At 32.0% G+C, this 72,089-nt stretch overlaps 2 protein-coding genes across 2 annotated transcripts; both read right to left on the bottom strand.

Annotated features, from left to right (window-relative positions):
• Nucleotides 1-14,881: 14,881 nt before the first annotated feature.
• Nucleotides 14,882-44,324, bottom strand: LOC114325764 (uncharacterized). The gene is made up of 3 exons (XM_050647010.1): nucleotides 44,033-44,324; nucleotides 41,808-42,007; nucleotides 14,882-15,296 (listed from the first exon to the last, which is right to left on the bottom strand). The coding sequence occupies exons 2-3, from the start codon at nucleotides 41,817-41,819 to the stop codon at nucleotides 14,943-14,945; spliced, it is 366 nt and encodes a 121-aa protein (XP_050502967.1). The 5' UTR covers nucleotides 41,820-42,007; nucleotides 44,033-44,324; the 3' UTR covers nucleotides 14,882-14,942.
• Nucleotides 44,325-58,104: 13,780 nt separating this feature from the next.
• On the bottom strand, nucleotides 58,105-61,478 carry LOC114325767 (uncharacterized). Its single transcript, XM_028273897.2, has one exon. It carries the CDS (start codon nucleotides 60,699-60,701, stop codon nucleotides 58,566-58,568), a length of 2,136 nt encoding a protein of 711 aa, XP_028129698.2. The 5' UTR covers nucleotides 60,702-61,478; the 3' UTR covers nucleotides 58,105-58,565.
• Nucleotides 61,479-72,089: the final 10,611 nt, after the last annotated feature.

Here is a 72,089-nt window from a genome sequence, read left to right as displayed (position 1 = left end):
AGGTCATCTAACAAATTAAGCAGGTTCTGAAAAAATAGTTCCACGGAAGAGTCAGGTGATCTATAAATGCAAATAATATAAAGATTAAAGTTCTTACTGTAAACTAAGGAAAACTCAAAGAATGCTTCGCTTGATAGAAAATCATATTTTGTTACCAGAGAAAAATCATTACTTGTAGAAAGAATCAGGGTGCCTCCATGCGGTGAACTTTGACGATTGTACCTAGCAATAGTGGAATATTTTTCTACAAAAAAGGCTCGTTGACTTCAAGCCAGTGCTCAGTAACCGCAACTATCGGAGGAAACCCTAATTCCTCTAGAAATAGAAATAATTCATCAGTTTTACATCTTATAGAACGAATATTAATCAGAACCATGCTAAAGTTGTTATCACTAAAATAATTTGAGGATTCTAGTCCCTCAGAACACGTCGTGATGTTTAAAAATTTCGTTTAGGAGAAACAACGGAATAGTAATTTTGGTGACATTCCCTTGATTTTTGTAAATGGATAATTCTTTCAGAAGCGAGAAAGGACCTAAAAGCAGCAAGATCAGCTTCCACCTCATCTGGACCAATTCCATAGACTTCGTTAAATTCTAGAAGAATTTTTCGTAGATCTTCCGTGTTGGTAGGAAGACCTTCGGAAGCCAAAAACAGTTTAACGCTTGTGTTGGTAAATCCATCGTAAAATACAGAAGCAGGTTGGTCGTGTAGATAAGCAAGATGAAGTTTAATGGCTTTTAAGATATCCGGTTCCCTTAATCTGGCTAGAAGATACCGACTATTAGAGTTATTGGTTAATCTAACTCTTGGTGGAGTCAAAGGATCCAGATTTATAGATGGTTCTAAAGTATCTTTCTTAACGAAATTAATTTGGGAATGGAAAGGATTCTTAGATTTACAAATTTCGATGGCCTGCTTGTCTGAACATATATTTGTGTTCTGTACTTCATCTTTGTTGTTGCATAAACTGGTAACTGGATTTTCCGGGATAACAGGGCTTCTGATATTCTTCGGATTCTTATGTGACTCGGATGGTTCGGAATATGAAGATTCAATGGACCATTTAATGATTACACCAGGTGGCCAAATTTCCTTATTAAATAGTAAGTTAATCGATGATCTAGATTTTATGCCTATTTTAAATGAAGAACCAGTTGATGTGTCGGCATCTTTAACGAGGGCGTAATATCTAATATATTCTTTGATACCTAGCTTCTCTTTAATGTAGTGTACCACTTGTATAGGGGTGTATATTGGGGTTAAGTTACTAATAATTACAAACTGACATTTATCTTCTGTGTTTTTTGACTTTTGCTCTGGACTTACTTCGCAACATTGAGGCTCTTCAGTTTGGGTACTTGTGGTGGCATAAAATGTTTTTTTGTTCAATACCTCTTTTTTTGTTGGTAAGGTAGGTACATTTTTGGAAATATTGCTTAATTGATTTGAGATTTCACTGACATTTGAAGAAAGCCTTTCTAATCCCACCTTAATTTCAGTAGACGTTGAGTCTTGGATTTGAACCTTTATAGTCTCATCTGAACCGCCGAAAAAAACTGACGATAAATTGAAAATATCATGTTCCATCTGCCTTACAGATTTTAAAACCTCTTCAGGATTCAGCAGGTTATTCAGTCTATAGTCCTGTCGCCAGGGGGGGTACAACGGCCTCCTTAATTCAGATGGACTTACCCAAGTTTTTTTTATATATTTTGACCCGCAGAATACGAATTTTTTGGGTAACAGTTGATCCGGATGTCGATAAGATTGTTATAGACAAAGAACTTGAGGAATTACATAACAGCGATTTCTCGCAAAACAAAACATCTTTTTGTATTTTTTGGGTCATTTTAAGCAAAAAATATTCCTACAAGTTTTTTCGTAGAATGCATAGTTTTCGAGATAACCGCGGTTAAACTTTCAAAAAATCGAAAAATTGTAAATTTTAAACCCGAATAACTTTTGATTAAAAAATAAAGTAGCAATTCTGCTTACCGCATTTGAAAGTTTAAGTCAAATTATATCGGTTTTGATTATTTGCATTGCTAAAAATTTATTATTTTATTGTTAAACAAAGCTGTAAACTGTAGTAAACACCTAGTATGTGAGTGATGTTTTCTATGATTTCTCATTTAAAATCGAACGAGTAGGTAGAGTAGCTACAAGTGCAAGCGAGGCAATTTCTACGTAGCATGCGGTAAAACGCATGTATTAGGCACGGGAAACCTATGTGTTTATAGATTAGTTTAACAATAAAAAATTAATTTTTAGCAATGCAAATAATCAAAACCGATATAATTTGACTTAAACTTTCAAATGCGGTAAGCAGAATTGCTACTTTATTTTTTAATCAAAAGTTATTCGGGTTCAAAAATTGCAATTTTTCGATTTTTTGAAAGTTCAACCGCGATTATCTCGAAAACTATGCATTCTACGAAAAAACTTGTAGGAATATTTTTTGCTTAAAATGACCCAAAAAATACAAAAATATGTTTTGTTTTGCGAGAAATCACTGTTATGTAATTCCTCAAGTTCTTTGTCTATAACAATCTTATCGACATCCGGATCAACTGTTACCCAAAAAATTCGTATTCTACGGGTCAAAATATATAAAAAAAACTTGGGTAAGTCCATCTGAATTAAGGAGGCCGTTGTACCCCCCCTGGCGACAGGACTACTATGGATCTCGTCAATTTTTTTAATAATATAGTCCAGTTTGTTGTCATTTTTTGTGAACAAATCGTAAGTCTCCATAAAAACTGGCAAATTATCAGTAAGCTTTTTAGTAACTTGTGTTAGGGCCTCAAAGTTTTCTAGAGGTATTTGATTTTTTGATAGTTATTTATTTTTATTACGTCAGATGCCCTTCGTTACTACGCAAAAATGAACAGTATTGGATACATATGGATACATACATGGATACATTAATGACATCTAATGTTTTACAACTTGTCACAGAAAACACTAGTTAAAATGATTTAAAAAGACAGTTTTATTCATGAAATAATCTCAGCGAATTACACTCGATCTCTAAAATTTTTATCGACTTGTTGTTTTCGTGACACTTTCACATAATTTCACTCCTCTTCAGGTCGTGAAATTAAAACTGTCAATGTGTCACTCGGGATACAAATCGATAATTTTAGAGCTCTCGTGTAATTACCATAGATATTATAATACGTAGATTAGGCAAGGTACGAAAAATGGCGTAACGCGGAGCAGTTCGGGTCGGTGGTCTATCTATCTCTCTCTCTACCGGCGCTTAGCTTTCTCTCTCCAGCATATGATGGCCGCTGCCGCTGAGTTGGTGTCCTTCCATTACTCTCACCTCTTGGTAGATACGCTCACACGCGTACGAGAGATAAAGATAGCTAGACCACTGTACTTGATATTAGCGTTACACCTCGATGCATTGAGCTGCATATAACTAGCCTGATCTATTGTTAATGTATCTATGGTAATTACTACTGATTATTTGATTCATACGAGATTCTGACCAATAGAAAGCTACAGAAATCTGAATTAAATCGATAATTTTTGATAATTGCCCGTCGTTAAGTATATTACGTCAGATGCCCTTCGTTGCTACGAAAAAATACATTCAGTGACATTAATGACCATTAGTTTTTAGTTTTAAAAATTATAAAAGTGATGACTTTCAATCGTCAAATATTTATAAAAACTTTGTGTTTAATTGTACTAATTTGTACTTACATAAATAAATTACAATAAAATTTTGGTTTTGAACAGTTTTATTCATGAAATAATCGCAACAAATTGCACTCTAACTCTGAAATTAATATAGAATTTTTGCCCTCGTGACACTTTGACATAATTTCACTCGCCTTTGGCTCGTGAAATTAAAACTGTCAAAGTGTCACTCGGGAAAAATTCAATAATTTTAGAGCTCTTGTGCAATTACTACTGATTATTTCATTCATAGGAGATTCTGACCAATAGAAAGCTACAGAAATCTAAATTAAATCGATAATTCTTGATAATTTCCCGTCGTCAAGTATATTACGTCAAATGCCCTTCGTTGCTACGAAAAAATACATTCAGTGACAATAATGACAATTAATGTTTTAAAAATTATAAAAGTGATGACTTTCAACCCTGAAATATTTATAACTACTGTGTGTTTAATTGTACTAATTTGTACATACATAAATAAATTACAATAAAATTTTGGTTTTGAACAGTTTTATTCATGAAATAATCGCAACAAATTGCACTCGATCTCTAAAATTAATATAGAATTTTTGCCCTCGTGACACTTTGAAATATTTTCACTCGCCTTCGGCTCGTGAAATTAAAACTGTCAAAGTAACACTCGGGAAAAATTCAATAATTTTAGAGCTCTTGTGCAATTACTACTGATTATTTCATTCATAGGAGATTCTGACCAATAGAAAGCTACATAAATCTGAATTAAATCGATAATTTTTGATAATCTCCCGTCGTTAAGTATATTACGTCAGATGCCCTTCGTTGCTACGAAAAAATACATTCAGTGATATTAGTGACAATTAATGTTTTAAAAATTATAAAAGTGATGACTTTCAATCGTCAAATATTTATAAAAACTGTGTGTTTAATGGTATTTCCATAAATAAATTACAATAAAATTTTGGTTTTGAACAGTTTTATTCATGAAATAATCGCAACAAATTGCACTCGACCTCTGAAATTAATATAGAATTTTTCCTCTCGTGACACTTTGACATAATTTCACTCGCCTTCGGCTCGTGAAATTAAAACTGTCAAAGTGTCACTCGGGAAAAATTCAATAATTTGAGAGCTCTTGTGCAATTACTACTGATTATTTCGTTCATAGAAGATTCTGACCAATAAAAAGCTACAGAAATCTGAATTAAATCGATAATTTTTGATAATCTCCCGTCGTTAAGTATATTACGTCAGATGCCCTTCGTTGCTACGAAAAAATACATTCAGTGACATTAATGACAATTAATGTTTTAAAAATTATAAAAGTGATGACTTTCAATCGTCAAATATTTATAAAAACTGTGTGTTTAATGGTACTTACATAAATAAATTACAATAAAATTTTGGTTTTGAACAGTTTTATTCATGAAATAATCGCAACAAATTGCACTCGACCTCTGAAATTAATATAGAATTTTTGCTCTCGTGACACTTTGACATAATTTCACTCGCCTTCGGCTCGTGAAATTAATAGTTCTTAGGCCCCCATATAAAATTATTATTTATGACCACACCGTTGAAACTTTTTGTACTTGTTATTTGGGTGGAGTCGGACAAATTTCGAGCTTAGCGCATCATGGCAGTGGGGCGTTTGTCTGTCAAGCGGTCACGAAGTTGTCAATTTTATGCAAGAAAAAAATTTATAACCACATTGGTCATTTTATTTTAATCAATGGTTTTTATCGTATAAACAGCGAAAATAATTTTGTCGGACAAAAATATTGGGGCATACGACGCGTCGGACACGCTAAATATGTCAAATTTATGAAAATAAAAAATTTATTACCACATTGCTAATTTTATCAGAATATACCATAAAACATTTTTACAATAATGTGGTAACCTTGTCGGACAATTTTCACGGGGCATATGCACAGTCGGACGCGCCGAAGATGTCAATTTCCTAAAAATTTTTTATTTATTACCATAGATGTCATTTTTATTTTGTGCTGTTCTTTTACATGTGTAATGTATATTGGATCACTTGTCGGACAAAAATAATGGGGCGTTTTGGAGATACAGGGTGTCAAAGTTAAACTTTTTTTTTATTTATTATCGAATATTTCCTGACAGGTATGAGATAACAACATGAAATTTGGTATGTGGGGGTCTCTTGGGTCGAGGAAACTAAATTCCCTACCAAAAATTATGCATTGCCCAGAGGGCGCCACATACGCCTTTCAGCACTCATTTATTACGTTCAATTTTTTTATCCCTCACTCTGTATAATTTTGACATTAAAATTTTTATTGTCCTATTAGTTTTACTTAAAAAAGGTATACTTCTTTCATCTCCCTAAACTCAACCGTTTTCGAGATAAACGCATTTTAAATCTGCGATACACCATCATTTTTAGCATAATATCATTGTAGTTACACCCGAAAAATAACTTAAAACCATAAAATTATCCAAAAATGTATCGCAAATTTCTTCAAATGGAATTTGCGATGCAATGACATAAATTTGAGAACTGCTATATATTATGCTAATATTATGCTAAAAATGATGGTGTATCGCAGATTTAAAATGCGTTTATCTCGAAAACGGTTGAGTTTAGGGAGATCAAAGAAGTATACCTTTTTTAATTAAAAATAATAGGAAAATAAAAATTTTAATGTCAAAATTATACAGAGTGAGGTATAAAAAAAATTGAACGTAATAAATGAGTGCTGAAAGGCGTATGTGGCGCCCTCTGGGCAATACATAATTTTTGGTAGGGAATTTAGTTTTCTCGATCCAAAAACCCCCACATACCAAATTTCATGTTGTTATCTCATACCTGTCAGGAAATATTCAATAATATATAAAAAAAAATTTAACTTTGATATCCTGTATCTCGGTTATTATAAAATTTGTACTAAGATAAGTTTAAATCTAAGCTAACTAACTAAGCTTAAATCGGTCTATTTTTACCTCAGGAACCTGATGTTAAGCTATGGCCCATTATTTACGAAATTTTACCTGTATATAAATTAAATGAAATTGAATGTATTGTTTCTCGATTCCACGTTAAGATATATATGGTCGCCTTCTATGATTATCTCTCAAATGATCTAGTGTCCATCGAATGTACACTAGAGTTTTTTTTTCTATTCGAAATAGAATAAAAAATTATTTTAATGGCCGGTAAATGAACTCGTATTGCTCTATTTTTATATAAATCTATCTAAATTTAGCGGCGCAACCACTACAACTACATAAACCATTTCGGCGATAATGATCAAATGGATTATACTTTTGGAACTAGATACCTTCTAATCGGTATTACCGAATTTGATCACTAAATATGAGTTTGAAACGTATTGAGAAGTAGTATCTGATGCATCCAAGGTCAAGTAGGATAACCGAAGGTATTATAGGACTATTGAGCTTGAAAAACCGGTTTTCCTATAGGAAATAGATTTGATCACACTTATGAAGGCTATAACTTAAAAATTCGAATTTTTCCAGATAGAGGTATACACCGATAGACGCATCTGGAGTCCTCCTTATTTGTTGGCGCAATTTGTAGGTTGAAATTTTGAGTAATTGTCTAAAAACCAAAATTTTCAAAGTTTAGTTTTTCGGTTTTTCAGCTGTACTGAGCCGTGTGTATCTCTGATCTTAACCACTTAAGCACTATTTGAAAGCTTAACTCAACGCTATTAATTTGGTGCACTTTTGGTTTTCCTGTCTCTTCTTGAACCTAAGATTTATACCCCCAAAAATATGCCGTTTTGTACCTACCAAGTCCTATAGCTGGCTTATGGGTGGTCGAAAGTCACAAGCTATACCGGTTCTGAATCGGCCCTGACCCCCTCTTAAAACATAGAAAAGAAATTCAGATCGGTATAACTTTTCCACAAACATACACACAAACATACAAAACATTTTCCCCTTTTTAAATAGAAATTGAGTAAAATTTCTGAGATCGGTAACTTTTGAATGATATATACAATTTTCAAAATGGCAATGGGATAAGACAGAGAGATTCCCTGAGTCCTCTGTTGTTCAACCTGATCATGGACGAAATAATAAAAAAAGTATTAAAAAAGTATATTATTAAAAGTATTATAAAATAACAAAAAAAGGATACCAAATGGGAGAAAAGCCACTTAAAATAATCTGCTATGCAGACGACGCAATACTAATCTCTCAAAGTGAAGATGATTTACAACGTATGCTGCACGAATTTAATATAACCGCTAGAAAATTTAACATTTTAATTTCCCCAAAAAAGACTAAATGCATGGTTACAACAGTAGATCTAATAAGGTGTAAATTAGAGCTGGAGGGTCAAATAATAGAACAAGTCATGGAGTTTAAATATCCAGGCATCAAACTATGCAACTACGGAAAGCTCGAAACAAAAGTGGAAGATCAGATGAATAAAGCAAACAGAGCCGCAGGTTGCCTGAATGAAACAATATGGAGAAATAAAAACATCAGAAAAGAAGTGAAAGGCAGAATTTACAAAAGAGTCATCAAACCAATAATGACATACGCGGCAGAAACACAACCTGATACAGAAAGGACAAAAAAAGCTATAGAAACAGCAGAGATGAAAACATTGCGAAAAATCAATGGTAAGACGCTGTGGGATATAGCTAGAAGTGTAGATATATGAAGGGGATGCAAGGTGGACAACATTAATAACTGGATGAAAAGCAGAAGGGTAGAATGGAACGACCACATAAGCCGAATGACAACAAATAGAGTAGTAAGAACGGACAGAGACGGTTCCCCAATAGGAAGACGATCAGGGGGAAGACCACGAAAAAGATGGAATGACAACTTACTGGAGGCACATTGAAAAACAGACAGAGTAATGTCTATATAAAAAGAAGAAGAAGAAGAGAAGAATTTTCAAAATTAAACATGCGTTGAAAATCGGACTCAAATTTTCGAAATTTTTGGGAGATTTGGGGACGAGAACGAAAAACAGACCCTAAATGGGAATGGCCGTAACATCCACACCCTTGTACCAAAATGGATGGTTGACATATTTCTCTCTTCCTATATTTTAAGATTGGATTTGGCCCAATTTTTTCAATTCAGTCACATTTAGAAAATCGAAAATTTCTTGTATAATATAGTGTCGCATGTACGGGAACAGCCGTTCTCTGGGATATAAAAAAATAATAAGCATCAAGGAGACCAAAGCGAACTATAAACTATTTTTCTCGGTTAGATCTACATAGATCAAACTGAAAATTTGTAGAAATACTCCTTATAATGTTTATAAGGACGTAACGTAGAGAACATTCCAAAATTTTAGAAAAATTTTCCGAAATTTTCCCTCTTGTCGGAAAATCTTTTTGGAAAATTTTGGGCAAAACTCACCGTCATGCCCTTTTAAGTGTTGTACATAGCGTATGTACCAATTTATAGCTAAATCGATTCAAAATAAACCGAGAAACACTGTTTTAAATTTTTTTTTGATAATACCTCCTCCTCGATAGCCTAAAAGACTTAAGCTTTCTGTTCGTTTGCCCCAACATTTTTGTCAGACAATTAGATTTTTTGTTCAAGAATATAATTACTTGTAACTTACTGCCTTTGGCGGAAAATTGGTTTTAAAGATAAGGGATGCACGAACCCAGCAGAGTTTAAAAGTATAATTTATTAATAAAAATTAAATTTTTTTGTCCGACTTTGGATTTGACCCAATATTTTTGTCGGACACTTAGATTTTTTTATTTAGAATATATGGGTACAGCTCTACGTCATACCCTTTTAAATGTTTTACTTAGTGTGTGTACCAATTTTCAGCTATATCGATTTAAAAATAACCGAGAAAAACTGTTTTAAATTTTTTTTTTTGATAATACCTCCTCGTCGATAGCATAAAAGAATTCAGTTTTCTGTTCGTTTGCCCCAACATTTTTGTCAGACAATTACATTTTTTGTTTAAGAATATAATTAATTGTAACTTACTACCTTCGTCGGAAATATGGTTGTAAAGATAAGGGATACACGAACCCAGCATAGTTTAAAAGTATAGTTTATCAATAAAAATTAAATTTTTTGTCCGACTTTGGATTTGCCCCAATATTTTTGTCGGGCACTTAGATTTTTTGATTTGGAATATAACTACTTATAACCTGATATATGAGTCGGAAATTTTTTTTTAATTCGAGAAAAAAAACTACAGAACGATGTTTGTCGTTGTTCAAGGAGTATGTAAGCAAATATCAGATCACAATTTTTCTAAAATTTTCCCTCTTGTCGGAAAATTTTTTAAGAAAATTTTGGGTACTGCTCTACGTCATACCCTTTTAAATATTTTACTTAGTGTGTGTACCAATTTTGAGCTAAATCGATTCAAAAATAACCGAGAAAACTCTTTTAAAATTTTTTGATATTACTTTCTCGTCGATAGCCTAAAACAATTAAGTTTTCTGTTCGTTTGCCCCAAGATTTTTGTCAAACAATTACATTTTTTGTTTAAGAATATAATTACTTGTAACTTACTACCTTTGTCGGAAAAATGGTTGTAAAGATAAGGGATACACGAACCCAGCATAATTTAAAAGTATAGTTTATCAATAAAAATTAAATTTTTTGTCTGACTTTGGATTTGCCCCAATATGTTTGTCGGACACATAGATTTTTTGATTTGGAATATAACTACTTATAACCTGATACATGTGCTGAAAATTTTTTTTAATTCGAGAAAAAAATACAGAACGATGTTTGTCGTTGTTCAAGGAGTATGTACACAAATTATCAGATCACAATTTTTCTAAAATTTTCCCTCTTGTCGGAAAATTTTTTAAGAAAATTTTGGGTTCCGATCTACGTCATACCCTTTTAAATGCTTTACTTAGCGTGTGTACCAATTTTCAGCTAAATCGATTCAAAAGTAACCGAGAAACACTGTTTTAAATTTTTTTTTTGATAATACCTCCTCGTCGATAGCCTAAAAGAATTAAGTTTTCTGTTCGTTTGCCCCAACATTTTTGTCAGACAATTACATTTTTTGTTTAAGAATATAATTACTTGTAACCTACTACTTTTGTCGGAAAAATGGTTGTAAAGATAAGGGATGCACGAACCCAGCATAATTTGAAAGTATACTTTACTAATAAAAATTAAATTTTTTGTCCGACTGTCGAGTTGCCCCAATATTTTTGTCCGACACTTTGATTTTTTGATTAAAAATATAATTACTTATAACCTACTAATGTTGTCGGAAAAATGTTTTTAAAGGTAAGGGTTGCACGAACCCAGTATTGTTTAAAAGACAGTTTATTAATAAAAATTAAATTTTTTGTCCGACTTTGGATTTGACCCAATATTTTTGTCGGACACTTAGATTTTTTGATTTAGAATATAACTACTTATAACCTGATACTTGTGTCGGAAATTTTTTTTAATTGGAAAAAAAACTACAGAACGATGTTTGTCGTTGTTCAAGGAGTATGTAAGCAAATATCACATCACAATTTTTCTAAAATTTTCCCTCTTGTCGGAAAATTTTTTTAAAAAATTTTGGGTACAGCTCTACGTCATACCCTTTTAAATATTTTACTTAGTGTGTGTACCAATTTTGAGCTAAATCGATTCAAAAATAACCGAGAAAACTCTTTTAAAATTTTTTGATATTACTTTCTCGTCGATAGCCTAAAAGAATTAAGTTTTCTGTTCGTTTGCCCCAAGATTTTTGTCAAACAATTACATTTTTTGTTTAAGAATATAATTACTTGTAACTTACTACCTTTGTCGGAAAAATGGTTGTAAAGATAAGGGATACACGAACCCAGCATACTTTAAAAGTATAGTTTATCAATAAAAATTAAATTTTTTGTCTGACTTTGGATTTGCCCCAATATTTTTGTCGGACACTTAGATTTTTTGATTTGGAATATAACTACTTATAACCTGATACATGTGCTGAAAACTTTTTTATTTCGAGAAAAAAATACAGAACGATGTTTGTCGTTGTTCAAGGAGTATGTACACAAATTATCAGATCACAATTTTTCTAAAATTTTCTCTCTTGTCGGAAAATTTTTTAAGATAATTTTGGGTTCCGATCTACATCATACCCTTTTAAATGCTTTACTTAGCGTGTGTACCAATTTTCAGCTAAATCGATTCAAAAGTAACCGAGAAACACTGTTTTAAATTTTTTTTTGATAATACCTCCTCGTCTATAGCCTAAAAGAATTAAGTTTTCTGTTCGTTTGCCCCAACATTTTTGTCAGACAATTACATTTTTTGTTTAAGAATATCATTACTTGTAACCTACTACTTTTGTCGGAAAAATGGTTGTAAAGATAAGGGATGCACGAACCCAGAATAATTTGAAAGTGTACTTTACTAATAAAAATTAAATTTTTTGTCCGACTGTCGAGTTGCCCCAATATTTTTGTCCGACACTTTGATTTTTTGATTAAGAATATAATTACTTATAACCTACTAATGTTGTCGGAAAATGGTTTTAAAGGTAAGGGTTGCACGAACCCCGTATTGTTTAAAAGACAGTTTATTAATAAAAATTAAATTTTTTGTCCGACTTTGGATTTGACCCAATATTTTTGTCGGACACTTAGATTTTTTGATTTAGAATATAACTACTTATAACCTGATACTTGTGTCGGAAATTTTTTTTAATTGGAAAAAAAAACTACAGAACGATGTTTGTCGTTGTTCAAGGAGTATGTACGCAAATATCAGATCACAATTTTTCTAAAATTTTCCCTCTTGTCCGAAATTTTTTTGGGAAAATTTTGGGTACAGCTCTACGTCATACCCTTTTAAATGTTTTACTTAGTGTGTGTACCAATATTCAGCTAAATCGATTCAAAAATAACCGAGAAAATCTGTTTTAAAATATTTTTGGATAGTACCTCCTCGTCCATAGCCTAAAAGAATTAAGTTTCCTGTTCGTTTGCCCCAACATTTTTGTCAGACAATTACATTTTTTGTTTAAGAGTATAATTACTTGTATCCTACTACTTTTGTCGGAAAAATGGTGGTAAAGATAAGGGATGCACGAACCCAGAATTGTTTAAAAGTATAGTTAATTAATAAAAATTAAATTTTTTGTCCGACTTTGGATGTGCCCCACTATTTATGTCGGGCACTTAGATTTTTTGATTTGGAATATAACTACTTATAACCTGATACATGTGCTGAAATATTTTTTTTAATTCAAGAAAAAATACAGAACGACGTTTGTCGTTGTTCAAGAAGTATGTACACAAATTATCAGATCACAATTTTTCTAAAATTTTCCCTCTTGTCGGAAAATTTTTTAAGAAAATTTTGGGTTCCGATCTACGTCATACCCTTTTAAATGCTTTACTTAGTGTGTGTACCAATTTTCAGCTAAATCGATTCAAAAGTAACCGAGAAACACTGTTTTAAAATTTTTTTTTGATAATACCTCCTCGTCGATAGCCTAAAAGAATTAAGTTTTCTGTTCGTTTGCCCCAACATTTTTGTCAGACAATTACATTTTTTGTTTAAGAATATAATTACTTGTAACCTACTACTTTTGTCGGAAAAATGGTTGTAAAGATAAGGGATGCACGAACCCAGCATAATTTGAAAGTATACTTTACTAATAAAAATTAAATTTTTTGTCCGACTGTCGAGTTGCCCCAATATTTTTGTCCGACACTTTGATTTTTTGATTAAGAATATAATTACTTATAACCTACTAATGTTGTCGGAAAAATGGTTGTAAATAAAAAAATTTCAGGAAATTGACATCTTCGGCGCGTCCGACTGCACATATGCCCCGTGAAAATTGTCCGACAAGGTTACCACATTATTGTAAAAATGTTTTATGGTAGATACCGTTAAAATTATCCATGTGGTAATAAATTTATTATTTTCATAAATTTGACATATTTAGCGTGTCCGACGCGTCATATGCCCCAATATTTTTGTCCGACAAAATTGTTTTCGTTGTTTATATGATAAAATCCATTGATTAAAATAGAATGACCAATGTGGTAATAAATTTTTTTCTTGCATAAAATTGACAACTTCGTCACCGCTTGACAGACAAACGCCCCACTACCATAATGCGCCAAGCTCAAAATTTGTCCGACTCCACAAAAATAACAAGTACAAAAAGTTTCAACGGTGTGGTCATAAATAATAATTGTATATGCGGGCCCAAGGCCTATAAAACTGTCAAATTGTCACTCGGGAAAAATTCAATAATTTCAGAGCTCTTGTGCAATTACTACTGATAATTTTTTTCGATAGTTTCCCATCGTCAAGTATTATGTCAGATGCCTGCGCTTCGTTGCTACGCAAAAATACATTTAGTGACATTAATGATAACTAATGTTTTACAACTTGTCACAGAGAACGCCAAGAAACAGGTTTGGCAAATATTCAGGTGAAGATACTTTGAATTAGGAGATAATTAGAGGCTATTCCCAATATTTCATTAAAATCCATGTAGTAGGATAAAATTGGGAGGTAATATCCTATTCCTGCTCCCATTGACTGGCGTAAAACTATAAATCAGAGAGACTTCTACCAAACGTCGTTTTAAAGAGGAAGGATGGAAGTTTTTTTCTGTGAAGCAATGCCTATATAAAAAAACAAGATTGCTATCTTTCGTGTTTTTTTCTTGCTTTCCTTTTGAATATGCATATTTTTGTAAAAAAAAAAAATTTGACTTTAAAATGTGATGTTTCGATAGTAAATTTAACCTGGAACAATTTTCCTGTAGACGTGTTTGTACCAAAAGTGCATAGAACTCACTCTAATTTGCCCTGGGCCTAGGGACTAATCACCCTTTCTCAAAAACGCACCCCTTTAAATAGCAGCATTCCGCGGGTTTTTCATATTTAGAGGTCCAGTGACTATGAAACAATAAAACCCCGTTATCGTTGTAGTTCCTTTCTAAAATACATATTCAATTGCCTATTATTTGATTTTAAGTTATTAACTATTGGTTTTCACTTTAATGTGTGCAGTATATATAACTGTTTGATCGAAATGACAAGCTAAATGTTTAAATTGGTTCTTCGTTCGGCTAATGTTTTGGTTGATTGTTAATCAGGGAGAATTAACTTGTCTATTTTTAATTGTAGTCTAAGCTGATTTTTCGATCCTAACTTTGTGTTTCCTCTTTTTTTATTTTTTACCATATTTATATGTTTTTGAATAATATACCAAATTAGATAATAAATTAACATTTAAACGAAATGAATATATTTTATTATATCACATCAATATATTATACATCGCTTTTTAGATCAACCATCACGACCCATTATTTGTAAAATGGCTTGGAAACATCTATCAAAATTAATAGCTTTAACTTCGGCAGGTAGGAGACCTTGAGGTGCGCCACATCTTCTAAATTCTGCCTGGCGGCCCTTGTCATCAGTAACAGCTGCAATGTGTAGCTCATACGGACCAGGGATAATGTCTCCATTCAGATCCATATATCCCAATCTACGATGAACACAAAGAACTTGCCTGCCAGTACCAGGGGTTATGATCCCAAGTTTAACGTTTGTGAGTTCATCTACTGTTGAACCTAATTCCCTTTTGCATTCACCGATGGCGTCCTGTACTCTATAATATTCAGGATAGCGAACTTGAGCCTATGGAAAAGAAAATAACTAAATAAAACTAGATTAAAATAACAAAAAAATAACAATAATATGATATGAATATAGTCTTCATTTTGATTGTTCTGTTACACATCGCTAACAATTTCTTTTATCAGTTGAAGCGATACCAACAGTTTAAACCACGGTTTAAAAGACAACGAGAGGACAAAACGAGAAAACAAGATAATGCAATGATGAAACATTTACTTAAACAACGTAGCTGCACAAGGCAAGGCTTTATTAAATGACACACCAATGTTGAGGTATCGGAAGAGATCTACGGCCGCTTACAGACAGAACCACTTTTTGAAGTCGAAGCCAACCGCAAAAAGTCGCTGGCTTGTCGCTAGTATCGGCGTTTGCTGTAGTTCTGATGGACTTCTTTTTGTAGCTAACAGCGGCGAAAAGTGTAGTCTGTACAGGCAGAATAATCATGAATTTTAGCGAAGAAACATTGCTTTTGTAGCTGTATCGGAGTTTAAAAGTGGTTTTGTGTGAAAAGAGAATCGCCACATTTTATTGAGAAGTCAGCCGTTTAAATCGGCGACAACCGACGACAGAAGCTGTAGTAGATACAGTCGACAAAACTCCTGTGTGAAAAGGAAATGCGTTTTTCATTGCTGTTAACCTTTAACTACACGCGCTGGCGTATTTTGTACGCCAGATATAAGAATTCTACTGCAAATTTATTTAAAAATTTAATTTTTGACCTTGTTTATCTCTCTAACCTATCACTGGAATGTGCTTTAAAATTTGGTTTTAGTTTCATTATAATCGGCGTTCTGGGAAGATCGTAATTTACAGTATAGTATTTGTTGTTTCCGGTGGTGGACAATATATGCCACGATTATATTAATATAAGTCGTAATATAAGTACATATTTCAATTGTTTTTTAGTTATTATTGCACAAAATATATTTTTCTTTATAAACAATACTTTTCTCCTGTAAAAAATCACATTTCAAAAACATTTGTATTAGTAATTTTATTTATCATGGAATCCAGTTATTCCATGATTCCAGTTATAAATCCCAATTGGCTTACTGGGAAGGAACTTCAAGTATTTACTGACGCCGAATAAGGTTTATAACAAACAACTACGTGTATTTTTTCAAAAAAAAAAAATAAACAAATCCGCTGTTTTTAAGTGCATTTTCTTGTGGCGTATAAAGTACGCCACGCGTGTAGTTATGTTATAACTTGATGCGCGGGTAGTTAAAGGTTAAATGAGATTTCAAGTAGCGACAGACAACCACAAACGCTCGAATTTTTGCTGCCCACTTATACTTCAAAAAGTGGTTCGTCTGTAGGCGGCCTAAGATACTAAGAGTACCTAGAGCAGAAATGCGTTTTGCATTGCTGTTAAATGACGACTTCAAGTAGCGACAGACAACCACAAACGCTCGACTCTTTGCTGCCTACTTATCCTTCAAAAGTGGTTCGTCTGCAAGCGGCCTAAGATACTAAGAATATCCAGAGCAGATTTAGGATAATAACTGGAATTAAACTAACTAACGGAATATGGAACCCAAAAATAGGAAAATAGTATAATGAAAAAGTATAGAAGAGTATCAAGGGTAAGACGATAAAAGAAATATTGGTAGAAAGGGAAAATATGAAATCAACAGCTTTTAAAACACAAAAATAAGTTAATAATAATGAAAAACATTAGTATAACGATGACTTTATATCCAATACATCGGTGCCGCCCAAAATCCCAACACCCAAAATCCCGACAGCCGAAATCCCGACGGCCAAAACACTGACACACCAGAATCCCGACAGGCCAGAATACCGACAGGCCAAAATACCGACAGGCCAAAATACCGACATGCAACATTCCTCGCATAAGTAAAAATTCCGACCACTACATTTTGTTTAGTAACAAAAATTAAAAAACAGATGGCCATAAACAAAAAAACAAGAACTAAATGTAATTATATGTTAAAAAAAACTTATTAAACCTGTCGGGATTCTGGCCTGTCGGGATTTTGGCCTGTCAGGATTGTGGCGTGTCGGGATTTTGGCCGTCGGGATTGTGGCTGTCGGGATTTTTGCTGTCGGGATTTTGGGGTAGACCCCCAATACATCAACTATCCCGCGAGAGAAAGAATATTTTGGTTCCAAAGCCAAAAAAAATCAAGCAGCAAAAAAGAACCCAACAGACCAAGTAATATATAAATACATTGAATATTAGTACTAATAATATGTAAATTGGATGAAATAAGAGTTAATGAGTCAAAATAGTAACAGTTCAGAGAAGCGCGGCATGCGGTAGCGACCACTATTTTTTTATTACGTTCGAAAAAATACTTTTCAGTCCAAAGACAATAAAGAGAAAAACGTAGGTATAGATATAAACAGAAAAAAAAAGTTAACCGAACGAATATACAACATCAAAAGCATAGTTGACGAAAGTACTTAACAATTATTCAAAAATAGATTAGATGAGAAACTAGAAATTCCTGTCCCTAAAAATATTGAACAATATACGAACTGCTAAAAAATGTTTACATGAAGCATTTGAAGCAGTGGGATACTAGGTAAAATCCAAAATAAATAGCTAAACAAACTATACTGTTGGAAGGGGCGCATACAATATTTCAGCTACAAAAGATCTGATATGAATATTACGTGGCGCGAAAATGTATTTTCATGTTGATACAAAACACAATTCTAGTTTTATTTTAAAATATTTTTTCATAATATTTGCCCAATTTGAAGTAAAACTCGCCACAAAAGAGTAACTTTGATACAGTTTGAATATTGAAACTCTTTTGTGGCGCGTTTACTTAAAATTTAGCAAATATTATGAAAAAATCTTTTAAAATAAAGCTAGAATTTTGTTTTGCATCAAAATGAAAATACATTTTCGCGCCACGTAATATTCATATCAGATCTTTTGTAGCTGGAATATTGTATGCGCCACTCATTTTTACGGCGTGTAGCGGTTTTTTATTCTTGTATCAGGAGTTTTTCAAAGTTATTTAAAACTAAATGTATGAAGTTGAATGCAATGTTTCTCGATTACACGTTAAGCTTTATAAATGGTCGCCTTTGTCGCATTATCTCCCAAATGATCTAGTGTACATCGAATGTACACTTGATTTTTTTTCTATTCGAAATATATTGAAAAAAAATTTGGGATGGCCAGCAAATGAACTCGGATTGCCCGTTGCCAGATCAAATTAGCGTCGTAACTACTACAACTACATAAACCATTTAGGGAATAATCGTTAATTGGATTATACTTTTGTAGATTAATAACTTCTAAACGGCTTAACCGATTTTGTTCACTAAACATGAGTTTGAAACGTATTGACAAGTAGTATCTTATGCATCTAAGGTCAAGTATGATAACTGAAGCTATTACAGGAATTATTAAGCTTGAAAAATCGTTTTTCCCATAAGAAATAGATTTGATCATACTTATAAAGCCTATAACTTAAAAATTCGAATTTTCCCTGATATAAGGTATACACTATTAGATTCGTCTAGAGTCCTTCTACAAACGCTCAGTTATTGGCGTAATTCCTAGGTTGAAATTTTTAGTAACTGTCGAAAAACCAAAATTTCCAAAGTATAGTTTTTCAGTTTTTTGGCTATACTGAACCGTGTGTATGTCTGATCCTGATAGCTTAGACACCATTTGAAAGCTTTAATCAACGCTATTGATTTGGTGTATTTACTGTTCTCCTGTCTCTTCTTGAACCGAAGATATATGTATGTATACACCGTTCTTAGGCGTCAACGCCCTTCGGTAGGGATCTATGGAGGAGTATCACCAAGCCGGAAGCCCTTATCCCTTCCCGTACCGCTCCTCCATAGGTCGATCAGACGCCAGTTTATTCCAGACCAAGCCGTAGACTCTATTGAGTTTTATACTACGGCGTTGGCCTTTTATAAATTTCATGACCTAGCTGAGGCTCGAACCAGCGACCGCAAATCGCAAATCCACTAAACTTGTCGATCGACTGAGCCCCAGCTAACTGGACCGTCAAGACCGACACCGAAGATATATACCGCCAAAAAATATGCCGTTTTGTACCTACCAAGTCCTATAGCGAACTTATAGGTAGTCAAAACTCACAAACTATACCGGTTCTCAATCGGCCCTCACCCCCTCTTCGAACACAGAAAAAAAATTCAGATCGGTTTAACTTTTCCACACACATTCATACATACATACATATCCACAAACATTTTCCCTTTTTTAAATAAAAATTGACTTATATTTCTGAGCTCGGTAACTTTTGAACGGTATAACCGATTTTCAAAATTAGACATGTGTTAGAAAGGTAATGATCGCTTCTATTAGAAACCGCTAAGGTCGGAGTTAAATTTTCGAAGTTTTTGGGAGTTTTGGGACGAGAACCAAAAACAGACCCTAAATAGGAAGGGCCGTAAAATCCACACCCTTGGTCCAAAATGGATGGTTGACATATGAATGGGCGAGTCTTTTCCTAAACTTTAAGATGGGAGTTGGTCCAATTTTCAATTCAGTCAGATTTATAAAATCGAAAATTTCGTGTATATACAGTGCTAGTCAAAAGTCCGTACCCCCCTCGTATCTTTTGAATGGTTATACCTATAATAGTGAAATTTGGAGGGAGGAAATAAACGGACGTAAGCTTCTAAACTAGTCAAAGCAGCGCAACGCACTAATGGGGTCTTGCTCTTACACTTCTGATTTTTATATTCACGGGGCAGTTAAATCTATATTTTTATTCGAAGTACCTAAGTTACCATCGTCAGAAAATAAGTCAAGTATTACGTTTGCAAAGTTCGTTGATATAAAGATGTTATGCTGTTATAGCCTTTAGTTATTTTTGTGTAGTTACATTTTCTGAAGGTGTCTGTTATTTGTTTGATTTTTTGTGGGTATTGAAAGATTCATGTTTTGCAAATAGTAATTTTGCTTCCCAACAGTTTTTAATTAACCATTTGTTTTTAGCCGCTCTTATTTTCTTATTATTTCGTTTATTTATTTCTTTATAGTGACTTAAATTATTGTTTACATTTCTCCTTTCGTCCCGTGGCTAAACCGAAATTTTTTCTATACAAATCACTGTCTTGTTGAAAATAAGTAGTATTAACTGCGCAAAATGTTAGTAGCTCGATCCTAGCTGATACATTCATTTTGGGTTTTGTTATCAGTGTATCACCCCTCTCTAATTTGCTCTTATTATTATTAAGTTTCTCTCAATAGCACATTATTGAACAAGCTGGTGATATGGAAACTAACTATCATATTGTTGGAATTGTATTCATTTTACTTATACATGCGACAATAAAAGAATTTCAAATCCTGTTATTTAGTAATTAATTTTTAATAAAAAACAGAAACATCAAAGAAAGTATAATTGTGTATAACATCGGCGTCGTATTTTGTAGTAAGAACTTGCGTGATTAATATATAATTTATATTAAAAATACTGAAAAGCATTCATCGGATAATTAAGGACCGGTAAAGCTATTTCGCATGATACACAAAATGTTACCGGTAGAATGGACTCAAGCATATATGACATCAAAACATAAAAAAGAGAATAGAGAAAACTGCGAAAAGTATCGAACAATCAGCATTATATCGTCTATGGGCAGACTCTAGGGAAAGACCATAAAGGAAAAATTAGAAATAGATATAGAGGAGAAAATCTGAGAAGACCAGGCAGGTTTCGCAACGAAGAAAGCATGCTTAGATCACATTTACACAGTCGAACCACTAATAGAGATACGTCCAAATAATGTGTCAAAAGTAGTGACAAAAAAAACGCCCATCTGCCTCTTGTTGATCTTAAGAAGGCCTATGACTCGCTATCTAGAAGCAAGATATGGGAAGCAATGGAAGACATCGAAGTTCCACGAATATTAATAAAAGCAGTAAAAGAACTTTACAAGAATAAACAGTAGCTATCAGAACGCGCAATAGAATATGCAGTCGTATCGGAAACGTGCTATTACTACTTATCTGAGATTTAAGAAAATCAAATCAGCTTAAATTCTCTGGATTACATATAAAATTTTACTTACTTACTTAAGCCGTCCTCTGGTACCTTACGGTGTCGAGGTAAGTGGAGAAATCAGACGTCTCCATGCCTTTCGGTCAGTAGCTAGTCTCTCGCCACCCAATATTTCTTTTTGCCCAAGCCTTTCCAATATCCGCGTTCCACGTTCTTGCTGGCCTACCTCTTCGTCGTTTGTTGTCGGATGCCGCTTTCTATACCCTCTTTACAGTTCTACCTTCATTCATTCTCGCCATATGTCCGAGCCACGATAACTGTTTCGTTTCAAGTCTGTCTAAGGTCCTTCCAATACCGCACCTTTCACGTATGTCTTCATTTTTTAAGATCACGTCTGGTCACCGCGGATACCGCACGTAAATATCGCATTTCGCATGCCTGAATTTTACTACGGATGTTGTCGTTCACTGTCCACGTTTCACTACCGTAGAGTAGCACCGGCTCGTATATATTTTCAAATACTTTCATTTTTGTTCTCAGGCTTACCTCTTTCTTTCTAATAAAACTTTTATTTAGTGCATAGTATAACTTTGTTGCACTCATTACCCTGCTGTTTATTTCTGGTTCGATGTTTCCTTGTCCATTAATTGTTGATTAGATACTTGAAGTGCACTACTTGTGTAATGGTCTCATTATTCAGCTTTACATTTATATTTTCTTGAGTTCTCGATATTACTAAAGCTTCTGTTTTTTCAATATTTATTGTCGTCCCAAATTTCTTAATAGCTTCATTCCAAACATTCACATTTACTTGCAAGTCTTTTTCTGATTTAGCCACAATTACAAGGTCATCGGCATATATCAACTCTGACGCGTATACTTGTTGATTGTTGAAGTTTGTACATCTTGACCCTAGTTCTCTTTACCTTACCCCTGCATTCTTTTGCAATTTCGTCCATTAGAGTGGTGAATAACAAAGGACTTAGAAACCACCTTGTCTTACACCTGTCCTTGTGTAGAATTCTAGAGATGAGCGGTTGTTGGTTCTTTCATTATTACGTGTACATTTATATAAACTCTTTATTGCTTGAATTAGCTTCGGTTTTACATTTCTACGGTTTAATATTTCCCAAAGCTTGTTAGGTGGCGCCCGATCAAATGCTTTTTCCAAGTCCACAAAACAGAGAGAGAACTTACTGTTATGCTCTAGGGCTTTTTCTGATAACTATCTCACCGTGGATATGAGATCGGTTGTACCTCACCCTGTCATAAAGGCGCATTGTCTGTCATCCAGTATGGCCTCGATATTTTCTCTGAGCTTTTTCTCTAGTATTATTTCGTAGATTTTACTAGCAACTACCAACAATGATATTCCCCTGTAGTTATAACACTCATGTTCACCACCTTTTTTTGTGTAATGGTAGAATAGTTACATCCAATTAGTCATGCATCCGGTATGCCAAAAGCTCCTTATGAATTTCCATTGTAATTGTAACCCTTCTCCTTCTATATATTTAATTAGCTCAGCCTTAATATTATCCTGCACTGCAGCCTTACCATTTTTTAATTTTAATATGGCTTCCCTGAATTCTTGGTATATCATGTCATGATCATCTTGTTGTTCATTTAAATTGTACTCCTCCGTGTCATTCACTTTTTTGTTGTTGTCTCCCATTAATAATTCCATAAAATGTTCTCGCCATCTTTCGGTAATCTCTTCATTTTTTAATAATATGTTACCATTTTTGTCCTCTAAACTTGTTGATCCGTTTAATTTCTTTTGTCTTAGATTTTTTTTAAATATAAAATTATATTTAAACTTAAAATTTAGTCACATAATGTCGAGAGTAATAATCGAGTCCAATGCTGCTTCCAGTGCACATGTTATATTTACTATCGATAAACTGTAAAAAAATCTCTTTGCGAATGAATTAATTTTTCTCTTAAGTTATAATATGATGAATATTATTAATAATAATATACAAAGGTGACATAGACGAATGTGTAAATACTCTTTTTCTTATATCTCTATTATTTACATAATAATACTTAATAGGTATGTTTGATTACTTTTACCCTTTTATGGAGCAAAATAATTTACAGTACATTAAAAAATATGAATTATGATTTGTGGTTTCAGCTTTGTGCCTCTATAATAATAGTAGGGGAGGAAAGTATGCTAAATTTGCAGTTACTCAAGCGTTATGGGGACCTATTGGGTTGTGAAGATTAGGCCCTAAAACCAACAAAAATTAAGTAAAGTTTTCCATTTAAGTGGGGACTTCCATTTTCTAATCTTATTTTCCATTTCCAAGTATCGTTTTTTCCGATTATAGCTCCATCTATTCATAATTCTAAAAAATGTCTTGAATAAAAGTTACATATTTTTACGTAAGGAATCCAAATCTGCAATAAAAATGGGGGCAACTATTTAATATTTTGAAGTAACCACTTACCCCACCTCAGTGTGGGGTCGTGATTGGTGTCATTCGATAGATTTTTCAAAAATATTGAATACGTGTATTTTACAATTTTTCGATCTGGTGTTTATTTCGCGAAAAATCGCGGGGTCCCTATTTAAAATTTTAAATTTACCCCCCACCTCTCTCTGTGGGGGTCGGGTTTGGTATCATTCGATAGATTTTTAACAAATATTGAAAATGTATGTTTTTTGTTTTTCGATCTGACGTTTATTTCTCGAAATATTCGTTTTTTTCTTGTGAAACTCTCTGACTAACCCATTTCCGTACGCGCCATCAAGTGAGGATTCGGGCTAGCTTTAGGTACTACACTGAAGATTTGCTTTAAGATATAAAACAGAGATGTTGGATAAGGAAATTATACAAACGAGGAAGAAAATGAGACCTGTTAATACAAAAATTGAAGGCAACTAGTTAAGAACGCTGGAAATAGAATCATATGAAAAGTACGATACGTAGAGAAGAATAGGGCGCCACCTCAAGACAGACAGCTTGACATTTTTGAAGTAATGGACAACAAGAAGCAAATGATACTTGATACAATTACCTGAAATAAAAAAAAATCATCAATATTTATCTTGTATTTTTATATTATATACTGGTCAGTAGAAAACTGAAATAAAAATCCAAATAGCATCCACAAATATATTATTAGTAAATACTATTTAACAATTTACAATACAATACAATGAATTATACATATAAAGATATTTGTGAGATAAACAGTAGTGATGGAGGTTGAGAAAATCTAGAACCCAACGGTCACGCCAGAATAAATACTCTGGTTAATGTGTTGAGGTAAAATTAGAAGAGAGAAGTTATTGAAGATATTAAGAGAGAAGGACTTAGCTCAGAAGAAACAAATAAAACTGTCGGAGAGATACAAACCCTCAAGTGAAGATTCAGGCTTACTTTACTACACTGAAGATTGGCTTTGAGATAAAAAAAAAATATGGGATAATGAAATGATATAAACGAGGAAGAAAATGAGACCTTTTAATACAAAAAATTAATTCGACTAGATGAGATCACAGGAAATAGAATAATATGAAAGGGACGATAAGTAGGGAAGAATAGGGCGCCAACTCAAAAATATTTGAGATACAATGACCTGGAATACAAAACTCAATATTTACCGTGTATTCCTATATTATATACTGGTCAGTAGAAACTGAAAAAAAAATTAAAATAGTAACAACAAATATATTATAATATATATTAATTAATATATTATAATAATTATTACTAAATACTATTTAACAATTTACAATGCATCAATTATACATATAAATATATTTATGAGATAAACAGTAGAGATGGGGGTTGAGAAAATCTAGAACCTGACAGTTGAAATTTCTTGAGGGGTATTATTAATTTTAATTAAATTAATTTAATCAGTGCGTAAATGCTAGAAAACCGTCAGATTTTTTAAATATACACTGTTCTGCATGCACTTATCGCACAACTTATTGTATCTTAATCTGACGATTTCGAGTTTTTCTAAGGATAGATTTTTTTCTGGTCCCCCTTAACGAACATCTCTGTATTAATGGTAGGGATACATTTACAGGGTACAAGGTTTCTCTCCATGTCATAATCTGACGCGCTCGAGTAACTGCGAAAATCCCCGCTTGGGCTCCCCTACCATAATAAAATATAAAAATAAAAGTCACAGAACCAAAAGATTGTGACTTTTTTTGTAGCTGGAAAGCTACATTCCCAATTTGAGATACAGCGTTTTTTATCTAAGGTGTGAGGTGTGAGGTGATAAGGTACTATGTAGCTAAGGTGTAAAGTAAGATAGAAATCAGATTATCAAATGTTTTATTTATATTTATTTATAGTAAAATGTCATTAAAAATCTCAAACATATTAAAGGAAACTAAGGGGACATATAAACTTTTGTCATTAAAAATCTCAAACATATTAAAGGAAACTAAGGGGACATATAAACTTTTCAATCCAAAAATATTAGAAATAAGCCCCCAGTAAAAGAAATGTGTAAGCTTGATTATAGATAATAAAAACAATTATTATTTTTAGTCAAACATAATCTTATTTCGCATTTAATGTAGTAGGGGAGGAAAGTATGCTAAATTTGCAGTTACTCGAGGGCTAGGGGGACCAACTAGGTTGTGAAGATTAGGTCCTAAAACCAAAAAAACTTAAGTAAAGTTGTCCATTTTATTGGGGACTTTCCATTTTTTAATTTAATTTTCCATTTCCAACAATCGTTTTTTCCGATTATAGAGCCATGTATGGTCCCTATTAAATATTTTAAAGTAACACCCCACCTCATCTCCGTGGGGGGTCGTCATTTATGTCATTCGATAGATTTTTCAAAAATATTCAATACGTATATTATATATAATATCGATGGTTAAGAGCGCAGATATAGTATGCCCAAATATCTTAATTGTTGAGGAGAACGTTTTGAAGTTTTCGCGTAACTTTTTGTTTGATACTACTGATATACCGATATATCATAATGTTTGGGTAATAAGTTCGGGTATCATTATTAGCTTAATGTAGATATTTTTTAAAATATTTTGTATTATTGGGTTAAAAAATATTTTTTTTGAAAATGTGTATGGACATACAACATAAGGGTTGTTACTGCATGTCCGGACAAATAATATTTACAGCCATGATAAGTTTGATCGCGTGAGCACTAATATTGTATGTCCCAAAACATACTATGTTTGTGCACTTCCAAACGGACATAAAATATCTGTGCAAGTCGGTTTTTAGTACAAATAGGAAATACTATATTTTGGCAAGGCTGTTTAACCCAATTACAATCATTCTGGACTTACAATAATTATGCAGAACATTCATATGACCCTACTGAATATTTTTATAATGTTATCTTAAAATCAGCAAAAAGTGGACATACTATATCTGTGCTCTTAACCATCGATATATAATATATAATATATAATATATAATATATAATATATAATATATAATATATAATATATAATATATAATATATTATATATTATATATTATATATTATATATTATATATTATATATTATATATTATTATATTATATATTATATATAATATATAATATATAATATATAATATATAATATATAATATATAATATATAATATATATAATACCTCTCTCCGTGGGGGTCGTGTTTAGTATCATTCGATAGATTTAAAAAAATATTGAACACGTAATTTTTTTTGGTTTTTGATCGGACGTTTATTTCTCGAAATATTCGCTTTTTTCTTGTGAAACTTTGTGACTCACCCATTTCCTTACGCCCCGCTCAAACCGTCAGATTTTTTAAATATACACTGTTCTGCATGTACTTAACTTACCTTATCTTAATCTGACGATATCAAGTTTTTCTAAGGATAGATTTTTTTTGAACCCCCCTTAACGAACTCCCCTGGATTAAGATGCAATATATTATGGTAGGGGTACATTTACAGGGTACAAGGTTTCTCCCCATATCATAATCTGACGCACTCGAGTAACTGCAAAAATCCCCGCTTGGACTCCCCTACTATAGGAGAGTCAATGTAGATAAAAAAAAATGCAATGTTTCGGAAAAAATCAAACAAGGTTATATTTTTCCAAAACCTTTTTTGGTAGTTTATAAATACGTTAAAATAAAAAGTTCTTCTCACAGATTTAGCCGCTAATTGTTTATTATGGTAGGGAAGCCCAAGTGGGGATTTTTGCAGTAACTCGAGCCCTCGTCAGATTATTACATGGGGAGAAACCTTGTACCCTGTAAATGTACCTGTACCATATATTAGCTCTTAATACAGGGGAGTTCGTTAATGGGGGTCGGAAAAGAATATATCCTTAGAAACTCGAAATCGTCAGATTAAGATAATAGTTGAAAGACTGATAATCAGTTGATTGAAGTTGATTGTCAGTCAACTACTCCTCTCCAAATGTAATGGTTGGGTTTAATACCCATACCATTATCAAAATTTTATGTGTTTGTACTGTTTAAGTGACTCTTTTTCATGTATTTATTAATTTTTCATCATCCGGAGTTGCACAGCAGACAATTGAAACATCAGATCTAAATATTGTAATGCAATTTTAACATCTAATATCCAATGTTCAACACGATGCGCAGAACTCTAAGTAGTGGTACCTCTTTTTTATTCATTGACCGAAGATGACATTTTTCTCGAAAGTGCTTAGCTAAGGATAACAAAATACATTTACACACTTCAATATACGCATTTTCTCCACTTCGTTTATAAATTAAGATAAGGTAAGTTAAGTACATGCAAAATAGTGTATATTTCAAAAGTCTGACGATTTGAGCGGGGCTCAGGAAATGGGAGAGTCACAAAGATTCACAAAAAAGCGAATATTTCGCGAAATGAACGTCAGATCGAAAAACTAAAAATTACGTGCTCAAGATTTTTCAAAAATATATCGAATGATACCAAACACGACCCCCAACGGAGAGGGGTGGGGGTAAATTTAAAATTTTAAATACGAACCCCGCGATATTTCGCGAAATGAACATCAGATCGAAAAACTGAAAAATACACGTATTTAATATTTTTGAAAAATCTATCGGATGACACCAAATACTACTTTAAAATATAAATAGCAGCCCCTATTTTTTTATTGGAGATTTGGATTCCTTGCTTAAAAATAACTAACTTTTATTCGAGATATTTCTTCAAATTACGGATAAATGGCGCTATAATCGGAAAGAACGATTTTTGGAAATAGAAAATTAACTAAAAAAATGGAAAGTCCCCCACTTTATGAAAAACTTCTTCTTTTTTTTTATAGATATGACTCTGTCTGTTTTTTCAATGTGCCTCTAGTAAGTTGTCGTTCCATCGTTTTCGTGGTCTTCCCACTGATCATCTTCCTATTGGGGAACCGTCTTTCGCTGTCCTGACTACCCTATTTGTTGTCATTCGGCTTATGTGGTCATTCCATTCTATTCTTCTATTTCTTACCCAGTTATTAATGTTATCCACCTTGCATCTCCGTCGTATATCTGTACTTAGCACAATCAGACAATTCCACAATATCTTACAATTTACAAATACAGAGTACAAATAATACAATCTTACAATTTAATAATACAGATTCAAAAATGCTTAAAAGTTAACGACAAACAAGTTATGTGATAAAATAACCGTTGCCCTACCCAAAACGGACGCCTATGACCGGTAGTAGAAATTCAGAATGAATGGAATCAATTTATCTCTGGAAGTTAAATATGCGTACCATTTTTGATTTTCTAAATAGAAGCGTTCTTGAGGTATTTAAGAAAAACTAAATACAAGACGCCACCTTCAAAGAGCTCTATCTCCCTTAGGAAGTATTTTCGGACTAGATGAATTGGGTAAAATTATCTTAAAATTATCTGAGGAATCTCCTGTCTTCGTTTGTTGGTAGAGTTTCTGGGCACCCTGTATATGTGTGTTTATTGACTATAATACAGCTTTCGATAAAGTACGACATGAACAATTAATGTATATCTTAAAATCAAAGAAAATAGACTACAATGACTTCAGGATCAAATCTAATTTATACTAAAAGTAGGCTAGCAAAAGTACGTGTTAATGAACAGCTGCCAGGGCAAATTTAAACTAGACGTGGGGTGAGACAGGGATACCTATTGTCACCTAAAAACAGATTCTCTTGAGAGTGAGACAGCTGGAATAAATGTAAACGGAGTTCCCCCTAGATTTGCGGATGATACTCTCATCTTAGCCGAAAATTTTAAAGATCTTCAGAGACTTGGTGAACAGAAAAGCAATATGTAGCCAGGAATGGGTACGGGCTAACAATGAACATCAAGAAGACAAAATGTTTGAGAATATGTATCTAAAACGCAAATAAATAACGAGAATCTCCTCATAATCTGAACCAATGTCAAGCGAGTAGACCAATTTGCATATCTTATAAGAATGATCAACTCCACAAATCATTACTTTCAGGAAATTAAAATTAAGAATAATTAAGAATAGAAAAGGCTGGAACTAATTCTAACCAAATGAGGACACTGCTCTGCACAAGAGATCTGAAGTTAGAGCATAGAGTAAGATTGGCTGGGTGCTAGAGTTTCTTGACTTTGACTTTGTGTTATAAAATGGAAGCTTGGACCTTGATTCATATGTCAACCGTTCATTTTGGTCCAAGGGTGTGGATTTTACGTCCCTTCCTATTTCGGCTGTATGTATGTATGTATGTATGTATGTATGTATGTATGTATGTATGTATGTATGTATGTATGTATGTATGTATGTATGTATGTATGTATGTATGTATGTATGTATGTATGTATGTATGTATGTATGTATGTATGTATGTATGTATGTATGTATGTATGTATGTATATATGTATGTATGTATGTATGTATGTATGTATGTATGTATGTATGTATGTATGTATGTATGTATGTATGTATGTATGTATGTATGTATGTATGTATGTATGTATGTATGTATGTATGTATGTATGTATGTATGTATGTATGTATGTATGTATGTATGTATGTATGTATGTATGTATGTATGTATGTATGTATGTATGTATGTATGTATGTATGTATGTATGTATGTATGTATGTATGTATGTATGTATGTATGTATGTATGTATGTATGTATGTATGTATGTATGTATGTATGTATGTATGTATGTATGTATGTATGTATGTATGTATGTATGTATGTATGTATGTATGTATGTATGTATGTATGTATGTATGTATGTATGTATGTATGTATGTATGTATGTATGTATGTATGTATGTATGTATGTATATATGTATGTATGTATGTATGTATGTATGTATGTATGTATGTAGGTATGTATGTATGTATGTATGTATGTATGTATGTATGTATGTATGTATGTATGTATGTGTGTATTAATTATTTTGATTAATTACTTAATTATTTTATTTATTACTTATGTAAAAAAAACCAAAATTAAATTAAAATTTCTAATAAACTTTATTCTCAGGGCTATTTTAATAGTAATGCATTACCTTAGATTTGTGGCTTCTAGTATCTCTAGTTGCTTACTTCTTCCAGGGACAAAATAGGGAAATTAAACACATTCGATGAAATATAAATGTTATAAATATTGTTTATCTACTCTATGTCATATTATGTATAAATTTTTAGTTTGTGAAAACTGTTATTATAGATAGCAGTGCGCGAAGGGTTTAAAGTGTGCGTGAAGTAACAATGTATTTTAAATGGGATATATTTTTTCGCACACTTTCAATGGGTTTTTGGCATACTTCATATAATCCAATATCCTTAACTTTCGCGTTGTCATGGTGATGACAATATGAGCAATAACTTACAACACAATTTTTAACGGTTTTGTGGTTTGAAAGTAGTTAGGATTTTTAAATGTCAAAGTTCTAAAAATTGTAGAATAGAAATGAATTCCAGTGACGAAGAGTTACAGTTTTTTATTTGTTTATCGTAGATAAAATATTGTATGAAACTGTGCGTGAAGTACGTTTTGCGAACTTACGCGATGTATAGCACTCGCTCCGGTGTCGCTCGTGCTCTAAAAATCGCGTGCGTTCGCAAAAAGCGTACTTCACGAACTGCTTTAAAAATTGTACTAAAATTCAATTCTGTTGCAACTCTTTCTCATCTAATAAATTAAGCTTTAATTCTGATATCTCCTAAAAGAAATCGAATCAGAAATTTTTTCAGACAAGAGCGGTCTCACCACATGGACTAATGAGAGATAAAACAGTAATAGACAAAATTCCAACAAAATTATGTATTGTAAATTTTAAAGCAAAAACTCTTCCTAAATACAGGGTGCCCATAAACTCTCCTGACAAACGAAGACCGGAGTTTCTTCAGATAATTTTAAGACAATTTAATCCAATTCACCTAGTCCCAAAATTCTTCCTAAGGAACCTTAGAGCTCTTTGAACATGGCGTCTTGTACTTAGTTTTTTTTAATACCTCCAGAACGCTTCTATTTAGAAAAACGAAAACTGGTAAATATTTATCTTCCAGAGATGAATCGATTTCATCAGTTGCGAATTTCTAGTACCAGTCATAGGCGTCCCTTTTGGGCAGGGCAACGGTTATTTTACCGCATAACTTTTTTGTCTTTAACTTATAAGCATTTTTGACAACATATCATTAAATTACGAGGTACTCTAGTATTAAAACATACTCTTGATTCAGGTAGGTAGGATATATTATTTTCTAGTAAAATCGATTTGAAAATTTTTTGTTTTTTGAAGTTGAAAAAAATTTTGAAAAGAAATTTTGTAATTTTGAAATTTTTTTGAAAGTTTTTTTCAAACTCGAAAAACGAAAATATTTTCGAATCGATTTTTCTTAAAAATGGTATGTCCTACCGATTTAAAGCAAGAGTACCTTTTAGTGCTAAAATACCTCATAATTTACTAATCCAGTATTAAGGATACTTAAAAATAAAACAAAAAAAAGTTATGCGATAAAATAACCGTTGCCCTACCCAAAAACGGATACTTATAGTAGTATTCGCGCTGTATAATCTGAAAGTATTCAGAGTAAGTTTGGGATTGGTTTCCAAGGCGCAGGCGTCAACGTTATCCTGAACATGTTCAGGATTTTTCGCTCCACGAACAATTTTCGGATTCGTAATGTAATGACGGGTTGCATACACTAAGGTTAGAAAAGGAAGCCTTTTCTTGTCCCTTTCTTATTTCGAAATCAATGTCAACAAAAAATGCAATTGCAACAAATTTGTATGTCAACAAAGAGAAAGAGAATAACAGCAAAGGCAAATGATTAACTTTCTATTCAATACCTTTCTTAGAAGTTAGAAATTTGATTAGCGTCTTTATTATTTCGACAATATAATTTGGTATTTCCACGCCGAAATCCGGCTTAAATTTTTGTAGAGAGTAAAAGATTGTTGAGTTACTTGGAAATTGCAGCTTGTTTTTTAGATACAAAAATTACCTTTAACTTCCTGGGGGTTGAACATTATCTGAAGGAAGGAATAATTTAGTAAAGCAATAATTTCCAATTTTGATATACCTATACATATGTATTGAATTTGATAGGTTGTGGCATTTTGTTGTGGTTTATTACACCACAAAAATAATGAAATATAACAAGACACAAGAAATAGTTTCAGAATAAGTTTTATGTGTTGTTAATGTTTCATTATAATATTCAATAAGGTAATAATTTAACTCATAAATTAAACTGAAAAATAAACCACAAGAATATGTAGGTACTTATAAGCTCATCTAGATAGAAGTTAAGGAAAAACAGAGTACAATTTATTGTAATACATACTACCTTAATAGATAATTATCGAATATCGAATGAAAAGTACCTAATAAGATATTAATACTAGAAAAGGTACCTACTTATTTATAAACATACTAAATGGAAAACATTGACCAAAACAACTAAAAAAGTTTTAATATAAAAAATATTAAAATTTGTTTGAAGAATATTTAAATGATACAACACTTTACATAATTTCAAAACTTTAAAAACCAGAATCTACATTTACAAGTTGTTTAACAAAACAATATTTTTGGTTAAGAATTAGAAGGAGTAAGAACAGAATGTCAAAAAATTCTTCCCAAATATTTTGTGCGCCTGTGCGAACTTAAAATACGAAACAAAATCCTCAAACGTCGAGAGGGTATCCCGGACACGTTCAGGATCTTCTTTCTGCACTGCGCGAACACCGAATTAAAAATCCGGAGGGTGTTCAGAGGGAAAGATTCGACCTCCGCGGACGCTCGATTTTGTAATGCGCAGGCGTTCTCCCTCTGGGTACATTCAGGATGTCCAGCGCGAACAGAGCTCATGATCGGTACTAGAAATTCTCAAGTAATGGAGTCGATTCACCTCTGGCAGATAAATAGGCGTACCAGTTTTTGTTTTTCTAAATAGAAGCGCTTTGAGGGCCGGTTGTTCGAACGCTAATAAAAAATGATCATTATCAAATATTTAATTACTCTCACAACTGTCAATGTCAACTTTGATTGGGTTGCTGAAAACATAATTATTGATTACAATTATGAAATTAGTTAATCAATTATGTTAATAATTGTTATGTTAATTAATTAACTAATCTCATATTTATAATCAATTATGTTTTCAGCATCCCAACCAAAGTTGACATTGACAGTTGTGACAGTAATTAAATATTTGATAGTGATCATTGTTGATTAGCGTTCGAACAACCGGCCCTGAAGTTATTTAAAAAAACCAATTATAATAAGCCATCTTCAAAGAGCTCTAGCTCCCTTAGGAAGCATTTTAGGACTATGTGAATTGGGTTTTAGAATTTAGAATTATCTGAGAAATCTCCTATCTTCATTTGCCAGGAAAGTTTCTGAACATCCTGTATATCATAATTAATAAAATACTTAAAGAAGTCAAACCGTATGTTCACAGAGCTTTATTATGTTTCTCTTGCCTTCGTTTTTAACGCATTGGATCTCAATGGAGAGCACGCTACATATGCAATAAACGATTGTGCACAAAAAATTGTATAGCAAACAAAAAACATACTACGATTTGTTTTAGCTGCCAAGGAAATCACTTTACGACACACCTACGGCATGCCCTGAATTCTCTAGGCAGAAACAAATTAATAAAACTAATAATTGTCATTGTATTTAAATTTCTTGGATTCCTGTAAACAAATTCCGAAGGTTTCACATGTCAATATCGCTGACAGAAATCCTTGCCAGGCAACTCAAATCAAGTTGATTAATTCTCTCAATTAATTATATAAACTAAGGGCCGGTTGTTCGAACGCTAATCAACAATGATCATTATCAAATATTTAATTACTGTCACCAACTGTCAATATCAACTTTGATTGGGTTGCTGAAATCATAATTATTGATTACAATTATGAAATTACTTAATCAATTATGTTAATAATTGTTATGTTAATTGATTAACTAATCTCATAATTATAATCAATTATGTTTTCAGCAACCCAATAAAAGTTGACATTGACAGTTGGTGACAGTAATTAAATATTTGATAGTGATCATTGTTGATTAGCGTTCGAACAACCGGCCCTTAAAGTCGAACGATTAGGAATGCAAGTAATATATAGGGTTGTTCTGAAGCTATTTTCTTGTGGCATTTTTACAATTTTAACTATTTAGAATGGGAAATAAGCCACAATATTATTAAAAAATGATTTTTTATTAACGTTTCGACGCCCAAATCGGGTGCCGTTGTCAAAATACAAAATACTATTAATATAAACAAAAATGTTGTTGCTTAGTAAAAAAATTCTTCTAATAATTTATTTAATTTGACTCATTTATATCGGCAATTCAGATACACATGATACATTTTAAAGTAGAAGACTTTAAAATGATCTTGCCAATATTTATGAGTTGCGTTCCTGGGACGACTTTACTGAAAGATAGTTCATTCGATTACATGAAATCAACCCCAACTCAAGAATATCCGTCACAAAAAAATCATAGCATGTGATCTGTCTTTAAAAAGACAACCACATGCAACGGTGACATTAAAATTCTCGCGTTAGAGATCTCATAGTAAATCACGAGGGAAAACCAGGAAAAACCTCGTGATACTATCCCGACCTCGTAAGTATTTGGTCTTACATTTAATTTATTTGGTATTAATTTTGAGAGTAAATTAAATGTAAGACCAAATACTTACGAGGTCGGGATAGTATCACGAGGTTTTTCCTGGTTTTCCCTCGTGATTTACTATGAGATCTCTAACGCGAGAATTTTAATGTCACCGTTGCATGTGGTTGTCTTTTTAAAGACAGATCACATGCTATGATTTTTTTGTGACGGATATTCTTGAGTTGGGGTTGATTTCATGTAATCGAATGAACTATCTTTCAGTAAAGTCGTCCCAGGAACGCAACTCATAAATATTGGCAATATCATTTTAAAGTCTTCTACTTTAAAATGTATCATGTGTATCTGAATTGCCGATATAAATGAGTCAAATTAAATAAATTATTAGAAGAATTTTTTTACTAAGCAACAACATTTTTGTTTATATTAATAGTATTTTGTATTTTGACAACGGCACCCGATTTGGGCGTCGAAACGTTAATAAAAAATCATTTTTTAATAATATTGTGGCTTATTTCCCATTCTAAATAGTTAAAATAATATATAGGGATTTTCATCGATTGTCGTTTGTTTCGAGCTTCTGTCACATGTTGTATAATCTGTGTATAATATTAATATACACGGATTATACGACATATGACAGAAGCTCGAAACAAATGACTGTGAATGAAAAGTCCTATTTAATGTCATCATAACCCACTGATGCAAACTTGACGGCAAACAAATTCAACAAATTTTTCCTCATATAATATATTCGTTTTTCGCTACCGTGAAGTTTGGCAGGAAAGAGCTGTTGCCAAATACATAAAAAAACATATACTATGTTTACCAAAGCAGCTATCGGCTACACTGTTTCTCTTTGTTTTTAAGGGTGTGAAACAAAGAAAACTATCTGTAATATACGTGTCAAAGTTATGTCCTCCTCTAGAAGGTAAAGTAAGATTTTTATTTGTTTATTTTTTTTCTTCTTGTTATATTGCCTTTGGAAGCTGTATCCATTTAGCCAGCAAAATTTCTTAAAATTAACGCCTAACTAAACCTACCATACAACACGACTATTATAAATCTAATTGACCAATCAAGGATATGGAACGGAAAGTGATGTTGATTAAAAAATAAACTGTCGTTAAAATATAAACTAAATAAATAAAATAAAATTTGAAAACAATAAGTTGACATTATATGTATTTATGACAGACTTCCAATAGTATGACAGACGCCATCATTCTCTTTGCCCTATCGCTATGCGGGGTCGGCTTCACTAATTGCATTTCTCCACACAATTCTATCTTGGGTCATGTCAATGTTAATCCTCTTTACCAATATGTCCTGCCTTATCGTCTCCCCCCAGGTCTTCTTTAGTCTTCCTCTCCTACTCCTTCCAGGAATCTGCACTTCAGCTATTCTTCGTATTGGCTAATTAACGTCTCGACGTTGAACATGACCAAACCATCTAAACCTATGCTCTCTCATTTTGGTATCAATTGGTACCACACCTAGACTTCCCCTAATATACTCAATTCTAATTTTATCCTTCTTTGTCACTCCACTCGTCCATCTAAGCATTCTCATTTCCGCCACATGCATTCGTTGTTCCTCTTTCTTTTTCACTGCCCAACATTCAGTTCCGTACATCATAGCTGGTCTTATGGCTGTTTTATATAATTTTCCCTTCAGCTTCATTGGAATTTTTCTGTCACACAACAGACCACTCGCTTCTTTCCACTTCATCCATCCAGCCCTAATTCTACTGCATGCATCTCTATCTATTTCTCCATTACTCTGTAATACCGATCCTAGGTACTTAAAACTATTACTTTTCACAATCATTTCACCATCCAAAGATACCATTTTATTTGTAGTAACTCAATCTTTAAATGAACATTCCAAATACTCTGTTTTTGTCCTACTAAGTTTTAAACCTTTTTCCTCCAGAGCTTGTCTCCACTGTTCCAGTTTTTGTTCTAAGTCTCTTTCACTATTTCCTATTAACACTACATCATCAGCATAAATTAGGCACCATGGAATACTACCCTGTAGTTTCGCAGTTATCTGGTCCAAAACTAATGAGAGTAAATAAGGACTGAACACCGAGCCTTGGTGAAATCCTACTTTCACCTGAAATTTATCAGTCTCTCCCACACCTGTCCTAACACTAGTCGTTACTCCCTCATAAATATCTCTCACAATCTTTACATATTCGCCAGGGACTCCTTTCTTATTGAGTGCCCATCACAGAATCTCTCGAGGAACTCTATCCTATGCTTTCTCAAGATCAATGAATACCATATGAGCGTTGGTCTCTTTATTTCTGTATTTTTTCATCTGTTGCCTTACAATGAAAATTGCATCTGTTGTTGATCTGCCCTGCATAAAGCCAAATTGATTATCGGATATTTCGGTTTCTTCACGTATCCGTCTATCGATTACTCTCTCCCATATTTTCATGGTGTAGCTAGGTAGTTTTATAGCCCTGTAGTTTGTACATTGTTGTATGTCTCACTTGTTTTTGTGGACAGGTACTAATATACTGCTTCTCCATTCGTCTGGCATTTGTCCAACTTCCATAATTCTATTAAATAGACCTGCTAGCCAACTTATTTCTGTCTCTCCCAATGCTCTCCATATTTCCCCAGGAATGTCATCTGGTTCGACTGCTTTTCCTTTCTTTATTTTTTGAAGCGCTTGAGCCACTTCCTTGTTTGTTATTCTGGTAACCATTGCTGTTACTGTCTCTGTTAACTCCATAAGCTGTCTGTCAAATTCTTCAATTAATAAACTGTCAAAATACTTTCTCCATCTCTTTTTGACATCCTTTTCGTGAATTAGTATTTTATTATTTTCATGTCGGATACATCTAATCTGATTAAAATCCCTTGCTTTCTATGCTCTCTGTTTGGCTATTTTATATATCTTTGCTTCGTCTTCTCTGGTATGAAGTTAATAGTATAGGTTTGAATACGCTTCTACTTTAGCTTTTGCTACTGCTTCTTTCGCTTACTTTTTGGCGACCATATAGTTTTGAAGATCTATGTCCGATCTGGTTTCTTGCCACTTTTTATAATTTTTACTTCTCTTTTATTTTTCCCTGTACGTCATTTGACCATCACCAAGTCTCTTTATCCTCAAACTTCTTTCCTAAGGTTTTCCCAAGTATTTCAATAGCCGTCTCTCTAAAGGCGGAGATACATATGCGCTCTGCTCGGTGTGCGAGCCGCTCGCGCGCAGCGTATTCGTCAGATTAGTACGTGTTTTCAAGTGACGCACAAACGGCACGCACACGGCGCACCACGATCTAAATGCTGTCGGTTTTTCAACAAACGCTTTGATGGTTCGCAATACGTATTTGGACGGGTTTGCGAGTGGTTTGTTGGTTTTGGCGCGCATGAGTTGAATATTTGTTAGTAATGGCACAGTATAAAGAGGTTCCACAGTAAAACCACTCGTCGGTCGGTGCTTTGATCTTTGGAAGTAAACCGGCAAAGTACGAAATTGGTAATTCACCAGTGGTGGATGCTGGCGGAGGCCGCACGCTCCTTTGGTTAACCTTACAGAGCCGTACTAAATATTTCTGGGCCTACTACTATTATTTATTAAAATAAAAAATGCGCCTTCCCATATTTAACTGTCCAGATGTTCTTACTAAATGTTAATATTACAAAACTAAAGGGTTTAATAAATGAAAAACAATATTACAATTCAATGTTTATATTTCAACGGTATTTAAAATATCAACGGTATTGCGCAAGTTTTAAATCTCAATGGTTTTAATATATTGTACACGTCCTATAAACGTCAAATAAAAAGGAGGTTAATCTCGAAGCTCTCACGGCATTACTATACTCTGTTTTTAAACCAGGAGGAGTAATTTAAATTTACCGCGTCGTAACGCTTGTTTGTAATTCGTCCAAAGGCAGGCAAGTTTACTCCACTGTTATGAAATTTTCACAATATTGACATTTATGAAATTTTATCACTATTGGCATTTCATAGGTTAATTTGGTTTTATATCGGCGATTTTTTGTGTTTTCTGCATTATTCGTTTAGTTTCAGTTGTAGTCTGCAAAAAATTAATTAAATTTTGCAATAGTCCTACTTTTCATCAAATCAATCGCGTAATGTGCAAGAGTATATCAATTAAAATTCAAACTACTAAAAAGTCCATTTATTCTATATATTATGTAAAAGTTTTACATGGTTTTACAGTAAAACCAAATCTTAAAATCACAGTAAATGAACGGAAAAAGTTTTTTAATAGTCTCGAGAAGCCTTTTATAATTTATGGTGATTTTTAGCCACAATTTAACTTGAAAAAATAATTTTATTAACGTTTCGACTTCCAATTCAGACGCCGTTGTCAAAATAAAAAAATAAATTAATATTTTGTATTTTGACAACGATGTCCGAATTGGAAGTCAAAACGTTAATAAAATTATTTTTTGAAGTTAGATTGTGGCCCAGTAAAGGACTTAGGAGTCAGATCAACAAAGCATCTGTATTGTCAGGATGTCTGCTGGAAATAGTCTAGTCAAATCCATTTTTAAACCACAAGTAAATTCAGTGACCAAAGGAGAATGGGTTGATGCGTTTTTAAGAAAATTATGTCTAGTGTTATCCACTACACAATATTATCCACTTTCAGTGTCGTTTAGTTTGTATGAATTAGAAATAAGTCTTAAGAATAAGAAAAATACTTCGCCAGGAATAGGAATATACCTTATATTATGTTGGCAAATTTATATCAAAATAGAAAAAAAACACTATTAAATTTTTTTATTCAAATATGGATATCGGAAGATATTTCAGATAGTTGGAGAGAGTACCGGGTGATTCCTATTCTCCCCCTAAAAAAATCAGAAACTTGAAAAATATATAGTAAAATAGCTCTTGAATTAAGTAAAGAGCTGCAGAAAAATTTATTATATAATATTATAAAAGAAGTAATTATCAAAAAAATACATTGTAAAACTAAATTATGAATTACTTAACTAACTAAATTATCAAAAAAATATAAAAAGGATTATTTATTAGAAATTAATGTTAGTATTACTTTACGGATAAAATTGTATAGGAAATATGACTAATAAGTAAAAAAAAAATTAAAATTTGCGAATGGATTTAGTGTCCGCAGTCATATACACCCAAACAAACAACAAGTTTTAAAGCTAATTATGTTTCCAAATTATCAATTTCCTAATGTTGTTCTGAAGCTATTTTCTTGTGACATTTTTACAATTTTAACTATTTATAATGGGAAATAAGCCACAATATTATTAAAAAATGATTTTTATTAACGTTTCGACGCCCAAATCGGGTGCCGTTGTCAAAATACAAAATACTACAGTAGTATTTTGTATTTTGACAACGGCACCCGATTTGGGCGTCGAAACGTTAATAAAAATCATTTTTTAATAATATTGTGGCTTATTTCCCATTATAAATAGTTAAAATTGTAAAAATGCCACAAGAAAATAGCTTCAGAACAACATTAGGAAATTAATAATTTGGAAACATAATTAGCTTTAAAACTTGTTGTTTGTTTGGGTTTATATGACTGCGGACACTAAATCCATTCGCAAACCCAGACATCCAAAGTAAAACTTTTCCTTCAACACCAAATTGTTCTATATGGTCCACATATTGTTCAGTAAAAAGTTACACCATTTTGAGAGTCCGGTTTTGGGGGGAGATGGGGGAGAAGTCGGTAAATTAGTAGTTTTTTTACGTTTTTCGTCAATATTTCTAAAACTATGCTTTAGCGTAAGGAATGTTCTATAGAAAAATGTTCTACATAAAAATTTAAAACAAAAAAGGTTCTATACATAATTGTTATAAAATCAACGGTTCCAGTTAGCCTTTTGTTATTTTGAAATCAAAAATATTCAACAAATGCAAATCCAACAAAGTTGTATTCCAACAATAGAAATAGCAAAGAGAATAGCAGCAAATGGATTATAATTTCTTAGAAAGTTTCATACCGTCTTTTATTTCGACAATATATGGTATTTCCACAGTATATAGATGGAATTTCCCTCAATATACTGTGGTATTTCCACGTCAAAATTCCGCTTAAATATTTTTGTACAGAGCAGATAGATTGCAAGGGGCAGCTTGGTATTTCCAGATCAAAAATTACCTTTAATTTCGAGGGGATTAAAAATGAGTTGAATGAAGGAATAATGTGGTCACACAATCAATTCCGATTTTGATGTTGATAATATTGAATTTTATAAGTTGTGGTTTATTACACCAAAAACTAATAAAATATATAACATTACACAAGAAATAGTTTCAAAATAAGTTTGATATGTTTTTAATAACAAATAGTAAAGTTGTTTACATAGTAAACAAGCTATAATTTATTGCAATACTACAATACAACAAATTTATACGTCAACAATATAATTAGCAGAACATTCTTAGGTTTACACGGAAATTTCAGCTTTCAAACATATAAACTCACCTTGATCAACATTTGAATGTTGGTTTGGACTGTCTTCTATTGAAGGAAATAAACGTGGTACTGCGTTTTTACATAACCTGTTCCGAGTTTTATTTGAAAACATAGTATTTTCAAAATGCACACTGCATAATCTGTTCAAATTTAAGTTTGTTTTCTTTAACAAATCTTCTCTCTGGCACAACATTGCCCAATTTCGTGCTCTGAAAATAAAATAAATTTACTTACTATTTAGACAACACTAAATTTTCCGGCTATTATTAACTTTCATGAATATATAATACTGGGTGTCCACTTATATTTTCCCCCATTTTAACTGCCTATAACTTCTAAACGGCTCAAGATAGAAATATGCGGTTTTCGCTGAAATATTTTATTTTAGTAAAAGTTTTGTCTGAATGGATTTAATTTTTTATATCGCTTTCAAATACGAAAAGAAAAATGGCGGATTTTTTAAAAAAACGTAGTTGACTTTTTTTAATGGAACACCCAGTATATTTTTTTGTAAATTAAAAGAAAGGTCATTCACCTATCCAGCGATATAAAGTTTTTCAAAATCGATTGTCAAATCACTGAGTAATTAATTTTTAAAATGAGAGGTGCAACTCTCTAACTAAGCAAATTGATATTATGTTATGTGATTTCCACATTGCATCTCTCATTTTAAAAATTAATTGCTCAGTAATTTGACAACCGATTCTGAAAATTTTTATATCGTTAGATAGGAAAATGATCGTTTTTTCAAGTTTTTAGGTAAATGGCCATTTTTCATATCGCTTTTAAATAAAAAATGGCGGATTTTTGAAAAAAAAAAAAATTTTGTTGACTTTTTTTATTAAAACACCCAGTATATTTTTTTTAACTTGAAAAAATGGTCATTTACCTATCCAACGATATAATATTTTTTAAAATCGGTTGTCAAATAACTGAGCAATTAATTTTTAAAATGAGAGATGCAATGTGGAAACACATCACATAATATCAATTTGCTTAGCTATGTTATTTAGGTATGTGATATCCACGTTGCACCTCTCATTTTAAAAATTAATTACTCAGTGATTTGAGAACCGATTTTAGAAAAATTTATATCGCTGGCTAGGTGAATGATCGTTCTTTCAATTTACATAAAAATATACTGGGTGTTCTATTAAAAAAAGTCAACAAAGTTTTTTTCAAAAATCCGCCATTTTTATTTTCGTAATTGAAAGCGATATAAAAAACTCAATCGATTCATACAAAACTTTTACTAAAATAAAACATTTCAGCGGAAACCTCATGTTTCTATCCTGAGCCGTTTAGAAGTTATACGTAGTTAAAATGGGGGAAAATATAAGTGGACACCCGGTATAATATGCAGATGAATGTAGAAAAAAAACAATATTTATGCCTAAGTGAAGATTCAACTGATATGATATTGGACAATATAATCAGAAAATAACTAGTTGTGGTAAATATAAGTATTTGGGAATTAATTTCAGCAAAGAAGATGCGGACGATGCAGAAATTAAGAGCACAGTCAATAAAGAAAGAACGATAATTAGAGATATAATTAAATCATTGAACGGAGTTTTGTGGAGTACCAAGATAGAGAAACAAAGAAAAATGAGAATATACAACACCATGATTAAGAGCACATTGGTATAGGGATCCGAAACATGGAGAGTAAAGGAACACCAAAAAAGTAAAATAGAAGCTACCGAGATGGACGCCCTAAGAAGAGCAAGTAGAACATCGAGATTGGACCGGGTTAGAAATGAGTAAGTAAAGCAAAGAATGAATTTACAGGAAACGGTCATAGATGCATTGAGAAGAAACAATTAACGTGGTACGGACATGTTCAGAGAATGGTGGAGGAGAGACTGCTAAAGAAAATTATGAAATGGATACCTACAGAAAACAGGAAAAGAAGAAGGCCAAGAGCGACGTGGATATACAAGGAGTAAGATAATCAATGAGTGTACGACGATTAGAAGATGAAAATTGCAATGATAGAAGATATTGACAACAAGGCATCGGACAGCGTCGGAGGACGTTTTGAACCCAAATTTATATATATATAAACATATAATATATATCAAAAAATCTTTAAAAAATATTTCCTCTTTGTAAACATAATTATTGTATCTTAAGTATTTAAAAAACTGCAGGTAACATTTTACTATTTCCAATAATAATGATGCTATTCTGTTAAGGTGGTTAAATAAGCAAATTAAAAATTATATACGTACCTATCAGCTTCCTTGGGAAATCGGAAAACACTGTAGTTTCAATTTTTTGAATTGTTCGTGCACATTTTTGCTGAACACCGACTAATACCAGTTCGAATTTTACTCATGTTCAACTTCACAATATTAACAATTATTCACAAAACTAACTCAATTTAAGCAAAATACGGCACTGTTAACCCGTACGTTCCTACTCGACTAGCAATGGAAGAATGGTTCTCGCGCGGCCAGGAAATATGCGCAGCCGCCCTGCGCGTTGAAAGATTTTACTTCCAATTTTTCGGAGAGTGGTTCTACTGTGGAACCTCTATATACTGTGGTAATGGAATGGTCGGAACTGTCGGAAGGAAATTGATGTTTACCGTGGAAAATCATTATTGTGGGATCCTCAATAACGAACCATTTAATTTAAAGAAACAACTTAAATCCGATCTGAACGGAAATAGAAGCTGAAATAAAAAAAATGTACATGCGGACCTTTTTAAAAAATGTTAGTTCATTGTTGTACTAAAAATAACATGTATTAAAAATAAGATTTACTATTTTATTTGGGCATAAGCCACAATTCGAGTTTGAAATCAAGTTTACTTGACCTTTCGACTTTCACTTCGGAAATAGTTATCAATATCAAAAAAACATTCATAAGCAGATATATATTATGTGTCACCGGAAAGCGAAATAGGTAACGCACGACTTGGAGAACCTATAGTTTTCTAACTTCGTGTCTGGTGAAGCAACGCAGTTGAAACAAGCGGATATATTATAATTGTGTCACCGGAAAGCGAAAAAGGTAAGGCACAACTTGGAAGACCCAATAGTTTTCTAACTTCGCTTCTGGTGAAGCAACAGAGTTGGAACAAGCAGATATATTATAATTGGGTCACCGGAAAGCCAAAAAGGTAACGCACAACTTGGAAGACCCAATAGTTTTCTAACTTCGCTTCTGGTGAAGCAACGGAGTTGGAACAAGCAGATATATTATAATTGGGTCACCGGAAAACGAAAGAGGTAACGCACAACTTGGAAGACCGAATAGTTTTCTAACTTCGCTTCTGGTGAAGCAACGGAGTTGTAACAAGCAGATATATTATAATTGGGTCACCGGAAAGCCAAAAAGGTAACGCACAACTTGGAAGACCCAGTAGTTTTCTAACTTCGCTTCTGGTGAAGCAACGGAGTTGGAACATGCAGATATATTATAATTGGGTCACCGGAAAACGAAAAATGTAATGCACAACTTGGAAGAGCCTATAGTTTCCTAACTTCGCTTCTGGTGAAGCAACGGAGTTGGAACAAGCAGATATATTATAATTGGGTCACCGGAAAACGAAAAAGGTAAAGCACAACTTGGAAGAGCCTATAGTTTCCAAACTTCGCTTCTGGTGAAGCAACGGAGTTGGAACAAGCAGATATATTATAATTGGGTCACCGGAAAGCCAAAAAGGTAACGCACAACTTGGAAGAGCCTATAGTTTTCTAACTTTGCTTCTGGTGAAGCAACGGAGTTGAAATAAGCAGATATATTATAATTGAGTCACCGGAAAGCCAAAAAGGTAACGCACAACTTGGAAGAGCCAATAGTTCTCTAACTTCGCTTCTGGTGAAGCAACGGAGTTGAAACAAGCAGATACATTACAATTGTGTCACTGGAAAACGAAAAAGGTAACGCACAATGTGGAAGAACCTATAGTTCTCTAATTTTGTTTCTGGTTGTAGGAACAAGCAGATATATTATGGTAGGGGAGCAAAGTATGCTAAATGTGCAGTCACTCGAGCGCTTTGGGGACCTATTGGGCTGTGATTATTAGGTCCTAAAACCAAAAAAAGTTAAGTAAAATTTTCCATTTTAGTTGGGACTTCCCATTTTTTAATTTAATTTTCCATTTCCTACAATCTTTTTTCCGATTACAGCGCCATCTATCCATAATTAGAAAAATTGTTTCGAATAAAAGTTGTTTATTTTTATACAAACGATCCAAATCTGCAATAAGAAATGGGGGCTTCCACTTAAGATTTTAAAGTAAGCCCCCCACCTCACCTCTGTGGGGGCTCGTGTTTGGAACCATTCGATAGATTTTTTAAAAATATTGATAAAGTGTATTTTACAGTTTTTCGATATGATGTTTATTTTGCGAAAGATCGCGGGATTTGTATTTAAAATTTTAAATTTACCCCCCCCCCTCTCCGTGGGGGTCATGTTTGGTATTTTTCGATAGATTTTTGAAAAACATTGAACACGTAGTTTTTAGTTTTTCAATCTGCCGTTCATTTCGCAAAATATTCGCTTTTTTTTGTGAAACTTTTTGACTCACCATTTCCGTACACCCCGCTCAAATCGTCATATTTTTGAAATATAGACTCTTTTGCATGTACTTAACTTACCTAATCTTAATCTGACAATTTCGAGTATTTTTAAGGATAGATTTTTTTTCGGGCCCCCCTGAACGAACCCCCCTGTGTTAAGAGCCAATAGATGGTGGAGGTACATCTGCAGGGTACAACGTTTCTCCCCATATGATAATCTGACGCGCTCGAGTAACTGCAAAAATCCCCGCTTGGGCTCCCCTACCATTATATTTGTGTCGCCGGGAAGCGAAAAGGTAGTTCCCGAAATGTTCGCAAACTGTGGCTTATTCCACATAAAATAGTAAATTGCATAAGATGACACAAGAAAATATTTTCAGAATATGTAATAACAAAATAAGATGTAGTAGAAGTACAGGACAGAGACATGATTATCTACAATTACTAAACGTTCGTATGTTTCCTCTGGGTCGTCAAAATGAAAAATTTTAACGAACAATAACCGCGCCTCAAACGCGCGGCGCTCACACGGCGCGGAGTTCGCGGCGCGGATATGTATTTCCGCCTTAATAATATTGGCCATTTTTCTCCAAATTGTGTTAGGGCTTTCTTTCATGTTCCAATATATTTTTCTACTATTCTTTCCCTGAATAGACCTTCTTCTCATCTTTTAGCATCCACCACTTGATTTTTTGTGGTCCTCTCCAATATTTTTGTTTAGTTTCGCTTTTTACTTCGATGTCCAGAACAAGCAGCTTATGTTGTTGGCTTACAGTCTGACTATTACCTTGCAGTCCTTGCATTCACGTATGTCTTCTTTCCTTAGCGATGAGCAAAACAAGAACAAGTGCAAGACCAGGCTAGTCTTGGTCTTGGTCTTGTTCTTGCAAGCTTGGTCTTGGTCTTGGTCTTGCACCTAAAAGACAGTCTTGGTCTTGGTCTTGGTCTTGGTCTTGCACTAGCCGGTCTTGTTCTTGGTCTTGGTCTTGCTGCAAGAGTCTTGCTGGTCTTGCTTTTTTGGTAGTAATAATTTGAACCAAACAATTTCGAATAAAATACACGAAAATCAAATATTTTTTTAATTTATTAAATTTAATTAACTTTTTTTTATAAAATACCTAAAACATACTTTTTAGTAAATACATACATATTTTGAAAAGGGCAACAACGCATTGTGCGAAATAAAAGTGTCAAACATTTTCACAAGAGTTTATTCCGATTTTTGAGGTAATAGTGCGAAATAAAATATTAACTATATGCCAGTGGCGACGCTTGACTTTTTCTAAAGTGTTACCAAAACCAGATATTAAATATATACCAGATATATTATATATTATCTATATATTGTATTTTAATATATATTAATTTATTATATATAATGTATTTTATAAATATTTTTATATATACAGTGTTCCCATACATCAAAGTTTGTTCGACTAGACACCGTGAATTTTCAGCTTGCTATTAATCAACTTTTTTTGGTACGCGCGATCCAGGTCTAGTATAAAAATAGATGAAATAAAATTAAAAAATTTAAAATTTAAGAAATTATATAAAGTTTCTACAAACTAAAAACATATTTGTTGTTTTTAGGTAAAATATGTATTATAACACCTTTATACTTTATTAAAAAATCCAAATTGTATAATTAGTATCACAGATTAACCCAACACAGATGCGAAAGCTATGCTATGATGCCGGTACAAAAGTTGGTAACCTTGAAACTAAGGAGCACAGTTGTTGTGCCGGTGTTTGCACCAATACGATTGATAACTTACAAAATAGTTCATTTGGTCTATAATACTTACTTTTACACCTGATTTGATGTTTACTATATTTACACTAAAAATTAAGACAAACAAAACTTAACAAAACATTGGTCATTTAATAAACTTATGTGTTAAACGAAAAAGGAAATAAAAATACAATAGGTAATTTGAAAATTCTAGGTACATATGTCCTTAACAAAACAAGAGAAAGTTAACTAACTGTTAGAAAAATGACAATCGTTAAAGATTTATATATAAATGGTCAATTATTAAATTTCTGTGTATATTGAAAAATAATAAAAAGTTGCTTGGAATTGAACACGATATAAATATAATAGGGTAATTTGGGAATTCTAGGTAGGTACAAAACAAGAGAAAGTAAACTAGCTACCAAACAAAATAAAACAAAGTTTTTCCTTAATAAAACAAGAGAAAATAAACTAGGTATTAGAAAAGTGACAGTCGTTTAGTGACAGTCATTTGTGAATTCCAGGTATGACCTTCCAGAAAAAAAAACCAGATAAAGTGTTGTTAATATAATAATTTTCAAATTCCAGGTTAATTATATAATCAAATTTACTTATATAAACAACGTTTAGTTGGTAAATAAAGATTTTTTTTCAAAAAGTGATAAGTTTTGGGTCCAAAAAAGTATAATGAGCGAATTGTTTGTATTCCTGAGAATATCTTCTGGCCTTTGGGACTTTTTTCTGCAACAGTGCCTGAGTTTTTACAATTTCGGCCAATGATTTATTAAGAAATTTGTCACATAATTTTTTATACTGCTCTCTCTTGTTTTGTACCGTTTTGTTTTTTACATATTTTTCTATTCAAAAGTTTTCATTTTAAAAACCTGATTTTATATTTCAGTTTAGATTCACGTGGCAAGTTATACATAAAAGATGCTAGTGTTTGTAATAATACTGAAGGTGATAACTGGGAAACAGCTTTTGTAATTCTTTTAGTAATGTGTCCATCTTTTTTTATTGGGGCTGATAGAAACTTGTTTAGAGGATATTAACTGTAAATTTTCTGCCGCAGGCGTTATTCTATTATCTGAAAAATCATATCTTTTTATTATTGAAATTATTGATATTTACCTAATTTTTTACCTGACAATATTTGAACTTTTTTCGGCGGCTCCTCAGACGTATTCGCGCAGATATCTTTAGATTCGGTAAAAATTGACGGCAAAGCATTGTCATACAAGAGTTTTCGTCGTGAAGATGTGCATAAAAATTTATTTTCAAGATACTTTTCGCAAATTCTGTATCTAGTTAAATCCTCCTCTTCTAACAAATCTTGTCTTTTAGTAGCTTTTAACCATAGCTCACTCCTATAACATAAGATGTTTTTTAATAAAAATTTAATGTCTTGTTAATATCTCTTTTATGTTTTAAGATTATTTTGACTATCTTCAATAACAGGGCGTTATTCATTCTTACTAGTAACTAAAATTTACTGTTTTCAAGACAGGATTTTTTCAGACTTATCAAAATATTTCTTGAAAAAATACTATTGGAACTATTTCTAACACACATAGCTTGAGTAACCATTTTATGTGTGTTTCGAGATTAATATAATTAATATGATATAAGTAATATGCCGCTTAATCAGTATTTAGAAAGTAAATCAATTTATTAATGACACTACATACCTTATTTTATCCTTTGGCAATCTAAAAAATGATATTCCTTGACCCGCCTTAGATGAACACCCTTCACAAATACACGTATATCCAACCATTTTTAAAAATATAACAAAACTATTTACACACTTGATAAATAGAAAAAAATCCCAATAATCAGCCCGTCAATTTAACACTACAACAAGCGCATGTACTGTCGAGGTTATTCAGGAACTGACAATAAGGTTAAGCCTACATACTAAGCGAGATACTAAGCGACTACCCTTTTGGTAACTCAAAGTAGGAGGAGTTTACCAAAACTCGGTACCAGAGTTATCGCCAGGGTTTCGCATCTGTGTTGGGTTAATCTGTGTTATTACTTATAAATTACAGATTAGTAATAAATTAATGACAAAAATTTCTTCAGGATCCTGTAGAGGTGACTTTATTCTTTGATTTAGTCACTTGATATAATTCTTTAACTAATTGATCAAATGAAATTTTACAAATTAGACATAAAAGAAGAACAATTAAGAGATCTAATAAAAAGAAATAAAATAGATGGGCATTAGTACGGTGTGGGGGGAAAATGAGATTTACATGAATTTTGTTTAAAAATGATTTAAAAATGTGTAACATTTAATGTGTAAAAAATGATGTTTTATTAAAAAAAACCTCAAAAATTTAATTATGATACGACGTCTCAAAAAATGTAATTTTTGAAAACTTTGTAGTTTTACAGAATTACTATCACTTTAAGAGGGTATTGCTCAAGTTTGAACAGAAATATTACTATTTTATAGGTGTTTTTTAAAGCCCAAGATTAAATGCACTGTATTATTTTACTTTAGACATAAAATAAACAACTTCTTTGTGAGAAAATTTAGAAAGTTAAAAAATGTAATGCAAAATCCAAAAAATATCAGTTAAAAAAATGTTTGTACAAAGTTATCAAAACTTTTTTCTGCACAACTTACCTAAAATACATTTAATAACAATCTTAAACAATAATAAATGTTCAAAAAATAGCTTTTATACAGTATGTCTGTGTAACTTGGAACCTATTGATAACTTTTTTATTATGAGTTTTACGAAAAAAAGTTATTCTTTATAAAATGCTTTTCATCGTATAGAATCTAAGATTCAACAATCAGATATCAAATTTTATTAATTTTATACGAGGTATGTCAAAAAATATATAAATTTCGCTCAAGAGTAAAGTACCTTTATATTTCACAATATCGAAATTGTTATTAAAAAAGTTGTTTGAAATTAAAAACTATGTTTTAATATCCAATTACATTCTTCTAATTGCAATATTGTGAACTAAACATTTACTTAACTGCTAAGCGAAATTCATAATATGTTTTTACATACCTCGTATAAAATTGTAAAAGTTTGATATCTCATTGCATCTTAAATTTTAGACCAGATAGAGAACTTTATGAAGAATAACCTGTTTTCGTAAAGTTGACAATAAAATAGTTATTATAATTTCAATAACATGATGTTGGGTATCCGTAATTTGAAAATAATTTGCATTTTTTTTTCAAGTAAAGGGATGTTATTGCTTATTAAAACATAATAATTTTTGATATTCTGAAATGTAAAGGTACTTTACTCTATAACGAAGTTCATATTTTTAATATATTTCGTATAAAATTAATAAAGTTTGATATCTGATGGTTGAGTTTTAGATTTTAGACTATACAAAGCATTTTATGAATATTAGCTTTTTTTCGTAAATTTGACAATAAAAGAGTTTAGCATATGGTTCCTAGTTACGCAGACATACTGTATAAGGGCTCCAAATCTTTGAATCAAATTGTAATACCATATTCGGATTCAGCATACAGAATCGATATTTTTAAAATGATTTATACAAAACAAGTGTTATTGTTTAACCTTCGGATGACCAAGCGGGGAAATTGTGACCCCAGCGTATGTTTTTCTTTAATAAATTCAAAAGTATTTTCAACTTTTAACTCATTATTTTTTTATTTGACTTTAATATCATTCTAGATATCCTCCTATTTTGAAATAAAAAAAATTCCCTATATTTTACGAATAAAAAATATATTCTGAAGTGGATGTTTATAAAATACCGTCTATTATGTGTAATTCCAAGTAGTTTTACGCTAATGACGTCGACTTTGCAAAGTAACAAGACACTTACTCAACATACACACTACACTACACATGACACTAATATTCATGTTGTGACTGGCTGAATGACATAAAGTCCATGCCATAAAAAAAACTTCATTTTTTTGTTAATTGTCATTTTTGACATTTTTGACCGGGGTCATTTTCCCTCCTTGGTCATCCGTGTAACAAAAAAAGGTTGGTCATCGGAAGGTTAAACAATTTATAAACAATTAGCGGCTAAATCTGTGAGTAGAAGTTTTTACCTCAACGTGTATATAAACTAACAAAAAAAGCTTTAGAAAAATATGTACCTATAAGCTTGTTTGAATTTTTCCGAAACAATGAATGTTTTCGTTCTCTATTGACTTCTCTAGATTTCAACTGGTTAGGATTAAAACTAAGCGTCATGCTTTTAAAGAGAGGAGAGGTCAAACGTACAGAGAAATGTTGCAAAAAGCTAAAAAAAAAACAGAGACAAATTTACAAACGGCGAATAGTAAAGTATCAGATGACAATGTAGAAATAGTAAATTTATCAATTAAGAATTATAAAATATCATCTCTGAAAATTTACTAATTTATGAGACAATCTGTATATACAGGGTGTTTCATTAATAATTGTCCATATAGTAACTGGAGAAACCTTAGTACAAAATATGAAGATTTAACCTAAAACACTTAAATAAAATGTGGTTCCTTACTGAGTTACAGGGTGTTTTATCTAAAAATTTAAAAACAATTTTTGCCCAGAATTTTTAAACTATTCGATGTATCTTTTTCATACTTGGCAGAAGTGCGACTACTATACATCCTACTAAATTATGATAAACAAACGTTTCTAGCTACTACCAGAGGCATACGGCAGGGATAGTAAATGGTTGACCCTTCTCAAATTCTACGCCACTGGAGGAAGTACTATTTTAGTGCCATTTTTAGATTCACCAATACTTTCTACATCAATAATATACTCCTCAATGGTAACGATAAAGTCATTAGTTTTCGAGATATTTGACGTTAAATGGGAAACGACACAGTTACTTTGATTAATTTATGGTATGATTCATATGATTAAAATTTAAAAATTATTTGTACCCAGTACTTTAAAACTATTTGGCGTATCCTTATCCTACTTGGCAGAAAATTTAGGTACTGCATCCTACTAATTTAAGATAAATAGACGTTTCTAGCTACTACCAGAGGCGTACGGCAGGGGATAGTAGCAGGTTTACCCTTCCCAAATTCTACGCCACTGACGAAATTGCTATTTTAGTGTAATTTTTTTATTTTTCAATACTTTTTATGTAAATAATATACTCTTCATTCGTAACGATAAAATGATTAGTTTTCGAGATATTTGAAATTAAAAATGAAGCGACACAATACATTCATCAAAATAACCGTGTCGTTTCATTTTTAACTTCAAAGATCTCGAAAACTAATGACTTTATCGTTACGAATGAAGAGTATATTATTTTCGTAGAAAGTATTGGAGAATCCAAAAATTGAACTAAAATAGCAATTCCGCCAGTGGTGTAGAATTTGGAAAGGGTCAACCATACACTTTCCCCCGTTGTACGCCTCTGGTAATAGACAGAAACATATGTTTAACATAATTTAGTAGTTTGTACAGTACCTATACTTCCTACCAAGTGTGAAAAGGATACGTCGAATAGTTTTAAAATTCTGAGTAAAAATAATTTTTAAATTTTTAGATAAAACACCCTGTAGCTCAGTAAGGAACCACATTTTATTTAAGTGTTTTAGGTTAAATCTTCGTATTTTGTGCTAAGGTTTCTCCAGTTACTATATGGACAATTATTAATGAAACACCCTGTATATAATATATTTATATTAATTGAAATATTTATATACCAGTATTTGAAAAAATTATATTAATAACAAGTGTTATAGAGAGACATACAAGGTATCATTAATTATATTTAAATTTGCTACCGGCAAGACGCAATAAATAATATTTAAAAAAAAAGTATGTAATGCAATTTACAAACAAGTATTTTAATCAAAGTCATTAATGTTAAAAAACGAAATATCACAATGGATATAAAGACTAATAAGGTAAATCGGAATTTTAAAATTACACATATTTGCGTTAATAAAATCGGCAGAATATTAGAAATGTGCCATTCCTATTAGGGGAGTGCAATTAAAACGAAAATATGCATTGTTTCGGAAAAATTCAAACAAGCTTATATTTTTCTAAAACTTTTTTTGTTAGTTTATATACTTGTTAAAGTAAAAAGTTCTACTCGCAGATTTGGCCGCTAAATGTTTATTAATTGTTTAAACAATAACAATTGTTTTGTATAAATAATTTTAAAAATATCGGTAAATTCATCATTTTACTTTGATAAAATGTGTTTCTATTTTGTTTTTGATTATGCTGAATCCGAATATGGCATTGCAATTTGAAAATTCTTATACAGAAGCTCTTATACAGTATGTATGCGTAGCTAGGAACCACATGGAAAACTTTTTTATTATCAATTTTACGAAAAAAATTTATTCTTCATAAAATGCTCAGGATAGTCAAAAATCTAAAACTTAACCATCAGATATCAAATTTTATTAATTTTATACGAGTTATGTCAAAAATATGAATTTCATTAAAGAGGAAAGTACCTTTATATTCCAGAATATCAAAAAATCATCATTCTACATCATTCTAATCGAAAAATTTTTTTTCAGTTTTTTCTCAAATTACGGATACTCATCATCATTTTATTATAATTATGATAACTATTTTATTATCACTTTTACGGAAAAAACTTACACTTATGTAATTAAACACTAAAACAATTTTTTTAATTCCAAACAACTTTTCTTAATAACAATTTTCGATATTGTGAAATGTAAAGGGTACTTTACTCTTGAGTGAAATTCATATTTTTGACATACCTCGTATAAAATTAATTAAATTTGATATTTGATGATTGCATCTTATATTATATACGATGCATAGTATTTTATAAATAATAACTTTTTTTCGTAAAACTGATAATGAAAAAGTTATCAATAGGTTCCAAGTTACGCAGACATACTGTATAAGAGCCAAAACAATTTTTTTTGCTGAACATTTATTATTGTTGAAGCTTATTATTAAATGTATTATTATTAAATGTATTTTAGGTAAGTTTTACAGAAAAAAGTGTTGATCACTTTGTATAAACATTTTTTTAGCTGGTAATTTTCGGTTTTTGTATTGCATTTTTGTTATCCTTCTTAATTTTTTCCAAAAGAAATAGATCATTTCACTTCTAAAGTAAAATAATTTAGTGCATTTTAAAGGTTACATCCTAAGCTTTAAAAAAGCACTTACAAAACTGTAATAGATTTGTTCAAACTTGAGTAATAGCGTCTTAAATTGGTGGTAATTCTATAAAACTACGAAGATTTCAAAAACTATATTTTTTGAGACGTCATATCATTTGAATTAAATTTTTGAGATTTTTTTTGAATAAAACATCATTTAGCAAGATGCTTGAAAGGTTAGTTTTGGGCCAAAACTAGGCCCTGGGTCAAATTCGAAAGGGTTCTCTTATTTTCGTCATAACTTGCTTAATTTAGATGCTATTAACTTTCTGGAGCTCGTTTGGTAGGTATTCAGAAGTGCTTTGACAAGTGTTTAAAATGTATATTTTATAAATTGCATCGTTGTCCCGTTATTTAAGCTTGAATACTTAGATTTGAGTACTCGTCGAAAAAAATATACATTCAATTACCCATAATTCACTTTGAATTGACATTAGTTTAGTTCTTTAAGTAAGGAGTGTATTCAGTTTTTTATTGTCTTCAATTTTAGTAATAATAACTTTTTTGTAGAAGCTTATATTTTTTGAGTTATACGTGAAAAAGAGCTTTGAAACATGCATTTTATTTAGGAAAAAATAAAATTTTTGATCTTTAATAACTCAAAAAGTATTGATTTATCGTAATAACTTTCTATAACAAATTTTGCTTAAAATTTGTCCCTCTATCGACATATGGTATTATTTTTATTAAAATAATGTTCACCACCGAATAGGGGTGGCATCCACCCCCAGGGTAAAAGCGCAAGTTGGCGTCATATCACCCTTGTTCTTTGTGGTATCCTCTAACTACTCCATGAAAATCGATGAGGGTTCAACGAAATCGTGGGTGGCACTAATTATTAAATTCAAATTTCAAGTATTAAATTGAGTATAGTAGACGTAGACAGTTTATCCCCTTGCTTTAGTAGTACTTATACTTCAAATTTCGTTTTTAATTAAACCTTCTTCAAGTATTTTCTTTTCTTGTTGTGTTTTTGACTCTATTTTTTATTAAAATTATATCATTGTTCTTGTTTGGGCGAGATATTTCATTGCCTGCACACTTGATTTAATATTTTTTTGTAATAGATCTTCTTTAAAATCTATGCAAATTGCATAAAGTGTAGTTTTGTATTCATAATCGACCGTTTATATTTCTTTAGTCGAAAACTTGATCAGATTTAGAAAACAAATATTTTTGGTATTGGCTCAAATTAATGTTTTCATGCAATACAGACATATTATATCTTGTTTAACAGGTCATAATGAGATTGTATTCAGCACCAGTACAATGGTGATTGATTATATTAGTATATTCGACATAATTCGTTTCCCCGGGGATGTGTAATCAAGCCAGTTGTTTAGTTATAACTGATTCAACAGTTGAAATCCAATTACCTGCATTAAGTTTTCCAATCTCATATTTAAAACCAAATTTTGATTATATTCCAGTCGGGTTAGATAATAAGTCACATAATAGATAGTCCATGTGTGAGACCGCTCCCGTCCGAAAAAAATGTATGATTCGGTTTCTTTGTGGATTCTTATTCAAAATTGTCCCCTTTAAACAAATCTGAAGGGTGCCGGACGGAATTTTTGGGCAGAAAATGTTTAAACAATTTTTTAAACAAATACAAGAGATCACGTTTTATTGCCCTGGAACATATATTTTTAGATTTTTTGGGTCATTCTAAATAAGAAAGGTATCTTTTAATTTTTCTTAAAAATTAATATTTTTCGAGTTATACGCGATTTAATATCTGAAAAATGCGAAAATACGCATTTTTGAGGCTTAAAAACTCATATTTAAATTAGTATTTTTGAGGTTGCCAGATACTTAAATTGAAGAGTAAACATTCAGCTTCAATATTCTGAAGAGTGATCGCATCTAGCCTGCCTTAATTTATACCGTTGTTTTTAATTGTTAAATATGCGTGTTTATCCGATTTTTTTTTGGTGCGGCGCGCTCTATTTCAAAAATCTCCTATTTTCCTCCGACAAATATTTTTTCTAGATTCTTTGGAATATTCTAAATAAAATAAGTTTCTTGACATTTTTCTCAAAAGTTAACAGTTTTAAAGTTATAAGCGATTTAAAATCCGAAAAATGCCAAAAAACGCGTTTTCGGATTTTAAATCACTTATAACTTTAAAACTGTTACCTTTTGAGAAAAATGTCAGAAAACTTATTTTATTTAGAATATCCCAAGGAATCTATAAAAAATATCTTTCGGAGCAAAATTGGAGATTTTTGAAATGCTCCGGCAAAAAAATCGGATGGACATGCATATCTAACAATTAAAAAACGATGGTTTAAGTTAACGTTAGATGCAATCTCTTTTCAGGATCTTGAGGCTGAATGTTTAAACTTCAATTCAAGTATCTGGCAACCACAAAAATACTAATTTAAATATGAGTTTTTAAGCCTCGAAAATGCGTATTTTCGCATTTTTCAGATTTTATATCGCCTATAACTCGAAAACTATCAATTTTTGAGACAATTTACAAGATACCTTTCTTGTTCAGAATGACCGACAAAACTTAAAAATATATGTTTCGAAGCAAAAAAAGTGATCTTTTGTATTTGTTTAAAAAAATTTTTTAAACAATTTCTGCCCAACAATTCTACCCGGCACCCTTTAGATTTGTTTAAAGGGGACATTTTTGAATAGGACTCCACAAAGAAACCGAATCAGAAATTTTTCCAGACGGGAGCGGTCTCACCACATCACAGTGGGCCAGAAAATGCAAAAAGCGGTTAAAAATCTGAAAATGGGCTGAAGGGCTTTAAAATTGTAGTCTTTTAAAGGAAAAAATAATAAAAAAAATTAAACTACCCAGGCGTAACTTTTAGGGGGGCCATAAGGTTAATAATTACATTGAGTAGACTTTTCCATCTTTATGCAATTAATTGTTTATATGGTTAAAAAATATTAACAAAATAAAATGAATTACCGTAAAATACGTTACTTGTTACTAAGTATAGTAAGATTATAAATTATTTAGGTACAAATTCGAAAAAACTTAGAGAAATTTATCAAAATATGTTTGGTAATAGGTATAAAAATAAAAATTCCGCTCTGTAACAAGTTTATTAGCTTCTAAATAAATAAACAAGGGCGGATCCAGAAAAGTCTCAAGGGGGGGCATAGCGATAGAAAAATCTAGCAAGGGAGGGGGTAAAAATGGCATGAAATAAAGTCTATTTAAAATCTAATATATTAGTGCTTAAAAGATTATACTTATAACTTACTTTGATATACTTAAATACTAAAATTTAATTTTTAACTTTATAATCAGTTCAAAATGTGAATCCCAAGGGGGGTATGGGCCCCTGGGCCCCCTTAGATCCGCCCTTGTAAATACAATAGTATGCTTACCACTAAAAATCTACGTCGCTCGCGCTGTCGTCTTCCTCGTCGGATGAAGAAACTTGGCGGCTTTCCATATTAAGTTGTAGAGCTCTAAGAGAATCTGCTTCCATTGATTCTAACGAGGGCGCCTTCAACAAGGATACAACTTCAGAAGATATGTTTGAACTTTTTCGGAGTGGGTACTGCCGCAAAGATGAAATTACTGGATCTGAAGTTATAAGGAGCCTGTTTAACAAATCTTGATTTCCTGATATTCTCGAAATTTTTCGTGTATGTTTCTCCCTAAAACTTTTGAGATCCTTATTTCTTGATTCTTGGGCTTCTTCTGACAATTGACCGATAGGCAGAATAGCCTCCTTGATTACTATGGCTCCATGGAGTAATATTTTATGCACGCTAGAAGGCATATAATACCATGAATATTTAGCGACATACAGTTTTGCGGTTTCCAAACAATACTCTTCAAAAGCTCGCACATCGATTGCATAGCCACAAGATAAGGTGCGTAATATAATACCAAATCGCATAATGACATCTTTATCTATGCCAGTAATTTCACTAGACAGTGAGGGGTCAGCAAAAAATCGTCGAGCTGTGTTGCCGTCATTAGTAGTTCCACTACCTCCACTCTTAGGTATATCCACAAGCAAACCTGTTCTGTCTCTGAAAATTTGTTGTATGGTACGTTTCTTGTTTTCAAAAACTGCTCTGTTGTTACTTCCTCGAATTTGCCAAACTTTAACTTCTAATCTATAGGAAATGTGCAGCAAACATTCGAAAAACCTGATCCAGGCATGTAGAGTTGACAATCCAAATTTCAAATTTTCTTGGACAACTTCCCTCTTTAATAGTTTTTCGATGTCATTCATTTGTTTGGGGGTTGCTTTACATATATAACATGTTTGTGAAGAAGCTGTTTCCGTTATTGCATTACACACTTTGCCGTCTATCATCGTCATCACACAAACATGAGAAACTGCAATTTCTTCACTATCCAGCATACCAATAGTGGGTTGAAGTTCTGAAATTTGATTTTCTATATATGATGTCTCCTGTACCGTCAGCTCTTTCGTTTCTTTCTTAAACTGAAAGCGTATAGGTCTACAAAATCGAGTTGACGATGGACGGGGATTTTGCCACACAATAATTTTATCTTGTCCAGGTTGCTCCGCATATAACTGTAATGGCACTATGGATGTAAGAAATAAATCGCCATCACCAAAACTATTATCGGAGAAAAGTTGCTTGTATTGTGAATGACCGGTGCTTCCATCGCATCCCCATTTCAGCAACAGTTTCAAATTCTTTAGAAGTTCAGTTGATAATGAACGAAGAACTGGTTTTTGCAATTCTACTATCCGTTTAACTGTATGATCTAAGAGGTCCTGTAATAATATTTCTGCACATGACTCACTTACAGTTTGTCCTTCTTTTCGGGGATAGCAGCGTAATTTTGCTTCTCGAAGCTTGTGATAAGACGGATATATATCAGCAAAATGTTCTTTTGCTATTCGTCTGTGAACAAGATATGAATGTTTGGTATCTTTTGATTCAATCATTACTGATAGCGCTTCATCTGGGGTGAGTGGAATTATTTTTTTTGACTTCTGAGCTTTCTGCCAAGCTGTCCTAATTTTACCGGCTCGAGTCGGAGTCAAAAGTGCTTCAGAGACAAGTTTTGCGGCATCGTCTTTTCCTTCAGTCTTTAGTTTTCTCCTTGCAGCTAAAGTAAGCTCCTCGGTTTCGAACGTCGATGACAGCTTTGAAGTCTTTCGACGTTTTGATCTTACACTACTCGCAGAAAATTCTTTGCTTGGACGACCACGCCTACCTCCAGATGAAGTTCCTGGTTGTGGCTCAGCATTCGGATCAATTTCTAATCCAGTTTCTTCAAATACACATACACTTAACCACGCTGTATTATTTTTCACAAATCTATCCGTTTTTCTCCCACATTGATCAAGCTTTGCATAAACGACGTTGCAAAACTTTGAAGTGAAAATCCTCATTTTTAACATGGCGTCTGCATCATTTTCAATTTTGTAGTGTCTCACCAAATACTTGAACAGATATTCTGTGCGACTGGAACGTTGTAACTTATCCTTTTCATACAAAACGTCAAACAGTTGCCTTCTGGTGACCATTTTCACTGTGAAAAATATAGAAAAACATTACATAAAAAAAATTTTTTGAAGACGCAAATGAAATAAGACTTACAACCACCATTACGAACAAACTTAACTATATTCTCTATCAAGGTAAATAAAGTAACGCAACAAGAAAATAGAAATTACTAGGTGTTACATTTTAAATAACAAAATAAAATGTGCTGTTATGGTTACAGAATACATTCGTTGGATATGGTTCATGCATATCGATAAGCAAAACCAAAATATCTCAAAAAGGCGCTTGAAGGCGCCTATCAAATTTTAGTATGTTATTAGGGAATGATCAAGCTATTTTTTTAATATTTTTTCAAAGCCGGATCGGATCGGAAAATATGTTATATCTCAACATAATTTTAAAGTATAATATAAAATTTTCAATAAAATCGACTACATAGTAATTATATCTATATGTATACTAATTTAACTTTGATTCATAAGTATTTATATAACATGAAAATACATACCTTGAGAAAGTTTTCTGTACAATTAACCACTTGAGTCAGACACTTTATAACACACATTCACTAGTTGACATTTAGTAGTACACTAAATGAATGTTCGCAAAGAAATGATCCTAACACAAAAGTCTGGTTTTGAGAACCGATGGCTGCCGCAATATGCCTTCTACCTGCTTCAAATTCTAGGAAAACATTATTTATCTATTTCTCGGAGTACCTACAAATTCTGAAAGCCAGACTAATACTTTCATCGAAATCGATTTATGGCCGCTTTTTGAATTTTTCGGCCCACTGTGCACATGGACTAAGACACGTTGCGCGATTTTGGTCTAAGCAACTGTCTCAAAATGTTTCAGTAGTAGTCCAGGGTAATAAGGTTTTTTCCATGACACTTGAACAGCCAGGGTACTGAAGCGTTTTTTCGACAGGTAATACCTATAAGAGCAAATTGTAACTATTTCCTGCGTAGGATCTGGCGGCCATTTTTATTTATAAACAATTAAGTGTCAAAAAATAGCATTTTTCACTTTTTTTTCAAATCAATGGAAAACAGGGTAACTTATGGTTTTTTTAGTATAAATATCTTCGCGATTATGGAAGAAGCTTTAAAATGACGTATTACAAAGTTTGATATACTCATTTATTGTTAATATAATTGCGAGAAAAGGTCGGAATTGCAAAAAAAATTATTTTCGCAATAACTGTTGTAAAACTTAGTGTAAAACTTTGAAATTTTTGTCAATTAAGGGTTCTTTGGTGCTTAATACGTGATAAAAATTTCAAAGCGATTCATTCAATTGTTTAAATTTTATTCAAACTGTTTATCCCAGAGAGCATTTTTTTGCAATAACATAAGTCAGAAGAAAATGACGTTAGAACCATTCCACAGGTGTCAAATGAAAGAGCATGAGCTATATTTTCAACTTGGTTTAAAAAAAGTGAATAAAAAAATGCATTTATTAGTAATAAATAATTATGTAAATGTATCGTAAATCTTTCCCTATAAACTTTTTATTTTGTTATATAAGAAATTATACATATTTATTACAATTTTTTATCAATTATGATATAGATAACATTACTTGGTAGTTGTGCACTTAAAACAGGGTATAAAAATTAATTTTTTTGGAAAAAGTTATTCAAAAACTTTATAAAGAAAAATTGACGATACTTTTGCATAATTATTTATTACTAATAAATGCACTTTTATTCATTTTTTTAAACCATGTTGAAAATGTAGCTCATGCTCTTTCATTTGACACCTATGGAATGGTTCTTAAGTCATTTTTTTCTGACTTATATATATATATATATATATATATATATATATATATATATATATTATATATATATATATATATATATATATATATATATATATATATATATATATATATATATATATATATATATATATATATACATCGGGTGTTCTACAGCATTCGCCGTTTCCCGCATCCTATTCGCCATGCTTTTCGGTCACGAATATCTTCCTCGTTGAGTTGTCTACTGTTCATTGCTTTCTCTACATCTTGTATCCATGTTCTCTTCGGTCTGCCTTTTTTCTTCTCTCGGGTGGTGCATACTGGATCATTTTCTTGGGCCATCTTGTTGGTCCTATTCTCTGGACGTGCCCACACCATATCAATCTATTTTGTTCTATTCTGTCTATAATATCATTTTCTACTTCCATTCTTTCTTTTATTTCTTCGTTTGGGATATGCTGCAGTTTAGATATTCTGCAGCTTCTTCTAAGCGCGTCCATTTCTAAAGCTTGTAGTCGTTTATTTTGTCGGTCTTTGACTTCCCACACTTCCGAGTTGTACAGGACAATTCCTTCCACGATAGTTTGGTAGATTTTTTTCTTTGTCTGATTTTGCAATCCTGTACTCCACCAAATGCCATTCAGCTGTTTTATAGCTTGTCTTCCTTGACTTATTCGATATTCTATATCTTGATCGCATGGGGAGTTTTTGTCAAAAATAGAACATAGATATTTAAATTCATCACATCCTTTTATGTATTCCCCTTCTAATTCTAAGTCTTCAGTATCACCTCCGACTACAAGGTATTCAGTTTTCTCCTTGCTCATTTCCAAACCCCATTTTCGGTACTCCTTTTTCAATTTTCTAATCATGTAACTGGCGTCATCTTTATCAGCAGCAATCACAACTTGGTCGTCAGCAAATAGCAACGTATACAAATAAGAATCTCCTACTGGTATCCCCATTGTTTGGCATTTCCTAGTCCAATATTTCAACACTTGTGTAAGGTAAATTTTAAATAAAGTGGGCGACAGACAGCATCCCTGCAAAAGGCCTTTCGAAGTTTCAAAGGTATTTGAAAGTTTCGTTCCAGTTTTAATTGCTGTTGTTGCATTAGCATAGAGATCTTTTATTGTTTGGATGTATTTTCTATTTAAAGTGGTTTGTTGTAATACCTCAAACATTTTTTCTCTGGGAACGGTATCGTATGCTTTTTTTAAGTCTACAAATACCATGTGGGTTTCTAGATTTCTAGCAGAACGTTTTTCTAGTAATTGCCTTATGCAGAAAATGTTATCTGTGTATGATCTACCTGCCCTAAATCCACTTTTTTCTTCGGAATCTTGCCACTCCTTTTCTATCCGTTTCTTTATTATTCGTCCGTACAGTCTTCCAACTGAGCCGGTCACACTAATGCCTCTGTAATTATTACAACTTTTTCTACCACCCTTTTTGTATATAGGGGTAGTTATGGAGTTTTTCCACTCAGAGGGCACGCCACTATTGCCTGAAAGGCATCCGTTGAATATTTCAATTAAATTTCTTTTGCCTGTGTCGTGCTGTGCTTAATGAGTTCAATTGGAATACCTCCGGGACCAGAAGCTTTATTGTTTTTCATTTCTCTTAACGTTAGTTCTAGTTCTTGAATAGTTATGTTATATGAATAGTTCTGACTTATGTTATTGCAAAAAAATGCTCCCTTGGATAAACAATTTGGATAAAATTTAAACAATTGAATGAATCACTTTGAAATTTTATCAAATATTAAGGACCAAAGAACCCTCATTTGACAAAAATTTCAAAGCTGTAGGGTAATTTTTAAAACATTTATTTAGAAAATATTTTTTTTTTGCAATTCCGACCTTTTTTCGCAATTAGATTACCAATAAATGAGTAAATCAAACTTTGTAATACGTCATCTTAAAGCTATTTCCATAATCTAGAAGATATTTGTACTAAAAAAATCATAAGTTTCACTGTTTTCCGTTGATTTGAAAAATAAGGGGAAAATTCAATTTTTTGACAGTTAATTGTTTATAAATAAAAATGGCCGCCAGATCCTACGCAGGAAATAGTTATACGCTGTGAGCTCGTACGTAGAGGGGATATATATAAATTCGTGAGCGCCAGTAGTGACAAGTCTGTAAACGTTTACCGGAAATTTGACATAAATGTCAAAGTGATTAATTTTAAATTAAAATTAAAAACATTAATTATAAAAAATATTAGTTGATCAAAGCTGTGGTTTATATTTTTACCTTAAATATACTTACGTTTTAAATACTGAATTTGCGTTTTTTAATGTTCTGTAATATGTAATTATAAATTCATCTTGGCGCCATCTACATGATAATTGTGAAAGTATCCGAAGTAAGAAATTAATATTTCATCAATAGAACGTCAAAATGATTAGCAAAATCTTAAAATCTATTACAATTTAATTGCATTTTAGCGTTGTAAATATTAAGCGATAACAATTAAATAATAAATTTAAAAATTACCGGTGAAAGTTGAATTAGTAACCGCTAGGAGCGACACCAGCGAAGCTCAGAGCGTATAATCAGTTCCTATAGGTATTACCTGTCGAAAAAACGCTTCAGTACCCTGACTGCTGAAGTGTCACGAACAGGGTATATTTTTGTCTTATTATCCTGGCCTATAGACATGTTGCGAGACCAAACTCGCACTGCGGGCCGTTGCGAGACCAAAAATCGCATGTCTAAAGCGGCGTTTACACACAGCGATAAATCAAGCAATTTATCGATATCAATCGAGTTGTTGCAATTTATAGTTGTGTGTAAACGGTACATCGCAGCGATTTATCGGAATTGAAGTTGGATTGCATCGATTTCATAGATTGCATCCACTTACTGTAACGATCGAGTTGTTTCAATTTATCGTCGTGTGTAAACGGTACATCGCAGCTATTTATCTGAATTGGAGTTGGATTGCATGGATTGCATCAACTTCGGAGAATCATACCGAATTAGTATTTATTTACCTATCAAATTAAACGGATACCATTAAGCTTATAATTTGATACTATGTGGTTTTGCCAATTAATCAACAATATATAATACTTTTACCAACTATAAGAATTATATGTACAGGGTGATTGATTAGTTGAGTAAAGCTCCGTAGATCCGTTATAGTTATAGATAGCAATAAAAGTTAATAACAAAAATTGTAGCCAACTTTGAGATTCACATTTCAAAATTATTTAGAATGTTACAGGGTGTTCGATAACATAGTGGCCGATCAAACTTATGTTTTTTTTTTAAATGGAACACTCTATACTTTATTTTATACTCGAAATCATCTTAACTTCTCCATTACAAAAATATAAAGGTTTGTCATTTATACATGGTACTTACAAAATTATAACCAATTTTATATGAAAATCGTAACAAGTTAAACTCACTGTATAAATAAAAATAAGCACAAAAGCAATGGATTATTGATGCCATATTTTTTTATTTATTGTCAAAATTTTCATAAAGGTTTGATATTGCTAATTTTCTCTATATTGAATACAGGGTGAGTCAAAACGCAAGTATATTATTTGCTCAGTATGTAATTTTAAATGGAACACCCTGTATTTTATGTGACTATCAAAAAGTATCATTACCGTACTTTAATTTTTATAAAATATTCCCTTTGTCTAAATTTATTAGTTTTCGAGATATTTTCATTTTTCAGAGCAAATTATTAATTACGGGTCTAAAACTTTCCAAATTTTGAGTAAGCCATGACTGAATTGTCTAAGACTGACAATTTACGATTACTGATTATCAATCTGGTAATAAATGTAACAATGTAGCAATTAAAGAAAGAAAATAATTTATTAGTAATAAATTTTACAAAAAAAAACAACCACAAAATACTTACAAAATTTTTGAAACAATTAACAACTGCTTTTGTGTGTATGTCTACGAAACAAGAAAGAAAAATTATTTATTAGTTATAAATTTTGCAAAAAAAAAACAAACACAAAACAAACATTTTGTGAAAACAAATAAAAACTACTTTTGTATGTAAATGTGCCAATGTAACAAATAAAGAACGAAACATAATTTATCCGTAAAAAATTTGACAAAAAAATGTGAACATTTTTGAAAAAATTAAAATATTTTAAATATTTATGTAATTACAAAGTTGTTCAAAATGACTGCCCAACACATTTTATGCATGCCTAAAAATGGTCATTGAATGAGTTACTTACACTATGAAGCATTTGTAAATTAACACTTCGAAATACTCTTTGTATTCTATTTTTCATCTAATCTCTTGTTGTTGGAGGCATTTTATAATCTTCATTCTTGTAACCCCAAAAAATCAGTCCAGTTTACTAAATTCTGGTGATCTGGGTAGCCACGCTACTGTTCCTTTGAAAAATGAAAATATCTCGAACACTAATTAATTTAGACATAGGGAATGTTGTATACAAATTAAAGTACGGTAATGGTAGTTTTCAATAGTGATATAAAATACAGGGTATCCCATTTAAATTTTACTGAGAAAATAATGTATTTGCGTTTTAACTCACCCTGTATTAGATATAAAAGAAATTAGCAATATCAATCATTTTTAAAAATTTTGACAATAAATAAAAAAATATGGCATCAATAAACGATTGCCGTTGTGCTCATTTTTATCTATACAGTGAGTTGAACTTGTCACGATTTTCATATAAAGTTGGTTATAACTTTGTAAATACCCTGAATAACATACCCAATTTTTATATTTTGTGATGAAGAAGTTAACAGGATCTATTCGGATGAAAACTCGTTATAATTTATTAAAGGGTGTAAAGTGTACACAATACCCCCTCTTCAATGTGTCGTGGTCAATCATATCGTGATAAATCGCAGCAACATATCGCAGCGCCTAAACAGCGTTTCAATCAATCAATAAATCGCAGCAATTTATCGTCACAACAAATTGCTGCGACTTATCGCGGCGTCTAAACACCGCTTAAAGTATTTCTATTGAAATGGGAGACTTGATGCAACGACCTGCAGCGTTGAGACACGTTGCGCAACAAGTTCATAGTGTGTACCTCGCATCTATATAAGTTATATATATAAGTTATCTATATAAGTTTATAGTTATTTGAAAATTTGGAATAATTAGGTACTTGAGCATAATAATTATATAAGGTCATTAATTTTTGTCAAACCCAGGAATTAAAAAGTTTCTATTTTTAGAAAATAATATTATTAATCTTATTCACAGTCAGGAACTAAAAAGCAATATCTTGATCTCGGAGGTAAACTAGACTATGTCGACATGGCTCTGTTTTGTTTTTATTATTTTACTCACTCAGCTCTCCAAGAGCTTTCTAGAGGTATACTGCGCTTGGTACTAATGACCTTCTTCTTCTTCAGGTGCCATCTCCGCTACGGAGGTTGGCAATCATCATAGCTATTTTAATTTTTGAGGCAGTAGCTCTAAATAGTTGTTTCGAGCTGCATCCAAACCACTCTCTCAGGTTCTTCAACCATGAAATTCGTCTTCTTCCGATGCTTCTTCTGCCATCTATCTTTCCCTGCATTATGAGTCGTAGGATACCATACTTCTCGCCCCGCATCACATGTCCGAGATACTGTAGCTTCTTTTCTTTAATTGTAAGTTCAACTTCCTTTTCTTTACCTATTCTTCTCAGTACTTCATTGTTTGTAACTCTATCTACCCAGGACTAATGACCACGAAAACGAAATTACCAAAAAAATAGAACACTTTGTTCAAATAATTTGAGAGGTAAAAAGCGCCATGTAAACTTGGGTGTTTTTACCTCACAGTTACTAACTGCGTGCTGATGGCAAACAACACTATGTTGACTTAGTGCACTGAGCACCTAGCGGCAAACGGGTCATAGGTAACTGTTCTTCTTAACAGAAATAAATCTGTTTGTTTTTATCTATTCTTTTTTTATAGTTACATAGTTGTTTTTATAAAAATCGTGGTTATTAATACATTGTAATAAACAATCAACAAAAATATTGTGTACCTTCTCTTAAAGATTGGTGTTTCTATTTCGAATGGTATTATACACATAGTTTTTAAAAGTTATGCATCACTTAAAAGATTATTTGGCCGCGCCCGTATTATATAAACGGCCGTTAGTACAGGTTGCCGATTTTGACAGGTGACCATCAACACTGGTTTTACTGTAATAGCATTTAACTTAAATAAAAATTTGTTTCATGAGAAGTACCTAGCTAATTTTTTTGGGCTTAAATACCTTTAAATTTAATAAATATTTTATAAGTATAGATCAAACCTATCAGAGGTAAACTGCACTCTGTCACTGTAAATTACCATTAATTACAGTAATTAGGGCAAATTTTAACGTTTCATTAGTTGGATTGTAATTAATTATATGTTATGATTAATTACAATAATGTTAATTATATGTTATGATTAAAATACGATCACATTATCTTTCAGACCAAAAGATACCTAATTATGGGATATATAAGATTTTCAAAACATTCAGAGGTAAACTGCACTATGTCACTGTAAAATACCATTAATTACAGTAATTAGGGCAAATTTTAACGTTTTATTAATTGTATTGTACAAACTAGTTATATGTTATGGTTAAAATATGATCACATTGTCCTTCAGAGTCAGAGCAAAAGATACCTAATTATGGGATATATGAGTATTTTAAAATAATCAAACTGCTCTACTGAAAAGTTGTTTAAAATTACATAGTGTAGTTTACCTCCGAGGTCCAGATATATATATTCATACCGGGTGGTGAATTGGAAAACGGGCCATAGGAAACTCAATGTAAAATTCTAAACTGTTGAATTCCTGCTTCCCTAATTATTCTACATCAAAAGACATGAGAAACTATTTGTAAAGGATTGCAAACTTTATTGAAAACAATTGTTAAATTTGTTCTACGAATTAAACACATTCCAAAATTTTGTAAAATATAATAAATTTTATCAAAGTATTTGCCAAATTTAGGCCACACACAGTGCAAGAATGTGTATAAGGTTGCCTTCGGTCACAATGAAATTATTATATTAACAATATTTTGAACTGTCAGTCTTTTTATTTTATCGTTTTTATTGTTTAAAAAACAATAAAGTCGAAAATATGTCCTCAGTTAAGGAGAAAGTAGTAATAATAAAGATGTTTTATTCAGTCAATAGTTTGCGTACTGTCAGAAATAGTAACGTGTGGCCTTACTTTTACGCACTTAGGTATGGCAAATGTATTCTATTTTTCAAAATTTTGGAATCTGTTTAAATCGTAGACCAATTTTAACTTTTGTTTTTAATACAGATTTTAATCCTCTACAAATAGTTTCTCATGACTTTTGATGTAAAATAATTAGGGAAGCAGGAATTCAACAATTTAGAATTTTACATTGAGTTTCCTATGGCCCGTTTTCCAATTCACCACCCGGTATACAAATTTCACTAATTGTTTGGGTACCTATTGAAAATCTGGGGCAAAAAAGTACACTATTATCGTTCGGAAGCGTTTATTTCCTTTTTGAAGCAATTCTACAATGCAATAAGAGAAAAAATTAAAATGTGTATGAATTATATAACAAAAAATAATGAAAAACTTAATTTTTTAATTTCATTTATTTTTTAAGAGGAAACAGTAGCGATCAACAGGTAGCGAAAACTCGTTCTAAGATTGCGGCTGTAATTTTGAATATTTTTTCTAGATATTTGGCACACTTATTCGTAATATAACAAAGAATGGCGGTACAGAGCCCAATTTGAAAAATATATTAATATGAGGAAATTACTCTGTAATTAAATACAATGTTAAAATAACGAGCCTGTACCGCCATTAAGAAGAACAAAAAAATACACTTTCTTCAAATAAACTTTTTTATCCGATGCCTAGATTTTGTGTCATTTTGAAACTACTAATGAAATAAAAAATTTTAGTAGCTGCCAAATGACACAAAATCTAGGCATCGGATAAAAAAGTTTATTTCAAGAAAGTGTATTTTTTTGTTCTTCTTAATGGCGATACAGGCTCGTTTTTTTAATATTGTATTTAGTTACAGAGTAATTTCCACATATTAATATATTTTTCAAATTGGGCTCTGTACCGCCATTCTTTATTATATTACAAATACGTGTGCCAAATATCTCGAAAATATATTCACAATTACAGCCGCAATCTTGGAACGCGTTTTTGCTACCTGTTGATCGCTACTGTATCACCTTAATTTTGTTTTTTATGATATTCAAGATGCACAGTAGCCTGTTACTATTTTAAATTTTATGTAAATTATCTCACATTTTTTTATAATCTAAATTTTTGTAAGTTTGGTACAAAATATTATCAAACAGGCAGTCATTCCGTATAAACCAATGTCCGCCATGGTTGTTGGCGACGACACGCGAGGATGAGACTCAAAAATTAACATCAAAGTGTGGACGCTAGACGAGACAAATATCAGTGTCTCTACTAGCTAGACCATGTCTATGTCTCAAATATAGACCGTTGCGAGACCGTCGTGCAACATGGTCTACAAGTGAATACGAGGCTTAACAGGCCTAACCTTGAATGGCGAGCTGCCCCAAATTCTATTTTTTGAATCTTTAGGGGTCTTTTCGTCATTTTTATTTAAGCAGGAACCATTTTTGCTCAATATCTCCGGTATTACCATCTTTTCGACAAAAAGTATGAGAACTAAAATTCATTGTTGAAAATTTGATTTTTAATAATTTGCTTTATTACAATTTTTTTTCTCGTGGTCGATATTTTCCGAGTTCTGAGGGAAAATAGTGACAGTTATAGCATAATTTTATTATTGAATTATCTCGTTTATTATTAGTTTAGACAAAATGTACCTATAAAAAATAGAGATAATTAAATTTGACACAATTTCGATCTCTTTCATTTTTTTGCTAAACCCTATATTTAAGCTTTGATTTTTTTTAAGACCTGATTGATTTTATAGCAATTGTTTTTGTTCAATATCTACGTCATTTTCAACTTTTCGACAAAATGGCTGGAACTAAAATTGCTTCAAATAAGATTTCCTACAATAATTTCTTTTTAACAATTTTTTTCGTGCGTTTAATATTCCAGAGTTAGCAGGAAGATAATAAAAAGGGGTGGGGGAGGATAATTATTGAATTGAATCTTGTTTCTGAGCTGCCCCAAATTTTATAATTCTAACCTTTAGGGAGGGCGATAGCCGTGTAAATTTAAAATTGCGACTGAATTTCGCCTTGCTTAACGTCCAAGCATTGCTATGTGAAAACATTTTTAGAACAAACAGCTTCTCTAGTGCCTAGTCCTTTTCTGAATCCCAAATGTGTCTTGCTAATATTAAGTTCTAACTTTCTGTAAACATATTTAGGAATAATTTTTAGAAACACCTTAATAGACGAAGCAACGAAGCGCTAAAAAGCCCAAATCCTAGAAATTTTGTATAGTAAGATGAATCGTCATGCAACTGTTTGCATTAAATCCGAGAGAGTGTCAGGCAATTTTGTGAACTAAATTGATCTCCGGCAAAAAATTTTGTGCATGAGAAAATGCATTTTCAAAGTGCATCTCGAAGAGATGGAAAATTAATAATTTAGAACTCAGGAAATATTGACGGAAATGAGTTCAATTTTTATATTTTGGGTTTTGGAGGTCAG

Source organism: Diabrotica virgifera, chromosome 1 (genome assembly GCF_917563875.1).
Source record: "Diabrotica virgifera virgifera chromosome 1, PGI_DIABVI_V3a".
Classification (NCBI taxonomy): Eukaryota; Metazoa; Arthropoda; class Insecta; order Coleoptera; family Chrysomelidae; genus Diabrotica; species Diabrotica virgifera.
Note: the sequence above shows the minus strand (reverse complement) of the source record. Positions and strands in the feature narration are given on the sequence as shown.

Bases quoted from the DNA above. Each gene is read 5' to 3' on its own strand.
- LOC114325767 (XM_028273897.2), bottom strand. From the start codon at position 60,701: ATGGTCACCAGAAGGCAACTGTTTGACGTTTTGTATGAAAAGGATAAG.